The 72,089-nt window shown below is 38.0% G+C and overlaps 2 protein-coding genes, 1 long non-coding RNA gene and 1 pseudogene across 3 annotated transcripts in view; 2 read left to right on the top strand and 2 right to left on the bottom strand.

Annotated features, from left to right (window-relative positions):
- The window catches only part of LOC129891282 (ER membrane protein complex subunit 8/9 homolog), a 10,058-nt gene extending 4,763 nt beyond the window's left edge, over positions 1 to 5,295 (top strand). Inside the window, exons 4-5 of the mRNA XM_055966586.1 lie at positions 4,714 to 4,880; positions 4,974 to 5,295. Coding sequence (XP_055822561.1) covers positions 4,714 to 4,880; positions 4,974 to 5,004 — 198 coding nt within the window. The 3' untranslated portion in view covers positions 5,005 to 5,295. The remainder of the gene's footprint in view (positions 1 to 4,713; positions 4,881 to 4,973) is intronic.
- Positions 5,296 to 5,696: 401 nt separating this feature from the next.
- LOC129891281 (uncharacterized) lies at positions 5,697 to 17,104 on the top strand. Its single transcript, XR_008767136.1, has 8 exons — positions 5,697 to 5,843; positions 12,842 to 13,231; positions 13,346 to 13,402; positions 13,484 to 13,650; positions 13,794 to 13,855; positions 14,035 to 14,175; positions 16,058 to 16,171; positions 16,765 to 17,104. It is a non-coding gene; the product is annotated as an uncharacterized LOC129891281 (long non-coding RNA).
- A 13,249-nt stretch (positions 17,105 to 30,353) lies between these two features.
- On the bottom strand, positions 30,354 to 31,814 carry LOC129892915 (uncharacterized; annotated as a pseudogene).
- Positions 31,815 to 32,113: 299 nt separating this feature from the next.
- Positions 32,114 to 58,963, bottom strand: LOC129892914 (uncharacterized). The gene is made up of 9 exons (XM_055968429.1): positions 58,841 to 58,963; positions 58,600 to 58,720; positions 58,290 to 58,401; positions 58,189 to 58,238; positions 57,913 to 58,038; positions 56,845 to 57,570; positions 46,464 to 46,555; positions 45,373 to 45,642; positions 32,114 to 32,917 (listed from the first exon to the last, which is right to left on the bottom strand). Exons 1-9 carry the CDS (start codon positions 58,961 to 58,963, stop codon positions 32,114 to 32,116), a joined length of 2,424 nt encoding a protein of 807 aa, XP_055824404.1.
- Positions 58,964 to 72,089: the final 13,126 nt, after the last annotated feature.

The following is a 72,089-nucleotide window of genomic DNA, read 5'->3' as shown; positions in this document are numbered from 1 at the left end:
CAATGCAAAACCATCAAAAAAACCTAGGGTTTAGGAAGAAATTATAAAGAAGAATTGAAAGTACTTTGTGACTCCATGAATGAAATTCCTACATACCTCAATGGAATCCTAGCTTGAAATTGAAACAGGAGACTTGAATCCTTGAACCCTAGCTTGGTTGAAGAAGAAGGCCTTGAGAGAATTTTCTTGAGAGAACTTTGGGATTTTGAGTGAATGAGAGGGAATGGGGGAATTTGAAGGGTTTGGGTAATTATAGGTCTTAGGAAATAGTCCAAAGCGACATAGCTTAGATATTAAAAGAATTGGAAATGACTAAAATATCCCTGGAATTAAATTACCTAAGGTGACCTATGGAGCCTACCTACGGATCGTCGAGTGGGCTCGTGGAAATCAGGCCAAAATTCCAAATCTCACAATTTCCCTTCTACAATCCGTAAACCTGCTCGTCCTGTTCAACCCCCAATACCAACTCTCTGAATCTCATTGTACAGGACCACCTACAACCTGTACCCTTTTCTACTGTCCGTAGGACCCCTTGTGGAACCACCCTGAACACAGTGTCTCTGATTCACCTTCTATGACCTTCACCTATGATGGGGCCTTATAACCTTCTACGGACTGTCTTGTTGGTCCGTAGGAATCCTGAAACTCTGAAAAATTTCCAATCTGAAGATCCTACCTACGAACCCTCATCTACGAACCGTAGCACTGTATACGGTCTGTAGATCAAGCTTGTAGGTCACATCTGAAACTCAATATTTTCCCCAAGTGTTGGGGCTCACCTATGACTGCCTTCCTACGAGTCGTAGGACCTTGTACGGCGGCTCATAGGTCCTCTCATAGGGGCCTGCACCATAACTTCTGCAAGTTTTTCTTCCAATCGTGCCTTCCGACTTCTGAGGTGTTACATTTGGAGCATGAACAATATAAGATGGGGACCCAACATCGGATCAACAATGAAGTGGGATGAGTCTAACTTTGATACCATAATAGTAATAGAGAATTTTACTTTAACAGTCGAAAATGGGATCCTAATTGCAACTAATATAAACATTTTCACCTAATTACCTATCATAACAAAATTTACTATTTATAGCAACTATGTTGCTCACACTCTTGCGTGTCGGATTCTCCAAAATAGTGTATTTGGGGGGAATCCGACGTGAGTGCAGCATCGAAAGTGAAGAGTCCGCAACTTAGTATAACAAATTTTGGGAATAGGGGGTTACTTGATTTTAGGCTCGTATTGTGATTTCTCTCTACCACCTAACCGAAACCCTTATCTCTTTCTACCACCTTCACTCCAGTCGCTGGCTCGCTGCCCCATCCCCTATTCTCCACTCTGGCTACCGCCGTAACTTTGACCAGCACTGTCCTCTCTGTAGATCACCAGAGCTTGTATTGCAGGTGCTTTCTCCTCCTCTTTCTTTCTCTTTTCAATATATTTTGTTCTGCCGTTCGACAATTGAAAGATTTTTTTTTTCCTTTTTCATGGTAGCGATTTGCTTGGTTGCTCTCCACAAAGTAATGTTCACGTATAGATTAGTGATCTACGTACCTACTATCAAAATCAATCATTTCTCATAAATCACAATCATATAGAAAAAAATGTTATTATCTGGCGATGTTTCTGACATTACAAATTTGGACTGAGCTAGCTCCAGCGGAACTCTTCTTTCATTTGCTTGCATTGTTATTGTGGAAGGAATGGTGTTATGGTGGTTTTTGGTGATGGTATGGTGATTTTTTTGGTGGTGGTCCAGTGGTGGAATAATTGTTTGTCGGGTGTTTGTAGAGTGTGTTACTAGTTGTGGAATGAGTGTATGTAGAAAGTATGTGAGGTGTATGTTTGAATAATTGTATGTTGTGTGTATGCCACATGTATTAGTAGTTTATACCGGAGATATACATGTCCTACACATGGGAGAAAATAAGGTGTGAAAGCCATGGAAGAGCTCCAGCGAAGAAGAAAAACATCCTCAGGTGTCTAAGAGCATGCAAAAATAAAATAAGAATGTCCCAATCAAGTCATCGGGTGACATAAAATAGCATATCCAGGATCATCCTGTCACTATACTATGTTAACAAACAAATAGAACTAAGTGAATTTGATAAAAAGAATCAGTCCATGATCTAAAGCTTCCTGAAATCAGTGTCCTCATTTTCTCTATTTTAGGGCTCCATGCATCCATCAATAGATATTTCCTTGTTACTGGTTAAAAAGCCATCATATTCATCGAGTTTGATAAAAAAGGTAGATGATTTCGACCTTGCAAGTGAGAAAACATGCCAACAAAAAAGGAAGTTAAGCTATGTGTATTTGCTTGTTGGGTCTACATTATATGAACCTAGAAAAGAGGATGAGAAAATAAAACAACAGCGGAATGGAAGATTATCCCAAAAAATTTCATAAGTTGATACTTGAATCTCAAGTGTGTTTTGGTTTTCCAGCAAAGCTCTAGTAATTTTCTGGCGAAACAATGACTGTCGGTAGTGAAGTATGACAGGTGGGGATGGGGACAATGGTGTGTTTTTGTGAAAGAGAATGCAAATACCTAATGTTGTGGGTTTTGTTGGAGATTGTTTATGCTTTATAAAAAATATTGCTATGTTTTGACAATAAAAGAGTATTACTCCGTATGTTTTATTTTGTTTGTCTTACTCTCATTTTTAGTCTGTTTCAAAAAAATGTTTCTATATGTAGTAACTGTTTATTCCTAACCTCCTACATGACATGTTTAAGACCATATGATTCATAGAGTATTTTGGTACATTACACATATATTTGGTTTAAGACCACAAGATTCAAAAGTGTTCTTTATTTTCTTAAAAAATTTCATGCCAAGTCAAACTATGACAAACAATATGAAACAGTGGGAGTATTAGTTATGCTAATTATGGTCCTATTTTAGCATATGTAGAAAACCATAGAAAAAATTAACCTCGGGCCTAACTCAACACAAAAGCTAGCTCTATGAAGACAACCCGAGGGAGGTGCTCCGTCACAACACCCCACTCCCCCTTTTATACGTAAGCAGTCAACTCCTTAAGGAGGACACACATACCACATGGAACCTTCTCGTTGCGGTCCAAATCACTCTCACCCTCGCAATAAGTACCATGGATGTCCCAATCACCTTCCCCCCCCCCCCCCACACATGCCATATATATTTGTACGTTTTTTCCCCTTTGTGCCTATTTTTATTAAAGTCCTCACTTTATTTTCACTTAAAGCCCCAACGTACCTTAGAGCTTTTTTGCTTTTGATAACACTGTTTCTGATAGTTCGATGGCATGTTTGATCGTTTTCCCTTTTATTGAAAAAGACATGGTCAATCTCGTCATTCAGGTGGTTCTAGTGGTCATGCTAATATGCCTAGTGGTAACCAAGGTCGGTCTCATAATCCTATTTGGCCTCAGCTTTGATTAAGAAATCAAATGCTGGGATTGCAAACAAGTAGGTCACAAGAGAGCTGCTTCTCCTCTGTAAAAGAAACCAGGTAACCCTTGTTCTGGACCAAACCATCGCACTACCATCAATGGCTTAACATGATTGGCCCCTTGGTATCAGAGCCCTATTTATGGGTATATTCTACACAATCATTTTCCATATAGGGACACTAAATACATTATATTCTAACATAGTTGAATCTGTAACACTAAATGAACTGAAACTCTTCCTTAGGCTCTTGTTAAGGTCTGGAAGACAATTTCATTTGATAACAAAGAATTCAAAAATGGGATATTCTCTTCATATTTCCATCAGAGATGGGTTCACTTTTATAACACCGTTGTTGAGGAGAACAACCTGTTCTTGAAATCATTCATGGCTACAAAGATAAACATAATAATCATACTTCCAGTTTTGACATGACCCGGTTCTTGATTTCCATCAAGAATAAGAAGGAAATTGGAGAATCCATCTGGGGTGGCAAAATTAAGGGCAAGTACAATGAATAACGTGAGATAACTCATTTAGTTATGGCTCAATAATGGATTCGATGACCTTGACTGAGAGATTTTTTTATCTGGATTGTTGGACCATATTCCCACTGGCTTGTTATCCAATGTTACTTGGTCGAGTTAAAAGGAATTACGAGTATATAATGCGATGTGAAGGAAAATCTTATAATTGACCTTAGCAAGAAAACATTTCCTCCTTACTAATATTTCCAGCAGTTCCTTTTTTTTTTCCGGGTAATTGTGGTGTTCGGGTCAGCTTTTGCACGTGTTGACTAATTTCATGGGGTACCTACTATCTTTCACCAACACAAGTATTGGGTAATACTATTCGCCAAGGCTTGGACAAATGGGAAGAAAGCACCTAGTACTTTTATCTCCGCTAGCATTTGAACCACTTTATTGACCATTAGGCCACACCCTTGAGTACATATTTCCAGCGGTGCTAGATGTGATTATTTTGAAATCCGTTAGATAACATTTGTGATACTTTATGGAGTCAGTGTCTCTATTCTCTGTATTAATCTTGTTCTCCCTACTTTTATAATTGTGTTACATATTGCACTACAAGCTAATTCAGAGGTCCAGGTTCTGCTCGACTTTAAAGCTCGTTCTTGGCAATTCTTTGTGTTTTCGTAATTACTAGTAATGCTTGTATTTATCAAAATAAATAAATAAATACTTGTCTTGCTTGTATAAGACTATGATATTATAGTGGTCCTTTAACAAGTTATTCATGTCATCTTTATTCAGCTTTACACTAAGGAATTATCTAGGAGCTGGAAACTAGTGGGAGCAGATGCAAGTGGCTCTCTGAAAATTAAAGGGCCATCTGCAAATATTGTGCTTCTAGATTATATCTCATCAGGGAAATGGAAGGACATCGTAGATTTCGATGACCATCTGGATGACATTAGCAAGTAACAGCTACATACTATTATCTGCTTGAACTTTGCTTATTGTTCTCTATAATTTACTTATGATTTTCTCCTTATGCTAATTCATTTTGGTAGGGACTGGCTGAATCCAGAGCTCTTCAAGTGAGGTGTCTACGGAGGATGACACAATTATCATGTTGTTACCGGCTATGGCATTTGGTGAATATCCCTCCAGCGTAGTTGCTGCGTTTTATGAAGAAACAAATGTAATAGCTCTGAATTTGCAGACTGATGAAGATTACCAATTCCCTAGTGGCTTTGGAATATTATAGAAGACGGTTTCATGTCGTTGCAAAAGTATGCGTTTCTGATAGTTCAAACATGATTCTTGAGCAAGACAACTCAATTTTGTACTGAATGGAAACATAATTTTTTATTTAGAACTAAATTCATTTTGCATGCTTGTTCATGGGTGGTTGTTTTTAGTTCTCAAATTTGATAACATGTTCTTTCATTGCATGAAAAGGCACTTCATCTGATAGTAATCTTGCATCAATTATAATCATACTGGCCATCGTGGAATATAGGAATATAAATGCTTTGTTGTTGCAAGTCTTGTAGTGAAAGCACCGTACCCTCATTTGTAGCAAGCGTTTCATCTCACCAATTGTACATGATTTTATTTATTTATTTATTTGTTTGTTTTTTAAGTGAATGCCGCCATGTACACCATTTTTCACTTGGTCAAAAATTGAAGAATCAACGACCAAGGGCAAACTTGTAAATATACTTGGGTAATATGGAACTTATAAGCCCATCCAAATGGGCCCTAGATCTTTCTTTCTCGTTCAATGAGAAGACTCGAGCTAGATATCAAGCGAGGGAATAGGCAAAGTGCTGGTTATCTTCCTTAAACCTCTTCTCCTCCTCAGCTAAAGCACTCAATATTAGCTCTTAATTCTTAAAAATAGTCTTTTAATGAAAGATAAATCCAATTATTGCTTGGTAAGCTTTAAACTTCTTCCATTATATTTTATTATTTGTTCCGCTTTTCCATTTCCTTTTGGATGAATGAACTTTAATCTCTGAAAATAAGTGTATCCATCTTCTTCTGTTTCAATACACTGTTTTAGTTATTGTTTTTCTTCTGAGTATATGTATGTGTTCGTTAATAAAAATTACTACTTCCTTTCTGTTGTTCTTTTATAAAGACATAAGAAGCTATTTTCGTTTGTCCTGAATAACCGAATAATATAGTGCTTTTGGATGGTTCAAACTCCAGTGGAGTTATCTGTTGGAAAAGAACAACCAGAACAACCCTGCAATAGAGAAGAAGCAGAGAAGAAGAAAATGAAGAAAGAAGAAGAAAATGAAGAAAGAAGAAGCCAGCACAAAAGAATAAAGAAGAAGAAGGAAGCTGAAGAGTTTTAACTCTTCAGCCTTTCATTTTGACACAAACGTGGCAGCCTCCCATCCATATAAAATTCCCACAGTTGGGATTTGGATTTGTACAATTAAATATAGTTATGCCCATATAAATATGGGCAAGTAGAATAAAATTTTGTACAAATAGGACATATGAGATCCATGCCTTCTTGTCTCTATTACAACTATTGTATATCTCTATATAAGTAAATGTACATACTATGAATAAGATACGCAGAAAGTTCTTTTCTCAGCCTCTTCCTTCTTTAATTTTAACATGGTATCAGAACACTTCTAAGCTCAATCCAGATCTGTGTAAGAGACATCAATATCATCTTCAAAATCTCTAGACATCAATATCATCTTCAAAATCTCTAGTTAAACAAAATGCCTGAAACAACTCAAGTCAAGTCAGGAAGTGGTGAGAAAGGAACCACATATGAAAACAGCCATCCATATTACTTAAACAATTCAGACTCACCTGGTATGATTCTGGTTAACAATATTTTTGATGGAAGAGGATATCCAGGTTGGAGGAGATCCATCCTTTTATCTCTATCAGCCAAAAGGAAACTTGGCTTTATCAATGGAACCTGCAAGGCTCCAGAACTGGAATCTGCAGATTTTGAACAATGGAGTTGTGTCAATGATATGATCATATGTTTGATATCAAATGCTCTATCTAAGGATATTGCAGATAGTGTGATGAATTTCAAGACTGCAAAAGAACTTTGGGACAGCCTGGAACAGAGATTTGGCAAATCAAATGATGCCAAACTCTACCACCTGCAAAAGGAATTAACAGGTATGATACAAGGGAATAGTGACATTGCAGCTTACTTCACCAAGCTTAAGAGATTATGGGATGAGTTAGATGGGATAAATATGATTGTGTGTTGCTCATGTGAATGCATTTGTAATGGGAAAGCAAAATTAACAAAATCACTAGAAGATCAAAGGTTGATTCAATTCCTAATGGGATTAAATGATGTATATGCTCAGGCAAGGGGAAACATACTTATGATGAATCCCTTACCTGGAATAGATGTTGCATATTCCTTACTTTTGCAGGATGAGAATCAAAGGGAAGTGTATGCAAACACAAATTGTATCTCTGATTCTGGATCATTTATGGCAGTAGGTCAAGCAAAACAGCAAAACAACAAACTAATTGCTGAGTTTGCAGCATTCATGGCTAGTGGACAGGGAAGAAATGCACAGAGAATCAAACACCAAGCAGTAAGAGGAACAAACACATATCAGAAGTATACAAATCCAAGCCAGAATCAGAGATATGACAAGCCACAGAACAAGTTTAAGGGTAAGAAAAGATATGATCCAAATCTATCATGCACTTATTGTGGGAAAACAGGGCACGTGCAAGATGATTGCTACAGACTGCATGGATTCCTTGCAGATTTTGAGTTCACCAACTCCAGGAACTATCAGCCTCAGATCAAGGCAAACACAAGTTTGACTCAGCAAGCAGATGAAGACATTGGGAAGACAGATTTTGGAATCAATGATGGAAATTTTGAGGAACAATTCAGCAAGCAACAAGTTGCAGAAATGATGCAAATGTACTAGCAAAGAAAATCAACACAAGCAGGAAAGGCAGGAATCAATGCAAATGCAGTGGCTGGTACCATTCTTAAATACTCAAACTCTGTACCCACTAATCTTAAACAAGATACTTGGATAATTGATTCAGGAGCCTCAGAACACATGTGTTTTGATCCCAATTCCTTCTTATTTTTAAATCCTCTCCCTATGCCTTTGAACATTAACTTACCTAATTCCTTCAAGGTAAGAGTAACCCATATAGGCAGTATCTCCATTTTGCCAGGACAGGTCATAACTGATGTACTACTTGTGTCAGATTTTAAGTATAATTTACTTTCAATTCACAAGTTTTGTGTTCAGTTTCAGTATGATGTCCTATTCACTGTTACTGGATGTTTCTTGCAGGACCTTTCAATGAAGAGTCCTCAAGTTTTTGGTGAAGTTAGAGAGGGATTCTATTTATTGGATTCCAATAGTGACAAGTCTAGAAATGTTTTCAATTCAAATCATGTATCTTCAGATCCCATCTCACAACCATTTTCAGTTTTTAATTCAGTACATGCTAATGCTACTCCTAATGTAAAACTTTGGCATGTCAGGTTGGGACACCTTCCATTTTCAGCAATGAAACATTTAAGTTTTCTTTCATATGAATCCAATTTTGATTTTGTTTGTGACATCTATCCTAGAGCTAGACAAACTAGACAACCTTTTCCTGCTAGAAGCATAAAGTCCACACACATTTTTGATCTAATTCATATAGATACTTGGGGTCCCTATAAGTGTAATACTTACAATGGCTTCAGGTTCTTTCTCACCATAGTAGATGATTACAGTAGAGGGATATGGACATTCTTACTAAGTACTAAAAGTAATGCTTTTCCTGTACTAAAGAATTTTCTATCTATGGTAGAAAGACAATTCAATATAAGGGTTAAAATGATCAGATCTGACAATGCCTTGGAATTGGGGAAAGGGACACAAGAATCAGCATTTCTTGTTTCTCAAGGGATCTTACATCAATTGTCTTGTGTTGCTACACCCCAACAAAATGGAACTGTTGAGAGAACACATAGACACCTCTTAGAAATTGCCAGAGGATTGATGTTTCAATCCAAATTGCCTATGTCCTATTGGGGAGAATCTGTTTTAACTGCTACTCATATCATTAATAGACTGCCATCTAGTGTTCTAAAGGGACAGACACCTTATGAGGTATTGCTTAAACAAAAACCTACCTATGATCATTTAAGGAATTTTGGCTGTTTGTGCTATGCTTCCACCCTAGGACAAGGAAGAAACAAGTTTGATGAAAAGGCTACTGCTTGTGTTTTACTAGGATACCCTCTACAACAGAAAGGGTATAAACTGTTGTCTCTTGATACAAAAAAGGTGTTTGTATCCAGGGATGTCAGATTTCATGAATCACATTTTCCTTTCAACTCATCTGATAGCTCACACACACCTATCTTTTTCAACTCCCCTTCTTCCTCAGATTATGATCCTGATTTCTACAGTCACTCAGCACCACCTGTTAATGGTCCCTCTTACCCAGCTGCACCCTCAGTACCTCCACCTAATACTTTTGATTACAGTCCACAATCTAAATTCACACTTCCTCAACCTACATCATCAGATACTACAGCTCAACCTACATCATCAGATACTTCTACCCCTGTGCCTCTAACAGATTTACCAAGGAGGTCTAGCAGGATGTCTCATGAACCTGGATATCTAAAAGATTACATTTGCAATAGTGTGATATTCACTAATCTATGGAACACTTGTTTTGGTTACTCCCCTAAGCCTAAAAGCTATGTTTTCTCTTCCCTATCCCCCACAATCAACAACTACTTCACTCCCTTTCTAATATTACTGAGCCTAGTTGCTATAGCCAGGCTTCCCAACATCCAGCATGGAGAGAGACCATGAACTCAGAAATTCAGGCCTTGGAAACCAATCGAACCTAGGATGTTGTCTTATTGCCTAAAGGGAAGAGAGCTTTACCTTGCAAATGGGTATACAAAATAAAGCATCTCTCCAATGGTAGCATTAAACGATTAAAGGCCAGACTAGTCGTGAGGGGGGATATACAAAGAGAAGGTATAGACTATGGAGAGACCTTTTCACCTGTTGTGAAAATGACCACTATCCGGTGCCTCCTTACATTTGCAGCTAAGAAGAACTGGTCTATTTCACAATTGGATGTCAACAATGCATTCTTGCATGGTGACCTCCAAGAAGAGGTTTTTATGAACTTTCCCGCAGGACTGACACCTCCTAGCCCTAATCATGTTTGTCTCCTGAAGAAGTCCTTATATGGTTTAAAGCAAGCTTCCCGGCAATGGTATGCTCGACTTGCAGGAGCCTTAGCTTTCAAAGGATATTCCTCCCCTTTAAATGATTACTCTCTCTTTTTTAAACACAATGGCACACTTATTTCCATCTTAGCAGTCTATGTCGACGACATTCTCCTCACAGGAAATGATTTGTATGAAATCGAGAATATCAAATACTTCCTCAATACAGAGTTCAGAGTTAAGAACCTGGGAGAAATTCACCACTTTCTTGGCATGGAAATTTTGCAAGAAGATCATGGATTTATTGTGAATCAACTCAACTTTACCATGGACCTACTTCATGAATTCAATGTCTCTCATCTGCCTACAGTTAATTCTCCACTGGATCCCTCCTTCAAGCTTCGAGCTGATGACAGTCCTCGCTTGGATAATCCCACCCTTTATCATCACTTGATAGGCAAATTGAATTATTTGACCAACGCTCGCCCAAATCTATCTTTTGCTGTACTTGCTCTAAGTCAATACATGCAACGACCCTGTTTGTCACATTTCTCGGCTTCCTTACGGGTTTTACGCTACCTGAGCTCCGATCCAGGTCAAGGCATACTGCTGTCTTCCAATCCATCTTTTTCTTTGCTGGCCTTTTGCGATGCGGACTGGGCATCTTGTAAAGATTCTCGCAGATCGGTCAGTGGTTTTTTCATTACTCTCAGAGGAGCTCCGATCTCTTGGAAATCGAAGAAACAAATCTCGATCTCCTTGTCCTCTGCAGAAGCAGAATATAGATCCATGCGTCGTGTTACTGCTGAACTTACTTGGTTAGTTCGCCTTCTTGAAGATCTTTCTGCTCCAATTTCACTTCCAATTCCGCTCCACTCAGATAGTCAAGCTGCCATCCATATAGCTCACAATCCGATATTCCACGAGCGCACCAAACATGTTGAGTTAGATTGTCACTTCGTGCGCCAACAGTTTCAATCCGGTTTGATTACCCTCTCATTTGTTCCCTCCAAAGAACAACTTGCCGATCTCTTCACTAAGCCCCTTTCTGGGGTTCCTCACCGGGCGATTCTACACAAGTTGGGGGTCGTGACTCTTCCCTCCAACTTGAGGGGGGATGTTGGAAAAGAACAACCAGAACAACCCTGCAATAGAGAAGAAGCATAGAAGAAGAAAATGAAGAAAGAAGAAGAAAATGAAGAAAGAAGAAGCCAGCACAAAAGAATAAAGAAGAAGAAGGAAGCTGAAGAGTTTTAACTCTTCAGCCTTTCATTTTGACACAAACGTAGCAGCCTCCCATCCATATAAAATTCCCACAGTTGGGATTTGGATTTGTACAATTAAATATAGTTATGCCCATATAAATATGGGCAAGTAGAATAAAATTTTGTACAAATAGGACATATGAGATCCATGCCTTCTTGTCTCTATTACAACTATTGTATATCTCTATATAAGTAAATGTACATACTATGAATAAGATACACAGAAAGTTCTTTTCTCAGCCTCTTCCTTCTTTAATTTTAACATTATCTGCTTAAGGTTGGTGAGTATAGTTACAGATACTTGTGTTGGTGTAGTGCAATAATATTACGTGAGTTGGTGCTTCTGTTGACTAAGGGCGCAATCACTTTTCGAACATATTCCATTGCTAGACACTTAATCAGTATGATCATTCTTCTAATTTTTTATTTTTTATTTGTAGTGAGATTTAATGGAGTATGCATATGTGGTTGTTCTGTTGAAAGATAGGTGTTAGAAAAGTGTTAAATAAAATTTGGATTGTGCATACACCTTTAAAATTCCTTGAATATTTAGAATTGTACCATAAAATTGGTGTTATGATGTTATCTCATTGCCTCATTGGTGAATGGTACCACATCTCATGTTAACATGTATTTGATTCTTTGCTATTCCTCGTGTATTGTTATTTTATTTGCTCATGTTTTAGTTTTCCTTCTGTTTTTAAAGATTCATTTTCTACAACCTTTGCATAAATAACTAAATACATTATCTTAATAGTGAAAATAACTAAATTCATTATCTTAATGGAAAATTCTCTATGTTTTACGCCTCTAGCTTCCTTAAACTCCAGTCCTATTTGTTCTTCTTCTTCCCATTATGCCTTCTTGTTTAATGGGTACTTATGTTTTTTTCAATTACTTCATGCATAGGCCTTTTCATGTGTTCTTGGTTCATTCTTTTTGGTGGGTCTGCAACTATGTGTGAAGCATAATGTGTTTGGGTTTAAAGATTTAATATTTTATCAAAAAGTGAGCTCTTTATTCTCCAATGTAGACTTTCTAACGCGAATCTGACTTTAGTTGGCCCCAATGTTACCGGGCAAGGGTGGGAATCCACAGATAATGAATTTATTTTTATTTGGAAACCTTTCTAGAAACAACTAAATTCATTAGCTTAATGACAATTCGCTTTATTTCAAACCTTGATGAGAATTCTCATTCAGAACTATAGGGGATGCTTCATATGTTCTGTCTTTGAACTATGATGGTTTTTTTCGTTGTTACCAACTTTGAAGGAATGGGAGTTGGTTTGTTCATGATTATTTTTCCACTCTGTTTTCATCAAGCTGAATAAACCAGAGACCAATTACTGGTTAGCAGTATCAGAATGAGGGACCTGCTAACAGTTTCAATTTATATATTCTCGTATGTTTTCATTATGCTTTTATTAAAATGTTACTGATCTCTTCAGGTCTGAGTATTAGCCTGCCACAAGAGGTCTAAATTGGTGTTGTGACAAACAAAACTACTCTTTAACATTGACACAATAATGGCTGGAGGGAACGGTTTGAAGGGAAATACAAGACTCAATGAAGCCTCATCATCATCAAGAGGGAAAATTGTGGCTGAAAATAATACAAGACAACAGGATTTAGACAAGACCAAGCAAACGGAGAAAGTTAGCTTTTACAAGCTCTTCTCCTTTGCTGATTCCACTAATAGAGTTTTGATGATCATTGGAACTATTGCAGCCATCGGTAGCGGATGATCCCTGCCCATTATGACAATATATTTTGGAGAATTGACTGACTCCTTCGGACAAAATCGAAGAAACAAAGATCTGCTTCGGTTAGTCTCTAGGGTAATGCTTTCATAAACATTTTTGAAATATATAACTCCTTATTTTATCTATTGTAAACTGAGTAGTACCCTCCTGAAAATGAGATCTTCTAATTATCTGTGTAATTTCATGTAGGTCTCACTGAAATTTGTCTACTTGGCTTTGTGATGTGGAGCAGCTGCATTTTTTTTGGTAAGGTTTCATTCTGCCTTTACTAAGCATAGGCAATTTTGAATTATTATTGAAGTTTAAATTAATATGAGTGTTGTTCAGAGATTGCTTGTTGGATGATCTCCGGTGAAAGACAGGCTTCTCGAATAAGGAGTCTCTATCTAAAAACTATTTTGCAGCAAGATATTGCTTTCTATGATAAGGAAAGAAATACAAAAAGGTGGTTGGGAGGATGTCTGGTGACACTCTTCTTATAAAAGGCGCAATAGGTGAGAAGATACTCATGCTGAAAAGCAACTCTACTAAGTGCTTCTTTGTGAAACTATTACATAGTAATTCACTCTCTGCATAAAAGATACTTTGTGAGGATATAATGCTCTTTCTATACTTGATGTTATTTCCTTAACTGCAGAAGGTAGAAGTATCCCTCATCCTATCTAGAATGGTGTCCGTGGACAAGATGTTTATGCCAAGGTAGTAACGGTGGTTGAACTGATAATTGTCTCTAGTAGAATAGTATGTCATATAAGTTTAAATTATTGGAATGCCATGCTCTGATGAAATTTGTATGGGAGTAAAGCAATTTTTTTCACTTTCTTTCTCAGAAAATCACCTCTAGTAGAAGTATGATATGTATCTTTTTTCCTCCTTAGGCTGCATCATTTACAGATGAGAAGCAAGCTGCAGCCAGCTATAATGAGTCCTTGATTAAAGCTTGCCATTCAGGTTCAAATGAAGGGCTGACAAGTGTCACTTTCTGATATTATGTACTGCAGCTACGCTTTGGCTATCTGGTATGGTTCAAGGTTCATAATATTAAGTATTATTTGTAGAAAATGTATAGTTCTCAAATAAGATTAAATGGATTGTCTATAAGAAACTTCACACAATTTTGGCTTTAGGCTACTAATGTTTTTGGGCCCCTCATGAATTCTCACCATTCTACTGTTTTAGAGATCTGAGCATTCTGCAATGAGTCAATTGTTTTTGAGATTTTGCCTTTTATCCTTCGTCTAATTGTCCTCCATCACCGCTGGTTCCAATAGAAAAACACAATAATTGAATTTCTTAAGCCTTTGGCTCCTTGAAAAGATTTTTGCACATGCTTGTTTTCACCGGCTGTTTTGCATTAAATTGGTAGCAACCTATGATGCTAAAAGTAACTCAAATGAGAATAGAAGACGACCATGTGAACAAAATTCTTTAAGGTCAGTAATGCATTTGTATTCTGTCAGTTATTTTGATTTTGAATTTCAGAATATTTTCCAAAGTTTAGTAATTTGATTTCATTGGGTAAAATGAAGAAAGTGCTTTTGAACACTAATTTTAAATAACTTAAAATAAGCTAAAAGTGAAAAGTCGGGATTTCCAACTTAAAAAAGCTTATCCAAATGGGCTCTTATTCTTTCAGCCTTATAAATTCATTAAATAGTGAAATGTTAGAAATTTTATCCAACATAATTCTTTGCTTAGAAAGCATTATTTGAGCATGTAATTCCTTCTGTTTTTATGAAAGTCGAGAGGTTAAATTACTTCTTTACTATTGCGTCTTGTAACTTACTAACTCATGATCCGTAAACAAGCTGTCAGGTTGCATCCTGAATAACAATGGATATATTTCAGTATTTCCTTATACATCCTATAATTGATTTCTTTTATCGTCAAAACTTATGCAATAACTGTAGTTGAAATTCATTCATTTTTCTAGTTCAACGTTTGGAGTTGAGGAGTGTAATGTCTTTGTAAGCTGACTGGTTGTTAGTATAGTGGTATCAGAAGTGGTGTTAATTCTAGAACTCGATCAGTGTTGTAAGATCTTACAAGAAAATTGCATCAACATATGTCTCTACCAATAGTTACTGGTACATAACTGTTGGTACACCTGAAATAGTGTACAAAGTTGTGAATTGAAAAATGATTTTTAGCGGTCAAATAGGACTGTTTATTAGAAAAAAATGGATTTATCCTCTGTCAATTCAGGTAAGAGGTGGGGAAAGGGATAGGAACAATTTTTTAATAAGAGTGGGAAAAGGGATAGGAACACTTTTTTAATAAGAGTTGCAATATGATCCTTTTTCAAAATACCTATACATGAGATAGGAACAAGCTTTCAAAAATTATACTATAATGTTGATGCCACTATTTTAAATTTAGCCAAACTTGCGACTTCTTTCATCAAAGATAGGTGCAAGAGTCCGTTTGGATTGACTGAAAAAAGTTGCTTTTAAGTCAAAAAATAAAAAGTCAAACTTAAATGACTTAATTTATTTTAAGTCATTTTTAAATTTGTCACACTCTCATAAGTTAAAAATGACTTAAAAGTTGGTCAATCCAAACAGGCTCTAAGTTATTTTTTCACGTTAAGCCCGATTATGATATTCTCTACTGTTTTGGCTGCTTTCTTGTGTGTAAGACCCTTAATGTTCGTTTAACATACCTTTGGTACTCTGAATAGGGTATAAAGAAGCAGTTTGAAATCCTTTTAGTTTGGTACGGTATTAAAGAAAAATTGAAGATTAGGTTGTTTAAAAAAAGAACTGAGGATTCCATCCTTGTACAAGAACTTAGTGGCAGTATCTGAAAACACAAGCATGTATGTTATCAATTTTGATTTCATCCATCCTATGCCTCTGTCATGTTCTTTTTTTGATATGAAAAATACTTGCATATCTTCAGGGTCGTGAAATGTGACACACAACTCATATGTAGTTGAATTGTTTTGACACTGCAAGAAATTTAGTTGTGCCGATACTCAAATTGAAAAGATTACCACTGCTTGACCATTGTAAGGTGAATAATTTTGTTTTCTCAGGCTGAAGTTTTATCCACTCTTGTGAATATGATTGATATATTTTCTGTCTCATTACTTACTTAATAGTAGCTATAACGTTGTTCATTATGAAGTCAATGAGGCAACTAAAAGAATTAGAAGAAAGCTTTTAAAACTAACCTCTGTATTTCAGAGCTTTAAGATTCATAAAAAGAAATTTGGATCTTTTGAAAATTAGTGATTGGATTTGGAGTTGAGAGAAAGAAACGGAGGGGGAGGCAAAGCAGATTGACAGTTATAGACAAAATGCTCTCTGACAACATAAAAATATCAACTTTTGATTATGTCAAACAAAATTTGCGACTTAAATTATTGTGACTGATTTGGAAAATTTATTTTATGGTGCAAGATCTATCACAAAAATTTGAAGAGGTATTTTCCACTTGTGTAATTTTACATTTCGTGTGTATTCATTAAGTTGTTAACTTTTCCAGTGTTATCCAATTCATTGGATATATATGTTCTAACTGATTCATAGCTCAATTGAACTTCTAATTTGCATGAGCTCTGTCTTTTATACATAATTCTGCAATAATATTTTTGATGTTTTCAGGAACGGTGACAATTGCAGTGATGCTACACCGTCTAAGACTCAGAGGAGTGACTCGAAAACAAAGGAAGTTAGTACTTTTTTTTATTTTGATTCTGCAAATCTGCCAGAGAGCACGTGCTGGATTCAGGTGGATAGTTCTGAAGGAACCTTCTACCCATTACTTGCATCTATTCTCTTCTTTGTGATATTTAAAAGCTATATCTAATTAAGGTTTTAGCTTCTATCCTTCAAAAGAATTTAAGTTTTTAATGTTACATTGATGATGTGTTTGGCTTTGTATGAATACATAGTAATACGTACAATAACCATTAACAATATAATTCTACCAAGCTTGACAATCTTCCTACCAGCATTATTGAAAATTATGGTGTATGTCTATTGTTTGCATCGACGGAAGCTATGTTTTTTAATTATGGTTTTTCAGAAGTATTTATTACTATTTCAGATCTCAATTATATTCCTAAGGTAGATTTAGACAAATAAAATTATATCAGAAGCAAAAACCATCTAGTATTAAAATAGAAAGGGAAAAAATTCATGGACACCAATGCCTTAGAAGAGAAACAAGAAATAATAGGGAGTATTTGGACAAGTATTCCAAAGGACCTGGTCCATAGTAGATTTCATTCAAGCTCCAATTTTGCCTTGTTGAGATCTTGAAGAATCTCATTTTTCTAGGAGAATTTTGGAGATTTAGAGTCTATATCTTTATGTCTTCTTCCAGTGCCAGATGCCTATGATTTGCAAAAGTTTTGCCTTTTCGGAGAGAGTTATGATTCTTTTAACTTTATTTTGAAGAGGTCTGTTGGTATTTTCAAATTTTCCATTTTCTGATCTCCAGGCAGTTTACTCATCCATCATGAGTTGATCCTTTTCAGAACTCATGGAGTAGTATGCATTTATGAGGGGAGTGAAGATAAATATTCTCATTTCTTTTTAGAGTAAGATTTAAGTTATAGCCTTATAGTCAAGAATGTTTACCTTCGATTGATTTTCATCAGAGTCAAAACTTGCCATTAGTGTTAGAATGGTTTCCTAGGACTGAATTCCTTCATCCTCTTCATTAGAGTCAGAGATTGCCACAAGAGTCAAGGTGTCTTAATCATCAGATTCTACAATGACAACGAAAGCGTTTTTCACAGCTAGATCAGCCTCTTGGGTGGTCATTCTTCTGTTTGAAGGATGACATGATCCTTTCTGATTTCCTTTCCCTTCTCAAGGTTTCTCTTTTTGTGCAGGGTCCATAAGGACAAAATTTGATGAAGTGATCTAGACTTTTACACTTGTAACATAGTTGTTCCTTAATATCTTTGTTCACATTCCTTTAAAAATTTCTTTTCTGAAAGCCTTAGACCCTTTTTAACATCCTCTGGAATCTTCTAGTCATAAAAATCATATTCTCATCTCCATTTTCATAATTTGAATCCAAATGATTGAACCTAACTGAATGTGGTCATAAATGTGAGACTAAACCACTCTTGCAGCATGTGATTGGGATTGCGTGGATAGATTAAATTGTTGAAAGGTTGATTTGATAGAATTTATGAACTAATAAAAGTCCATATGAGAATTGATGATTGGTTGATTGGAATTGATTGTTTTATGAGTATTGAGTTTTGGGAGGAGTATTGAACACCGAATTGAATAAGAGTAAGTAATAACTCAAACTTAATAACTATGTAGTCAAACGTAGGAGAAGATTGAATTATTAAAGTCGGATGTTTTCCTATTTTATTGTGCTGAAAAGATAGGACTTGATTAATTGATTGGATCCATGATTGGATGATTCGTCCTTTACCCTGGCAAAGTATTGGACGATTGTGGCAACAAAAAACGAGCGTGTTGTGCGATTACTGGCTTATAAGTGATTGTTGTCGGATAAGAAAAACTCTCATATAGGTCTTGATAGTACTTTAATTTGATTGGATTGTATATGATTGGTCTTTGTCTAAACTTTACTCTTGCTTTAAACTTATGACATCCTGATTGAGTTTCTCATCTTTCTTATTTGAGATGTCTGAACTGATATTAGTCTACCTTGATGCATGTTTCATTCTGTCATATTACATACTCGTACATTTCATGTACTGATATTCATTTGGACCTGCGTCGTTTCATGATGTAGAGACAGGTTCTAGAGATCATCAACAAACGCACTGTTGAGGATCTATTTACATTTAGCTGATTGGTGAGTCCTCCCTTGCATTGGGAGGATACCATTTATGTCATTCTTGTTTTGAGCTTAGTCTTTTTATTTTGATTTGAGGTAGTCATGATCCTATTATTGACATCATTTAGAGAGTAGTGATAGATGCTTCATACACTAGATAGAGAGGGGTTGATTGAGTATTTCTATTCTTTGAATTATTCTAGTCAGACTATTCTCATGACATAGATTGGAGTTGGATTTGTTAGTCTATGGCATTTATTCCCTGAGTTAGATTGTTGGTTGAATTTGCCCACTTATTTATCCCTTTATTTTATGTCTTCTGCTGATTGAACGAACGAACGAATATGTGATTAGGCCAAATGGTTTGCTCGGGAGCTGGTGATGGTTTTTGAGTGTCGGCCACGTCTAGGGTATCCTCCTGGGGTGTGACATCAGTTTTCCTTGGGAACAAACAACACAAGAGAATTCTTTAGATTGAATTTTTTTTTGAATCTTCAAAGTGTGTCCATGTGAATTCTCAATAATTCTGCGCATCATATTATAATCGGAATGATCCAACCGGTCATGCCAAATAATAAAATCATTTATGGTTAATAAATTTTTTATTTATCATGGAATGTGATTCAACCATATTAATATTTGTGTGGTATAACCTAGAAGAAAGTACATATAATTTTTCATGCACAAATTGTTTTTCCGCTTTTATTGTAGTAATATAAAAGTACTTAACCTTTTCTTCGTTAGCAGTCTCAATATGATAACATTTTGGCGAATAACTTTGAAACTTAATAAGTTTTTTTGAGATTTACTATAATACAAAGCATTATTAATGGTCAATATTGTTCCCACAGGTAGTGATAAGGCTGCTCTTCCAGAGCCTTCAATTATTTTTGTACTATCATATATTATATTAAAATTGACCCCTTTCATAACCAAATGAGAGAAATATTTCTTTTCTCTTAATATAGTGTGAGTTGTAGCACTAAACAAAAGGCACATATCTCCATTACTTATCTTGGATCCAATTGAAGACTGAGAAATTTATTTATCTTCATAAAATAAAAGTACATTATAAGATATAAGATAAGTAGCAATATTGCTGGAAAGCTTAAGTCTTTTTTTTAAAACAGATAAAAGTAAAAAAATTGATAATCAAAAGTACATAAAAACAACAACATATTGTAAATCGTGCAATAAAATTAAACACCAATTACGATTTCCAAAGAAGTCTTCAACCTCCAATGAGTAATATCATTGAGGTCATTAAAATCGTCATTCTTCAAAGCCACATTCACTTCAATATTATCATTGTATATTTGCGAAGGTTATGCCTCAACATTATTTTCAAACATCAAGTGTGACTCTATCCGACATTAGCAGAAGAGGCACCACCTTTATTTCTTTTCTTTTGAAGGAATTTTGATAAAGCCTGACAAAATGATCAGGCGTCCGACATTCATTTTTTCAGTGGTCTTTCATGCCGCACCGATAATAGTTATTACTTGAAGTAATGTTTTGAGAATTCATATTGTTCTTCCTTTTATATTGACCACCATCACGATGATTATTATATCGTCTTCTGTCATTGTCATGTCCACACACATTATTATGACCTTGATTTTTATTTTGTTTTCTTTCAGACTGGTCATGTGCTTCTACCACATTTGCTTTCGATAATGGAGCGGTTTCAATGAAACGGACTTCATGATTTTTCAACAAAACGGTATTATGTCGCTCAGCCATAAGAAGACATGAGATTAAATTAGAATATTTTTTAAATTTCTTTTCACGGTATTGCTGCTGTAACACCAGATTTGAGGCATGAAAAGTAGTAAGAGTCTTTTCCAACATATACTCATTTGTTATATTTTTTCCATATAATTTTAATTGGAAGTTATTTTATATACAACAGAATTATATTCACATACAATTTTAAAGCCCTGTAATCGTAAATGTATTCAGTCACAATGAGACCTTGGCAATACCGTTGCCTTAAGGTGGTCATATCTTTTCTTCTAACCAGTCCACAATTCAAGCAGACCTTTCACTATCAAGTATTTGGCCTTTAATCGTTCACCCAAATGATGACGAAGAAAAATCATAGCCTTCACTTTGTCTTGACTCGATACTTCATTACCCTTAGTAATAGTGGTATCAAAACTTTTACCGTCTAGGTGACTTTCAACATCGAGTACCCATGATAGATAATTTTGCTGGAAATATCAAGTACCATGAACTCCAATTTTGACAAGTTTGACATGATGAAAACTATCATAAAAATATTTAAATTAGATTAAGCTAACGACTAAAAATTAAGAATAACTTATGTAGTATTTTAATAAGAAAGTGTATTCATTAATTAATAAAGTCTACTGTCACCTTATATTATTTAGAAAATTGAAAATATTCAAATGTATACTTGTGTTTAGGATCTAAAAATAGAAATAGTTATATCATCAAAACATACCTTATAAAAGCCTGCATGTTGATAACATGTTATAAATAAAATAATAAATCAAATTAAGAAGAGGGAAGAGAGATCAAGTGAGTAATCAATATATTTTCATCTCTTTTCTATATCTCATCCATGCTTACAATAAAGACCATTTATACATCATCCAGACAGTTGAAGAGAACGATTGTCAAAAATCTCAGGTATCAATGAAAGCTTTGATATGGAATATAAAATCAGTAAACACTCAAAAGGTGTTTACTAGACTGATTAACCTCCATAAAAGAAATTAATATTATTTGGTGGGATTAATGGAACCTTTTGAGGAAACACAAAGATTAGAAGTTTATAGAAGAAGACTTGGGATGAAGCATGCTCTTACTAATGTCAATGGGAAGATTTGGGCATTTATTGATGAAGAGATGGAACTTGAAATAAGTAGAGACGAGGAGCAAATGTTAACTATTAAGTTAACAAATCAAAACGGAAATATTGAAGTCATGGTGTCACCAGTTTATGCTAAATGCACGCAGAGTGAAAGACTTTTACTATGGGACTCTATATCTGACTTGGCAAATATTATAAGTATTCCATGGATGATAGGTGAGGACTTTAATGTGATTTGTAACGAGGAAGAGAAATTGGGGGGAAGGCCAGTTACAGAGGCAGAAGTTAGAGACTTCAATAATTGCATAAATGTGTGTAATCTGGAAGATTGGAACTTTAAGGGAAGTAAGTACACATGGTGGAATAGGAGAATTGAGGAGGAGTGTTTATTCAAAAGGCTAGACAAAGTTCTTACAAATGATAAACTACAGGAGGTATTTCCTGTAATTGAAGTGGAGCATCTGATCAGAAGTGGCTCAGATCACACTCCGGTGGAAATAAATCTCAAATTCAGTAGAGAGGAGGTGATTAAGACTTTTAGATTTCTCAACTTTTGGCTAAAAGAAGAATCATTCATGGAGACAATTAAGGAGCACTAGAAAGCAGAGTTTGAAGGGGATCCGTTTGCCTTATTTCACCACAAACTCAAGAAGACTAAGAAAGATTTATCTCAATGGAGCAAGGATACATTTGGAAATATTTTTTAGGAAATAGCTACTCTGGAGGAGATCATTAAAGTGCAAGTGGCTCAGTTTGAAGCTAACCTCAGTGGAAGCAATAGGGAAACTCTTCACCAAACTCAAGCAAAATTAAAAAAAAATCTCCAAAGGGAAAAAGAATTGTGGAAATAAAAAGCGGGAATGGAATGGTTTAAAGAAGGAGAAAGAAATATGAAGTTTTTTCATACAATTATGAGAGGGAGAAGAAGTAAACTCAGAATTAATAGAATTCAGGATGAGGATGGGGACTGGTTGGAGCAGCAAGAAGACATTGCTAATGTAGCAGTGAAATACTATGAGAAATAGTTTACCATGCAAGCAATAAGTGATGATTTTGAGCTGCTTAACGAACTTCCAGAGGTAATCACTGAAGACATGAATGAGGAACTAGAAGCAATACCAACTATTGAAGAAGTGAAAAAGGCAGTAGTGGGGTTAAATGGAAATAGTGCAGGGGATCCAGATGGAATGACAGGGGCTTTTTTCCAAAGCATATGGGAAATAGTTGGAGAGGATATATATAATATGGTCAAGACCTTTGTGGGTGAATAAGAGCTACCCAGATATGTCACTCATACGAATTTAGTCCTAATTCCTAAGAAGGTGACTGTTAATACCTTTTCAGATTTTCGACCAATATCTTTGAATAACTTTGTCAATAAGATTTTCTCAAGAGTCATACATGAAAGAATTAAGAAGGTCCTTCCATAAATCATCTCACCGGAGCAGGCTGGCTTTGTACAAGGGAGAAGTATAACTGAAAATATTCTTTTTGTGCAGGAAATAATCTCTGAAATAAGGAAAAAAGGAAAGCCTTCTAATATTGTAATAAAGATAGATATGATGAAAGCATATGATAGATTGGAATGGCTATTCCTAACCAAGGTACTAAGGAAACTGGGGTTTGGAGAAGTTATCATTGACATAGTGTATAGACTGATTAGCTACAATTGGTACTCAATCCTATTGAATGGACAACCTAAAGGCTTTTTTAAATCTACAAGAGGTGTAAAGAAGGGAGATCCACTATCTCCTACTTTATTCATTATAGTTGTTGAAGTTATGTCCAGATCATTAAATGATCTCATGAGAAGGAAGGAATTTAAAAGATTTGGCATGCTAAGGGGAAGCTTGAAACTAAATCACTTGGCTTTTGCAGATGACATAATTATATTATGTAAGGCTGAAGTTGGTACAATGCAAATGATTACAAAAACTCTTAGAAATTATGAACATATATCGGGACAAAAGGTAAACAAGGACAAAAGTGCTATCTATATGCATCATAGTGTGTTGGGGGGAGAAGCAATAGTTGCAGAAGTGGCTACAGGTATTCTTAGAAAGGAATTCCCCTTTACTTATTTGGGTTTTCCTATTTTCTATAAAAGAAAGCAGAAAGCTTATTATCATCTAGTAATTCAGAGGATTGCTGCAAAACTACAAGGATGGAAAGGAAAGTTACTTTCATATGGAGGTAGGGCAATTTTGATCAAACATGTGCTACAAAGCACCCCTATACATTGTTTATCTGTAATGAACTCTCCGAGGAATGTGTTAAATCTAGTACAAAGTATGATGGCCCAATTTTTCTGGAGTAGCTATATAGGGGGAAGAGGAAAACACCGGAGTAAATGGATTAACTTATGTCTGCCAGAGAAGGAAGGAGGATTAGACTTCAGATTAATGCATGATGTATCTATGACCCTATTTTGTAAACTATGGTGGAACTTTAGAACTAAAAAGACTTTATGGAGTGAATATATGCATAACAAATATTGTAGAAATAATACTCCTAATTTGATCATGTGTAAAATTGGAAGTGAGGGATCACAAGTATGGAAAAAGATGCTACAAGCTAGAGACTTAATTGAACGCCAGATTCCATGAATTCTAAAAAAAGGATCAGTTTCCCTATGGCATGATAATTGGACTGGGCTGAGAGATATCTACACCATAACAAGAGGTGAAGTTGAATGGGATTACAGATATGAGAATGTTGAAGACATTACTATACAAGCAGAATGGGATACTGCAGTAATGGGAAATATTTTCCCTCTAGAGTTGGTTGAACACATAGTAAATCATAGAAAACCACCAAGAGGGAATGTAGAGAAAGATCAATCACTATGGATGCTGGAAACAAAAGGAAATTTTATAGTTAAATCAGCATGGAACTACATAAGACACAAGGAGGATCAGAACATAATTTATAAATAGATGTGGACTAAGGGAATACCTTTCAAAATGGCATTCTTGAGTTGGAGGATGTGGAAATTTAAAATTCCTATGGATGATAGGTTGAGGAGATGGGGTTTAGAAGGGCCATCTAGATGTTGGTGTTGTGAACAACCAGATCAGGAAACAATGGCACATGTATTCTGAAAATCTGACTTTGCTAACAGGACATGGTCCTATGTTTGTTCTTTTGTAGGCTTTAATATTGAAGGACTACCTCTAAGGGAAGTTATAATGATATGGTGGGGAGCGAAAATCAGATCAAGCATAAAACCTTATTATAGAGCAACTCCAGGCTTTGTAATTTGGGAATTATGGAAATGGAGAAATAAAAGAAAACATGAAGGGAAAATACCTCTCTAGCAAAGGTTATTCACAATATTACCAGCAGTATGTACATGTTTATTGATATCAAAAGACCAACAATGCAGATATCAAGCAGTTGGGCAGGGATATTACAAGAACTACAGAAAGAGACCATACATTAAATGTGATTAAGGTGAAATGGGAACCTTCACCAGAGGGATGGATAAAATACAACACAGATGGTGCTTCTAAGGGAAATCCAGGGGGAAGCTCATATGCTTTTTATATAAGAGATAATAAGGGGGACATTATTTATGCAGAGGGTAATAATATTGAAGATACTACTAGCACTGTATCAGAAGCCAAAGCAATACTAGCAGCAAGTATTCATTGCAAACAATCACAATTTTAGCAAGTAATTATCCAAATAGACTCAATGCTAATGTACATGATACTACAAGGGGAATGGAAAAGTCCTTGGATAATAAATGACATTGTAGAAGAAATCAAAGCATGCTTACAAGGAAGACATTATCAGTTTCAGCATATCATGAGGGAGGGAAATCAGCTCGCAGACTACCTAGCTAACATTGCTTTAGAAAAGAGAAATTACAAATATGAAGATTTCAGCAGCCTAGAGATAAAAGGAAGGGTAATAATAAACAATGATAAGTTAAACATCCCATATTTAAGAGTTTCTCCATTAAGGAGATAAGGGGGCAACACTACTTTAGAGCCATTTACTGTAGATAGAATGGTTGAGTTATTTGAGTCTTTGAAAGAGAATCTACATGATCAAAATGAAAATGCTACTGTTGTTCACATGGTTACTGTGGAGGTTGATGATGATGAGGAATTGGAGGAGCAGCACCACCATAACAAGGATATGGCCAGTACTAGTGATTATTTGCAGCAAATTGTTCAAAGACAGATCCCACAAGAGACTTAATTTTATTCAAGTCCCAACTGATTGTGCGTACTTAGGGGAAACAGTAGTTGAATTGGGAAAAGAAGTAGCACAACTACTTCAGAATTCTGGATTTTCATTTTTGAATTGTGCTATTAATGGCACAGGAAAAATATGGCTACGCAGAGCATGGGGAGCATATGCTACTGTATTTTCTCAAAAAAAAATAAAAAAAATAAGAAGAAAGAAAAGGAAAGTTGTAACACCCCCCAAAATTCTTCACTAAGATTCGGACCCTTCTTCGTATACGTGTAGGCTCGAACCCGAATATTGTGAAGTGTATGCATGAGTCCGTATAAGAGGTCGACTTCTAATGACCATATCTTTTGAAATATGATGATCTGGGTGGACCATCACCTATTAAATTAAAGGTCTTCGAGTCTTCTTTCCATCGCCACTAAGATTGTAATTTTTGGAGTTTGGAGTCAAAAGTTATAACTATCCTAAGATGGACTAGTACTGTAGGAATTTCAGACCTGGGTGGTAACTGCTGGAAACCTGGGCTTGGTGCCGCAGTGGCCAGATGCGCCACTATCACACCAGGAACAAGCCTCAGTAGTTTGGTTCCTGGCGCGATGCGCCACTACGAGATGTGCAGGGTTTTCAAGCCTATTTTCCAGAACCCAGAAAATATAGGCTTGGCGCTGTAAGGGCGCGATGCGCCACTATAGCGCCATAAATCAGCCTCAGTAGTTTGGCCCTTGGCGCGATGCGCCACTATCAAATGTGCAGGTTTTAAGCCTATGTTCGACTTAGCGCCGCAGTGGCGCGACGCGCCACTATCGCGCCAGGAGTGTTTTAGCTCTTTTTCCAGATTTTTGAAAAAGGGCAAATTGGGCATTTCCCAAATTATATATACACACTAGCCTTGGACTTTTTGGACCATTTTTCAGTTCCACTCTCTCTCTAAAATCCCTAGAAATTCCCTTTCTTCTCCTTCAAATCCATCTCCAACAAGGATTGCCTTCAAGAACTTCAAGAATTCAAGCCTTACATCTTCTTTGAGATTGATTGTTCATAAGAATGGAGTTTATGGATAGATTTATGTCCAACTAGGTCTTTTTCATCTATTATCGTAACTTTTTATTATGTTGATGTTGTGGAGTCAAGAAAGTGATGTTGGTATGAGTTGATTGAGATGAGAGGTTGAATATATATATTTCATTTAATTTTCTTAACTACGTTGACTATGCTAAATATATTAATTTCCTTATATATGATTTCTCACTTTGAATTGTTGAATTAGAACCTTGGGGATGTGATGAGACCCAAAAGAGTTGTTGAATTTCAAGTGGTTCGCTTGAAGGCCAGAAATGACTTTCGAGTGCCGGCCACATCTAGGGTACCCTCCCGGGACGTGACAAACATATACAGAATTAGGAAACTCTACGCTTTGTGTATATGTTTATAGAGAGAGGAAATATGAGCTATATCGGAAATGGGCTTTAGGTGAAAGAAACTCCCTCTCTTTTTTGCTCTTTCTTTCTGCATTGTACTATAAATTTGGGTAATAGGCCCAAATGAGTTTGTATTTATTTTGATATTAATAAAAATACTATTTTCATAAAAAAAAAAGACCATTTATAGGCCTAAAAGAAGAATAATTTGTAGTGGAAACGTATAATAGTAGAAACCAAATATGATAGAAACAAAATATAATAAAAACAAGTTGTGGTGATAGATAACATAGACATATACTATTTTACAACACTATTTTATTAATTCAATTTTTTTTTATATGTTAGAATATATTTTTCTTTTATTAGGCGTAAGAAGGTGCATGAATTGTTTGTCTGATGAATTTTGGTGTTGATGTAGTCTAAATTAATATTCCTAATTAGACAGATTAACTCATTAGTTTTTTCTATTAAATTAGTGTTCATTAATTAGCATCATATTAATTCATAAATTTATTCTGTTAATAGGTAGTGTACATTAATTAGCATCAGATTAAGAGTAAATTCATCAAATCCTCTTGAAACTTATTTTAACACTTTAACTATATGGACGTTTAAATACCTCCTTTAACAACTTTGAAGTGATTTAATATCTCCCTAAAGGGTGACGTGACAGAGTGAGTGTACTCACTCTCCTAAAAGCGCGTGAAAAAAAAGAAGAGAAAAAACCTGTATTTATTAAATCGTACACATTACATTTTTTATTGGCAATATAACCACCATTTTAAATATTTTTTCTTGATATATTAATTCTTTAAAAAATATGTAAAGTTTCTTAATTAGAGGTAAATAAAATTTGTGGGTCCCCTTTTTAATTTTTTTTCTCTCTTTATTTTGTTATCTTCCTCAATACACCTTTTTCTCCATTGAAGCACATTTTCCTCCATCTTCATCCCACCTCTGTCAACTATTTTCATTCCACTAGCCCTTTAATAATCTGTAAAATTCAACACTAACATCATAATATTATTGACATTGATTTCACTCTATATTATGGATGTCGATTTCACAAATATATACTTTCTTGAATTTTGAGTGATCCATTTTGATTATCTATTATTTTGTGGTGCAAAAAACATGGATCTATCAACTTTTTAACCTTCATTTTTTATTTGAGTTTTCAAGAAAAATTGACTTTCAAAAAAATTCATTCTCCGAGAGAGCAGATTTGTGGGAAGGGTTCGAAGAAGATAATGAGAATATTGTAGTGATTTTTTTCTCTAAAGTTATTGTTAAAAAAATTGTTGAATAGTGGGTGAAGAAGAAGGAAAAACATTGAAGATTGAAATAGTGAACAAAGAAGAAGAAGGGGGGGGGGAGAAAAGATTTAAGATAGGGCCCATTAATAAAAAGTATTTAAAATTAATAAATTAAAGGGAAAAGGATCAAATATGCCCTTGAACTTATCGAAAATGTCTAGATATACCCTCCGTTTGAAGTTTAGCTCACTCATGCCCTCGCTGTCTACATTTGTGCGCATATATACCCCTTTTAGCGTTAGTTGCTTTGTTAAAATTTTTATTTTATTTGATATTACACGTGTAATTGCCAAATCATCATTTAATTGACACATGACATTTATATTAATTAATCCAACCCAAAAAATCCGACCCATCCGACCCAAAAAAATCGACCCACCCAACCCCCCCAAAGCTTTTTAAGCCTATTTTCTTCAAAATCCCTAAATAGGTCTTTTCCTCTCCATTTTGTTCTTCTACGCTGCTGCATTTCTGAGAAGAAGTAATGAGAAGTTCACGCCGCTAGGGTTTTGAGAAGATTACTCCTAAACATTATATTTCATGTTTTTAAAAAATGAGTCAGGGTTCTAGTGTTTCAAGTAGGTCGAGGATGAATTGTCATTGTGGTATTGCAACGAGGATTTTCACGGCGTTTACTCTAACGAATGCTGGAAGACGCTTTTATAAGTGTTCTAAGCCTAATATAAATTTATCATACAATTTCATTGATTTTAAAATTTTCGACCACCATTAATTTCAAGTTCATATTTTGTGCAGGGTTTTAAATGTGATTTCTGGAAATGGGTTGATGATCCACTCCATCCTAGAGTTGCAAATCTCATCCATAATTTAAAGATGGAAAATGATAATCTTCATCGTGAAAATAAAGTTTTGGAGACAAGGATTGCTAATCTTGAAAAGTATTTGGCATCTGATATTGAAGAAAATTATGAACGTCTAGATGAAATTAATGTTTCCAATAGTGAGGAAGTTGTCGATAATGAAGAGGTTGTTGTCGATATGTCTTTGGTGCATATTAGGGATGGAAAATAAAAATGTAAGAGAAAAGTCTGTAAAATGTGGATTGTGTTAGCTATGTCCTGGTATTTTTTTGCAGGATTCATCACATTTTGGATGATGAACTAGGAATTTCTAAGTTTTGTCATTTCTATTTTGTAAGGTTTAACTTGTAAAATATTAAACATATGTGATGTGGTTGATGACTTTGGAATTCTAGTTCATATTTTGATTTAGTTATGATTTGTCAATTTCATAACCTCTGGCTCCTTTACATTACCAAACATGATGTGTTAGATTAAGGAAGAAAACCTGAAAATTGATTATAAGATAAGGCTAGGAGTGAATGAATACCTTTTGATTAATGCTTTTACATGTCTTGTTAATTTTTCTGTTGTCTTTTATATTTTTTCTTGTGGTGACAAGTTAAAGACTTGAAGTAAGAATGTAGAACTGCAAATCATTTGCTTATGTATATCAAAATCATTGGAAAGAAGGTGTCAATGAAAGTTTCACCTAATTTAATCCTCATATGCTAAATGAACTAGCCACCAAAAATTACTACAAGCTATATTGTTTGTCAACCAACTGTGGTTAACTATCAGAGGATTAAGACAAAAACTAACATAGAAAATAAATTACTAGAAATCATCATCGAGTACTGGTTCTCCTCTTCCCTTAACCCCCATCATCTTGATCCTTTTCTTTTTTGCCACCATTTGCACATATCCGGAAGGGACAACTTCTTTTCCCTTCCATGTTGTTTTGACTGGAGAATAAGTTAGATTAATTAGCACTGAGGCACCAATGTGATCTCCAGTAAATTAAATTTTTCTTGTACCAGTTGAAACAATTCTTGTCTTTAACTTCTCAGTCCGTAAATCTGATTCACAAATCACCATTGGTTTTAGGGGTGGGTCTTCTTCATTTCCAACATCAGGGCCATATGGTTCAAACTCTTGTGTTGCAGCTTGTGGTTGAAAAGTAGACTCTTGTATACCAGTCTCAGTCTCATATTCACTTCCCATTGTTCTTGATTGTGAACTGGTGCCATACAATCCTTTCCTTGAATATGCATTATTTTCAGCATATTTTTCCTATCAAAAAATTGCAATCAATAGGTATGTTTTTAATGAACTTACAATAAGAAAAAGTAAGAAAAAAGGAATATTGTCAATAAGTATTTTGTAGCTTACCTTGTAACAACCCTTTTTATTGTGGTTTGGTTCAGCACAGTTACTACATGTCATTTGAGTGCCCTTTCTGAATTGGGACCAACCTTTTCTTTTGCTTACTTTATCTGGTTCTCTATTCCTCTTCACTTTAGGTTTGCCAACTTGTTTCACAACATCAGGAGGCAACATTACATTTGAAGGAGTAACCTTCTAGAACATTTGACCTCTTACAGGCTGCATCTTCTGTTTATAGGTTAACATGTAAGCCTCCTTTCTATACCACCAATGAATTTTAGTTTTGGAATCAACTTTTTTGTGTGTCAATGCTTTAATGGCATGAGGGCAGGGAATACCTGATAAATCCCAAATTCTATAGGTACACATTTTTTACTCAAGATTGACAGTGTGTCTATCTTCTCCATCCGACACTTCATAGCCCCAATCTCCATTGAATTCCACCTTACAATGATGTGTTATGGCCCTAAATTCAAGGTATAATTTCATGCAAGTTGGACTAAAATCAGCAACCCAAGTCCTCAACTTATTTTTATTTTTCCTTAGCAATCCCATCACTTTTACTCTTCTGTCTTGTAACATCTTGATTATTGGCTTTCCTCTAGCCTCAAGGATCCATGCATTGAATGACTCAGTGAATTTGTTATCAACCATCATGTTCTTACACTGAGTATCAAAATAAGCTCTACACCATGCCTTTGGTGGATATTTCACCAAATTCCTTGTAGCATCTGTTGATAACAATCCAAACTTATTCAACTGGTCCTTGAACTCTTCATCATATGAACTCCATGCACACCACCACATAAGCTTCCTTATTTGACCACTCCTCCACTTTTTACACCAGTTACTCTCAATATGTCTCACACAAATACCTATGCTGAGCTTCAGGCAACATTGTTTCAACAACATCTAATAATTTCTGTAACAGTGAAACAAAAAAATGAGAAAAATGAAATTAAAATATGAGAATCTGAAAGTAAAAGCTGGGAATCATACTTTTTGCATATCTGAAATGAATGTGATTCCTGTACCATTTTTAAGGTCCAAAGACCCCTTCAATAACTCAATGAACCAACATCATGTCCTGCTTGTTTCTTTTTCCACTATTATCCATGATTGTGGAAAGAAACTGTTCATAGAATCTTGTCCTAGTGCAACCAACAACATGCCCTTACATCTACCTTTCAAGAATGTACCATCAACTCCAATTAATGGCCCCAAATCAGATTTCCAGCCTTTTTTAGAGTATCAAAACACATGTACATCCTCAAAAACTTTCTTTTTCCTTCAGCTAGGGCATCCTTGGAGATATTTATCAAAACATCACTTCCTGGATTAGACTGTTTAATCTCTTGGGCATAGGCCTCAAGCTTGTTGTAGTCATCTATATAACTACCTTCCAACTTCTCAAGAATCATACACTTAGTCCTTTTAAGCATGGATTGAGACACATTCAACTTAAAATCATTTTCAAGTTCTGCTCTCATATCTTTTACCTTGTACTTGGAATTATTTTGAAGCTTATTCTTGAAGTATTGAGCTAATGTGGCTGAATCAGCTCTAAGATTAAAAAAGGCATCTTCACATGTGTGTTTATTCATGAGAGTCTTTATCTTAAATCCTTCAGTCTTATCATCTCTTGAAATCAAACACCTAAAGGGACACCCCTCTTCACAACCATACCTAATTCTCTTTGAGTCACACTTGATTATAGTCAAATCCCTTTTGTTAGCTAATGCATAAAAATTCACAACCTGTCTACCTTCTTTCATATCCTTAAATGATATTCCAACTTGCAATTCCTTGTATTTTTTCAACCTATCACCTACTATTTTTCTCTTTTCCTTGCTAATAGCCTCCATCCACTCATTATTATATTCCTCACCCTCAGAAAGATCCCATTCACAATCAGAATCAATACTGTGTTCACAATTTGTACCAACCTCAACAACAGTAGAAAATGTTTCAGTATGTTGTGTGATAGGTTGAGCAAAGACTGTGAGCTCACCCTCCTTCATAACAAAGAAGTTGAAAACTTTAAATTTCTCACACAATAGGCTCAGGATGATCCTAATGCCATCATCTCCATCTACTATATAATACTTACCAGAGGGACCAGTGGCTATCAATTATTTAATCTGAAAGTAAAATCATCACATATATCTTTATGACTCAATAATTCAGGGTCAAAGCTATGCCAAAAGTGCACCAATTTTTTAGTGTATGACAACTCAGGTGAAATGACCCAACTACCCCCATAGTTGAACACAATATCAACTTCATCAATCATCCTTCAAAAATACATGAAAGAAACAGTAAATTCAAAACAAAATCAGAGGGACCACATTAAACCAAACACATTAAAAGCTACAAAAATATAATGAAGTAAAGGGAACATCATCTTGAGACCACCAAAAGCAAATAAAATAAAGCCTACAAAGGCATAAAAAAGCACATCCTTTAACATTAAATAATAGATTTCATGTGACCTTGACAGACACAATCAAATACCCACACATGCTACATAATATCAACTTCATCATCCTTTAAAAATACATGAAATAAAATGTAAATTCAAAACAAAATCAGAGGGACCACATCAAACCAAACACATCAAAAGATACAAAAATGTAATAAAGTATTTGAAAACATCATCTCGAGACCACCAAAAGACAAATAAAACAAAGCCTAGAAAGGCATCCTCGACCTACTTGAAACACTTGAACCCTGACTCTAGGATTAAAAACTTGAAATGCAATATTTGGGAGTAATCTTCTCAAAACCCTAGCGGCATGAACTTCTCATTACTTCTTCTCAGAAATACAGCGGCGCAGAAGAAAAAAGTGGAGAGGAAAAGACCCATTTAGGGATTTTGAAGAAAATAGGCTTAAAAGGTTTTTTTGGGGTCGGGTGGATCGGTTTTTTTGGGTCGGGTGGATCAGTTTTTTTGGTTTGGATTAATTAATATAAATGTCATATGTCAATTAAATGATGGTTTGGCAATTACACGTGTAATATAAAATAAAAAAAATTTCAACAAAGAAACTAACGCTGAAAGGGGTATATATGATCCCAAATATAGACGGCGAGGGCATGAATGAGCTAAACTTCAAACGGAGGGTATATCTAGACATTTTTGATAAGTTTAAGGGCATATTTGATCCTTTTCCCTAAATTAAATTAATGAAAATGACCCACATTTTAAATTTTGATTCTTGAAAATGTATTTTAAATCAATTTAATTAGTGTAATTAATTTTTAAAAGTATTTAAGAAAAAATAGTGAATAAATAAAAAAGAAATAAAAATTAAGGACATGGTGTTTACATGACTATGATGTGGAGCTTACATGCCTATGATATGGAAGGTGAGAGTGGTGTTATAATATCAGGGTGATACTTAATTCACTTCAAAGTTGTTAAGAGGGTATTTAAACGACCATATACAGGGGCAGAGCCACCCTCGGGCAAGGGGTGTCAAGCGACACACCTTCGTTAGAAAATTATATTATATATATAGGTCAAAATTTAGTTTAATGAATATGTATGAAAGTGTTGACACCCCTTAACATAAGTTGAAGCTTTAGTGTAGTAGTTAAGGGGTTACAAAAATTGCTTGAGGTTTTGTGTGTTCTATCCTTGACAACAACATATATTTTTGTATTTTATATTTTTACACCCCTTAAATAGCCCTTTTCACTCATTATTAAATTTATCGAGAACACAACAAACTCTTGTAGATAGTGTTTCCCTCTTTAATAAGACATTAATTACTGATTTGACTTAGTCGTCGAGCTGATAAATGATATTAAGTTTGTCATGTCCCAAACTTAAGGGGCGCAACTAACACCTAATGTCGAAACTCAGGATTGAGCGGGCCCTGCTGAACCATCTGCTACTAAAGCACATCAGCCACACGTAATCAAGAAAAAAAAAGTATATCTTGGCTTAAAAATAAGCCATCAGCCAACAAGGCCCCTGTCCCCCAAGCTTTACTACTTTTAGAGATTGTATACTAGTTTGTGGGTTGTATAGCTACATTAATGGCCATGTTGGCCTAGTTTATTGGTTTACTGAGGCTAGATAGTTGTTTGATGTATTGTCTTGATATATACTCATTTTTAACTTTTATAGAAAGATCATGATGGCTCTGACGACCCGTATAACATTTGTGTTTCCTAGATATCATGGTAGCCTCGATGGCGCAAGCGGTACTTGTGTGCTAGTTGATTTCTTTATGTGAACTGTTGTGAGTAATTGTTTCCTTATTACAAATACAGAGTGATATACAAAGGGTAACATATAGAAATTCCATTAGTTTAGAAGTTAATTATTTAAATACACTCTAATTTATATTATCACGAATTTTACTAGATTTTGGACTTTGGATACATGTATCTGGTACATCCAGATACATGTATCTCAGTACATTGAGGTCATAATTAGGTGTAATTTATTCTAGATACACTTATATCCAATGGATTCACATGTATCTGGGATATATAGATAAATCTCGCTCACCTTCCTCATATCTCGCTCGCTACTCTCCTGTCTCGTTCGCGTATCTCATATCCTTGATACATGTATCTAGTGTCAGATACATGTATCTAGTATAATTCACATGTATCTGGAGATACATAAAAAAAAACCTCGCCTCCCTCCTGTTCTCGCTCACCTCTCTCCCGATTTCATTATATCTGATAACAAAAAACATCTATCGATGTGTATCTGACTTGAAATCTGATATGAAAATTTAATTAGTGAGACAATATGTAATTATTTCAAACTTTAGGGAGAATTAATAATATATGATAGAAATATTTGTGTAATTATATAGTTTTTCCATATACACCCCCCTCTCCCCCACTATTAGAAAACATGAAATTATCTATGAAATTTATCGATATTCTTAGCTAATTCGTCTCTAAATAGCTCCTAACTAATTAGACTTTCTTATAATTCAATTCGTCATTAATCCATCGCAAAATTAGCTTAAATATTTTGTTATTTAGTTATAAAAGTTTATCCATTGCTAATTCTTTATTTTCTTGTAGTGTCCATCCACACAAAAGTCATAACCCTCGAAAAGTGTCTTCTAGCTATATCTGAACAGTTCCATTATGATGAGAATTGGGAGCACTTCAACCAATACTTTATTTACAAGTGGTCCAATATTATCCGCCCACTCTGTATCCTTGGTCCAAATTGTTGTCCAATGCACGAAGCATGGGCATTTTCCACTTTTGGTAAAGTCAACAAGTCATGTTTATTTTGGGATATAGAGGAATAAATTCTCTCTCATCCTTTTTTCCTCCTTTGCCTATAAATATTCACAACAATTTCTCCCATTGAGTCATAGAATTCTATGAGCAACAAGAAATTTGTGATCCATAATAAATCATTTCCTCTTATTTATCCTGTGGAGATTTTTTTCCTCATAGTTTGTCTAGAGAGTCATTGCATGAAGAGGTAGAGAGTGGATTGCAGCCAAGGATGACTTGCCGAGATGTTATAGCCCAATGCAATCACTTATCGGCAGGTCATCTTTGGCTACATTTTATTCTCTCCTATTCATGTAAGGCTCTAAAAGATGCATGCATGTATATATGTATAATCGAGGTAAAGTCAGTGGGTGCACGTGCACTCACAACCAATCAAAAAAGGTAATGTATCGTCGATTTATTTCGAGTTGATATATTATGTATCTATAATCTTGTAGATTTATTTCTCTCCTACTAATCTAAGATTATGTAAGAACACATACGTATAGTTTGAGGTGAAGTATTGGGTGCACTCACCTCTTTTTTAAGGTACCTCCTCCGTTTCAATTTGGCACAATGTTTTATAAGGTAAATGAAACTTTTGAATTTTGAAGTCCTAAACTAAAGATATATAAAATATATGAATCTTGTTTAGATATAGCTATTATAATGTTAAAAACTTCGAATTAAATTATTGTCAAAAAAGGAATGAGGCATTCTTTTTAAATGCATTAAAAAGAATAACATGACAAAAAATGTGACCATTTGATCCTTCTTTTTAAAACTACTCCCGTTGATAATTTTGTACAGAAAAGTATAAAAGAAAAGTTGTAAAGAAAAAAAAGTCCTTCTGGTAGATGATAATTTCCTCTGTATTGAATCAAATTAGTGGAGAGGATTGTTTCACATTCCAACAATTTATTCATACTATTCTAAAAGAGGATCGTCCTACGAGCGTCCTATATGGCAATTTTGTGTACTATGTGGCGTTCTAGGTGTATTATACCACGTAGAACACGTGTGTATACTTGTTTAATTTTATACAAATTTAAGTGCCTACTTGTGCACATCCAAAATTGGAGGACATAGATACCAGTTAAAACTAAGTTAAAAGTTGTATTTATTTATAAAATTTAACTAAATATCAAAACAAACATAGTATAATACACAATACAATAGGTAACAACCATCCAAACAAGTGTAAAATGTAAGTCTATTAGCATTAAATTCATCATACAATTGAAATTAGGGGTTTAAAAGTTAACAATCATTGAGATTTTAGTAATTTTTCATGCATGTATGTTTGATCAATTAGTGTTGAAAATATTGAATTCAGCTAAACCCGTAAAACTTATGCTTCATCCATAAATATTGCATATGTGGGTGGAGTCAGTTTGATGATTGCGAGGAAACGGAAGTTTGTTTCAACAACTTGACAGATTAATAGTACTATATCTATATTTAGGTTTCGAGTTTGACATGACATTGTACTAAACTTTGATCATATGTAAAGTTTGGTTGTTGCAAAATTTGATTTACGTAGGAGTATCTTTTTCTTATGTCATGGATTATGTGGAGGATAAAAACACGACTTTCCATGTTATTAATATCTATCACAATTTCTTTATTTTCTCAAAATAGCCGGGTAAGACTGTATACACATCATTAGTATGAAGACAAACATTTTCTAAAAAATATTTTTCAATTTTTCTATGTTAGGTTAGTCAAAAACATTTCTAGAAAAATAGGTTCATAAAAATAAAGAAAACGACTTTCCTTGGAAACATAAGTGTCATTCCAAATATATTGTCTCCTCCCTACCTACTCAATCCCCCCAACCTCACCCCTTGACCATCCCACTTCCGAACCCCCACTCTCCATCTCATTCAACCTCCATAGTGTTTTGCTAGATAACATATAAATACTTGTGAAATTATTTTTTTTTCCACTTATCAAATAGTAAAAAATAAATAAGAACCCTAGTTATTTTTTAAAAAAATATATTTTTTAAAAAATAATTTTTCATACAAAATATTTTCCTTCGTAACAAATAGGTAACTCATTTTTTCGATATGATAAATTTACACTCAAGAACTCCCTAAACCACCCTCCCAAATCAGCTTTTCTTTTGCTTGGATAATATATTATAATAGGCACTGAGTAGCAATAATATCACTGCATTTTCCACCGTAATCTTCGGTCCCTGCAGAGAAATTAATTCTGCCAAAGTGATAGTGGTGTTTGGAAGTTACTCCATCCGTTTTTAAAAAGAAGATCTAATTGGATTTGGTAGGAGTTTGAGAAAATAAAAAAGATTTTTTAATTTTGTAGTTCTAAATTAAAGTTATGTAAAATGTAGGTCTTAAAATATCACGTGAAAAACTGAAATTAAAATATTGCCAAAAAAAAAGAAGGTGTCGATCTTTTTAAAACAAATTAAAAAGGAAAATATATCATTCTTAAGAAAGAATTATTTTAAGCTGTCACCTGATGGTAGGTGAGCTATGAGGTTAGTCTTCTAGGATCAACTTGCTTCAAATCCCTCTATCCCCCAAAAGTCTATTTAACTCCCCAACTATTTATCCGACCCCCTTTTCTTAGCGGTTCCAAATTCCTTATCTGTCTCATTCACTCTATTCTTTTGGAATGGATTTTTTTTTCTAAGCGTAAATGGCTTTCTCTTATCACAAGCCTTTATGATATCTATGATACACATAGAAATAAACATTTTTGAGCAAGAAATTCCTAGTTGAACGATTCCCGATCAATACAATATCATTACTCATACTGAAACTTATAGAGTCATCTAGTCCGGTAATAACAGTATGAAACTGAACCCACATGGTAGAAAGTAGAAGCGGCGGGTACGTCTGTTCGGTTTCATTCATGTCCAATAAACATCTTTAACCATTCATGCCAACTAAACGGAGGGATTGAAGGGAATTTTGTGAAGAGAAAATGGATTATGGGAGTGTGTGACTTGAGTTATTGATTGGTCTGTGTAGATATATGCCTGCCCATGAGAATTCACAACCAAATGTTGAAACAGATTAAAAAGAAAAATATGTCATTCTTAAAAAAAAATTATTTTAAGCTATCACCTGATGCACTGAAGATTTAGGTTTCTCAATCGTGCAATAAGCAGTAAAGTGTAAAATACAATCATTATAAAAAGCTTATAGTGGAAAATTCTTTGTTCAAAGAGTAAAAATTAAGACCTATCTTATAGGATTTTTCTCAAATCTCCATTAAAAACTCAAATAATTTTAGGTTACAACTCTATAAACAAAGGGATTAATTCCTGATTACCTTACTCCTTCCTAGTTTCAATTGCCCATTCCAATATTCTACCCTAATATTGAAAGTCTTTAGAATTCGGGGAGAAATCACCTATATTATAAAACATGTAGGAGAGCAAAAAGTTATAGTATCTAAAACGAAGAATCAAAACTACAAGAGAACTATGACAACATTTTCCTAATTCCTTAGAAACAAGTTCTCTTCGTGGACAGTTGACTTTTTACAAAGAACTCCTCACAATGATAATTATTTGCTAAGAATAAGTCTTGATATGTGCAAATAGTATCCCTCAATAACATCAATGTGGTACTTGGAAAGGTGATGGTTGAAATCCTCTTGTCTTCTTCCTCCAAAATCCATTGATATTTGATTAAGAAATCCAATCAATTTCCTTATTTGTTTCGACCTCCACATGTTTCCTCTTAATTACAAATCTCTTTCCTTTTGTGCAAATATGATATTATTTTCATCTTGAATTGTTGTTCCTTGAACCATTGACGTCATAAATCAAATTTCTCAAGAAATCCTTTTTACACTTGAAATCTGCTAGCTTCATGTCAGCTGATCATCATCAATCGTCTCCAATCTTTTGCGAAGGACCTAAATGAATCAAATTTTTGTAATACAGTTTTTTTAGTATATATGATAAAGACCTAGTTCTTTAGTAATTGTTGGTCAATTGTAAACACTACCGTTCCTTATTTTAGACATGTTAAGAATCAAGTTCTTGTATAGTATTTGTTATATTTGTCAATCATCAAAATATTGAATTCAATATATCTCAATACAAGTTATTTCATGTATCGCGTATCACCCTTTTGACATGGATGATTATGATGTTATTAGTTCTAGAGTTGGCAATATTTGCTCTGAGATGGAATTATTTAGCTTTAGAAATAGTATTCGAAATGCATGTATTATTGTTGTTAGTGTAAAAAAAGTTACCATTTCTAGTTATCCATAAGGTCCACAAACCAAAATGGATGATGCCCTTCAAAGAAGGTTGTTAATGTTAAAAAGTTATCATTTCTAGTTATCCACAAGTGCCACAAACCAAAGGGAATGACGTCCTTCAATAAGGTTATTATTGTAGTTTGTATTAACTACCTTGTCTTTATTCCAATCAGTTATGTGAGATTTCAAATCACCAAAATGTGTTATTCATTTATCAGACCAGAACTTAACAGTCCTACGATCATAAATAGTCCATTTCATGGATTTGCTACTAGTGCACCAACCATTTAGGATACATTTCTAGGTGTGAGAGTTGGTAGTGTCGAGGTTCTATTGAGTAAACAGTATTTTAAAATTAAGGATCTGACCTAGAGGATGTTAGGGTTCTTATAAAGTCTCCAAGCAAGTCCAGGATGCACAACTTGGTTTTTGGTATCTGCCTTGTGTTTGCAACAAATTTTAGATAAATGGAAAATAAATCAAACTATTAATAAAATTTGAAGAAACAAGAATATTATAGATAAAATAATATGGTCCTCCCTTGATCCTTCTCTCTCTTAAGATTTCTCTGTGATTTGAGGGTCATAGTGGCGTATTTCTCGAACTAGGATGATAAGAACCTCATTGAGATTTATTTGATCTCCATTGATCTTCGTGAATATTTCATGAATTTGCAGAATATTTGAGATGCTTTTTCAAGGGAATATTATATCCTTTATATAACAAGCATGAATTAGAGTTTAGAGTAGAGTAGCCTCCAATAAATCCTAATTGAAATAGGGTTCATCTTGTAGATTCCTACAAAATTTTGATGTCTACACCTTATCTATATAAAGTCCACAAATATTTTTATCCTTAGTGATAGTATCCCAGCTAACTACATGTATTTTCCTTTTAACAGAAGTCGTGCCCCAAATAAAGTTTGTCTGTATTATTTCAATATGTTTAGTAGTTTTTCTCGGAGAATAATGTATTGCATGACATGATTAGATACTCTACCTAAGGTGTTGCGTGTGAGAACAAAAAGTCCAACATTGATAGTTAAAAGGATTGGGAATCTACATATAAGGTTTATGATTTTTTTAAGTAGTGTGAGGTCATTTGGGGAAGACAACTGTGTTGGTTTGATCCATAGCGAATAATATTACATTGTGTAAGATTATCACATTATGTAAGAGTATGTTTCGGCTGGCTTAGCCCATCAACTGGTATTAGATCTATCTCAGGTTGAGTGGAATGAGTATGGGGATGTGTCAGAGTGATGGGGTGAGTGGGGCTCGATTTGCTTACCCTTATGAGTTTTGAGATGCACACTCAAGAAGAAGCTAATTGCAGGGTTTGGCTGCCATAAAAATACTTAGATGATGTGGGTGACACACAACAAATCTCAAATATTGACTCATGGATCATGGTGATGGACTACATGGAACTTGTTTAAGGGAGATTGTTGAGTGTGTGAACAAAAAGTCTCATATTGATAACTAAAAGGATTAGGAAGCTACATATTAGGAGTAGGATCTCTTAATGGTGTGAGATTTTTGAGAAAAATTATGTGGTCTTGGCCTAAAAAGGAAAATTTCACACCATATAAGATTATCTTTAGGCCAGAGCCCAACAATGATTGTTGTGGAAAGATCGTGGGTTAACTAGTACACAATTACATACAAAGCAAATAAGGAAGAAAAAATAACACAAGAGTTTAACGAATTTTGACTAGGCCTAATCCTCCTAGCAAAAGCGGAGAGGGTTTTCCACAATAAAAAAGAGAAAGTGTACAATAATCAATGAATCCCCAATTACAATCCCTATATGTAGATCTCAAAAAGTCCCAACTCTGCTATAAGAAACGTTCTCCCAATCCTACAAGAACAATAGTTTCCTTTCCCAATTAAAAAATCTTTCCATTGGCTTGAATTCTCTTTATCAAAAGGAAAAACATGTGTCTGCCTTTCTCTTATCCCTCTAAAGGGATTTACTAATGTCACGCCCTGGGAGGGTACCCTAGACGTAACCTGCACCCGAACGCCATTTCTGACCTCCGAACGAACCACCTGGTCCAGTCACACATTCATTCAATCACATTCTCTTAGCAAAAACTCAATTAATGAAATACTATTCATATATGGGGCCGAAGGCCAAACATTTACAACCCAACAAGACAATAAAATAAGACTCCTCAAAATAACAGTTCGACCTCCCCACACTCCAGTCTATGAAGCCTCTATCAAAGTCTAAGAGGTGCCAATGACAAGTCCATGGCTACCAACAATCAAAATAAGGAAATGTCAACAAAACTGTACATGAAGACTCAACATCCTCCGGAAACTAGAAGGACTCACCAACTAGCTGAGAGTGTATGTGGATCTTCAATGGAGCGCCGGTTGATGATCTCTAGTACTTGTCTCTGCATCATGAAATGATGCAGGCCAAATGGCATCAGTACATGGAATGTACGAGTATGTAAAATGGCCGAATACAACGAACATCAAGGAAGAATTAATCAACTCGGAATCTCAACTCAAGAGGAATAACAACTCAATCAAATGTCCTAAGTCTAAACAAGAATATGATTTAGACGGGACCAATCACATACAATTCAACTCAATCTGACTCAGAGTACTATCAAGACCTATTTGGGAGTTTCTCTTAACCGACAACCATCACTTATGAGCCAGTGAAAGTACAACAAACCGACGTTGTTGCCGCGTCCGTTCATACCTTGCCAGGGTATGAATGAATCAACCAATCATGGATCCAATCCAACCAAGTTCTATAATGTCAGGACAAATATTTTGGAGAAATATCCGACTTTAACGGTTCAATCCCCTTCCTACGTTTGGCGACGTAGTTATTGGGTTCGAGTATGGACTTTACTCTTGCCCAATTCGGTGCTCGATACTCCTCCCAAGACTCAATGCTCATAAAACTCCATCCAATCAACTCAATCAAGTCATATCGACAAGTCTCATTACAACCTTGTCAACTCATCAACTCTATCATGATCAAATCTTTTCCAATCATACTATCCGGTCAATCTCAGTCATATCTTTCAAAAGAAATTTGAATGCACATTTATAGCAACATATAAGCACAACCAATCATTTCCTCTATCCATTTACTCAATCTTCGAAACTCATCACAACTCCAAGGCTTTAAGTCAACAATTTAAGATAAGCAACATTTTTAAGAAAAGAACATCCTTCATCATAATCCACATAATTAAGAAGATCAATAAAACATATTTAACAACTCATCTTCATCGACTCATACTCACATAAAGGCTCAATTTAGGAACTTCTTGGCTCAACAATATCAACACACATAGAATCAAATACATAGGGGACAAAGTTCATACAAGCATAAACCATACCAAGAAACTCTATTTTCATGAACATCTAACCTCAAGGCAAGAGTAGGACAAATGGGTGGACTCAACCCATGTTTTGGATAGCCTTACATACCTTAGTGAATAATTGGAGAAAACCTTGATGTTGGGTCTTCAATGGAGGACTCAAATCTTGAAGCTCTTGGGACAAATCTTTGTTGAGAATGGAGAAGAAGAAGGAGATGAAGAAGAGAGAGGGAGAGAGGAATTTCTAGGGCTTTTAGAGAGAGAGAGGGCTGGAAATTTTGATCCCAAAATGAATAATGGCAATACATATATAACTTGGGTAAGTTCCCAAATTACCCCTCCTCAAAAGTTCTGAAAATAGGCTAAAAATGCACCTGGCGCGATAGTGGCGCGTCGCGCCATTGTAGCGCCAGGCTGAATACGCCTAAAACCTGCACACTTCGTAGTGGCGCACCGGGCCAGAAACCAAACTACTGAGGCATGTTTCTGGTGCGATAGTGGCGCGTCGCTCCTTTACAGCGCCAAGGCAATATTTTCTAGGTTCTGGAAATTTGGCCTGAAAAACCCTGCACAACTTTTAGTGGCGCATCGCGCCAAGGACCAAAAATGAAATTCCTGCCGTGCTAGTTCATCTTAGGATGGTCATATCTTTTGACTCTTAACTCCAAAATTTACGTTCTTAGTGGCGTTGGAAAGAAGACTCGACGACCTTTAATTTGATAGGTCGTGGGCCACCTAGATTGACGTCCTTCAAAAGATATGGTCGTTAAAAGTCGACCCATATACGAACTCATCCTAAACTTAGCCACGACGGATCTTTTGGACTTAGCTCAGTCCTAGGGGTCCTCTATGACCCCACATCACCTCTAACGCTCTTTAGTTTCTCAGGGACTCATCTTAACTCGAGCACATACTTCGAACTAAATACGACAGGCCCCACACGTGTACAAGGAAAGCCCGAATCTTAGGGGAAAATTTTTGAGGGGTGTTACATTATCTCCCCCTTGGGATCATTCATCCTCGAATAACGAGCAACCAAGAATAGACTCGGGGTACAAATCACAATCGAAATTTCAGTCATTCAACCAATCACATTCTCAAACAAATATCAATCAAAACTCAAAAAGGCACAAATGAATTCAAGTCAAGGAAATGGTCATTACATTCAACATTCTCCTCGGTAGGCATGAATAGATGTGGATATTTAGATTTTATGGCTTTCTCCGCTTCCCATGTGGCTTTCTCAACAAGTTGATTCCTCCACAGGACTTTGACCGAGGCAATCTATTTGTTCCTCAGTTTGCAAATTTGGCGATCAAGAATTTGGACCGGGACCTCTTCATAAGATAAGCTATCCTTAATTCCAACGCTGTCAATGGGGACTACCAACGAGGGATCGCCCAAGCACTTTTTCAACATTGAAACATGGAACACTGGATGAATAGAAGCTAGCTCTGAAGGCAACTCCAACTCATAAGCAACACTTCCAATCCGCCTCAAGATCTGGTAAGGACCAATATATCGAGGACTAAGCTTCCCCTTCTTTCCAAACCTCATGACACCCTTCATGGGTGACACTTTCAAATATACCCAATCGTCCACCTCAAACTCTAAGTCTTTCCTCTTCACATCAGTGTAAGAATTTTGGCGGCTTTGGGCTATCTTTAGCCTATCTTGAATAAATCTCACCTTCTCCATGGCTTGGTGAACAAGGTCAGGCCCAATCAGCTCGGCTTCACTAACTTCAAACCACCCAATGGGCGATCTACACCTCCTCCCATACAAAGCTTCATAAGGAGACATTTGAATGCTTGCATAATAGCTATTATTGTATGCAAACTCTATGAGAGGTAAGTGATCATCCCAATTTCCCTTGAAGTCGAGCACACATGCCCTCAACATATCTTCCAATGTTTGGATGGTGCGCTCTGCTTGGCCATCTGTCTGGGGATGGAAGGCTGTACTCAAGTTCACCCTCGAACCTAATCCCTTCTGAAAGGATTTCCAAAATTGGGAAGTGAATTGAGCTTCTCTGTCTGAGATGATAGACAAAGGGACCCCATGCAATCTGACGATCTTCTGTATATATAACTTTGTATAATCTTCTGCGGTATTAGTAGTCTTAACTGCCAAGACGTGAGCTAATTTCGTCATTCTATCCACAATCATCCAAATGGAATTATGTTGCTTTCGGGACTTCGGCAAGCCTGTAATAAAGTCCATGTTGATCATCTCCCACTTCCATTCTGGAATTTCTATGGTTTGGGCTAAACCACATGGCCTTTGATGCTCAACCTTCACCTGTTGGCAATTCAGGCACTTGGAAACAAATTTTGCAATATCCCTCTTCATCCCACTCCACCAATAGATTTCCCTCAAGTCATGATACATTTTCATGGAGCCTGGATGAATAGAGTATCTGGAACTATGTGCTTCGACCATAATCCTCCCTCGAACATCATCGACATCAGGTACACACATCTGCCTTGGTACCTCAACACACCATCTCCCCCTTTGGTGAAAACCATCACCCCTTGTTTGTGAACCACTTCCTTCAACAGAAGGAGGACGGGGTCCTGATCTTGTTTCTCCTTTACCTCTGCTACAAGTGAGGACGTAGCCCCATCTCGAACGTTTACTCCACCTTCATTATTCTCTTCGAGTCGAACTCCCAATCGGGATAATCTATGTACTTTCTTCGCTAATTCCCTCCTTCCCTCCTCTACATGGGCAGTGCTACCCATAGACAACCTGTTAAGAGCATCAGCAACAACATTAGCTTTACCTGGATGGTAGAGAATGCTCATGTCGTAGTCCTTGAGTAGCTCAAGCCATCTTCTTTGCCTCAGGTTGAGTTCCCTCGGGCTGAAGACATATTGCAAGCTCTTGTGATCGGTGAATACATCGACATGCACTCCATGCAAGTAGTGGCACCAGATTTTAAGCACGAATACCATAGCTGCCAGCTCAAGGTCATGAGTTGGGTAATTCTTCTTATGAACCTTAAGCTGTCTCGAAGCATAGGCTATCACTTTTCCCCTCTGCATCAGTACATAGCCCAACCCGATTCTAGATGTATCACAATAGACCACAAAGCTGTAACACCCCTCAAAATTTTTCCTAAGATCCGGGCCTTCTTTGTACACGTGTGGGACCCATCGTATTTATTTCGAAGTACGTGTTTGAGTTAAGATGAGTCCCTGAGGAGTTTAAGAGCGTTGGAGGTGAGGTGGGGTCATTGAGGACCCCTAGGACCGAGCTAAGTCCAAAAGATCCGTCGTGGCTAAGTTTAGGACGAGTTCACGTAAGGGTCGACTTTCAATGACCCTATCGTTTGAAAGACGTCAATCCGGGTGGACTATGACCTATCAAATTAAAAGGGTCGTCGAGTCTTCTTTCCAACGCCACCAAGAACGTAGATTTTGGAGTTCGGGGCCAAAAGATATGACGATCCGAAGACGAACTAGCACGACAGGGATTTCATTTTTGGCCTGGGTTACCACTGCTGGGGAAATGGCCCTGGCGCCGCAAGGGCGCGACGCGCCACTATCGCGCCAGGAACATGTCTCAGTAGTTTGGTCCCTGGCGCGACGCGCCACTAAAAGTGTGCAGGGTTTTTGGGGCCAAATTCCCAGAATTTGGAACAATAGGCCTGGCGCTGTAAGGGCGCGATGCGCCACTATCGCGCCTGGAACATGCCTCAGTAGTTTGGTCCCTGGCGTGACGCGCCACTAAAAGTTGTGCAGGTTTCAGGCGAAATCGGCCTTGGCGCTGTAAGGGCGCGACGCGCCACTATCGCGCCAAGGGCGTTTTAGCCTATTTTCAGAACATTTTAAGGAGGGGTAATTTGGGAACTTACCTAATTATATATATGTAGCCCTTGGCCTTTTGGGAACTCATTTGGCAGCCCTCACTCTCTCTCTAAAAATCCCTAAGAGCTCCTCTCCCTTCTCTCTACTCTTCTTCTCCATTTCCAACAAAGGAGTCTAAGAAGCTTCAAGATTAGAGTCCTCCATTAAAGACCCAACCTCAAGGTTTTCTTCAAGTCTTCACTAAGGTATGTAAGGCTAACCAAAACATGGGATGAGTCCACCCATGTGCCCTATTCTTGTTTTGAGGTTAGATATCCATGAAAATGGAGTTTCTTGGTATGGTACATGTTTGAATGAGTATTGTTCCCATCTCATCAAATTATTGATGTGTTAATGTTGTTGAGCTAACAGGTTCCTAAAATGAGTCCTTATGCGAGTATGAGATGATGAGGAATTGAGTTGCTAAATATGTTTTATTGGTCTTGTTAATTATATAGATTCTATAAAGTATACTATTTTCTTAAAAAAATGTTGCCTATTATAAGAATGTCGATTTGAAGTCTTGGAGATGTGATGAGTCACAAAGATTTTTCTCAAATAGATGGAGGTAATGGTTGATTTTATATCTAGATGATGTTATATGTGCATTTAAAGCTTCCTTGAAGATATGATTGAGATTGAGCATTGAGATTGAGATTTGATTGTGATAGAGTTGATGAGTCGACAAGGTTGTAATGAGACTTGTTGATATGAGTTGACTGAGTTGAGTTGATGGAGTTTTATGAGCATTGAGTCTTGGGAGGAGTATCGAGCACCGAATTGGGCAAGAGTATAGTCCATACTCGCACCCAATACCTGTGTTGCCAAACGTAGGGGGGAATGAACCGTTAAAGTTGGATGCTTCCCCGAGAGCTTTTGTCCTGACATTATAGGACCTGGTTGGATTGGATCCATGAGTGTTCGTCGTTCATGCCCTGGCAAGGTATGAACGGGCGTGGCAACGACGTCGTTTCGTTGTACCTTCACTGGCTCATAAGTGTTGGTTGTCGGTTAGGAGAAACTCCCAAGTAAGTCTTGATAGCACTCTGAGTCAGATTGAGTTGAATTGTATATGATTGGTCCAGTCTAAATCATACTCTTGTTTAGACTTAGGATATTTGATTGAATTGTCATTCCTTTTGAGTTGAGCTCCCGAGTTGGTTGAATTATTCTTCCTTGATGTTCGTTGTATTCGGCCATTTTACATACTCGTACATTCCATGTACTGACGCCATTTGGCCTGCATCGTTTCATGATGCAGAGACAGGTACTAGAGATCATCAACCGGTGCTCCGTTGAAGATCCACTTACACTTTCAGCCAGTCGGTGAGTCCTCCTAAATCCCGGAGGATATTGGGCCTTCCTGTACAGTTTTTGATTGTCTTTTCTTTATTTAGATTGTCGGTAGCCATGGGCTTGTCATTGGCACCTTTTAGACTTGAATAGAGGCTTCATAGACTGAGATGTGAGGAGGTCGAGCGGTCATCCTGAGGATTCCTATTTTTATTATCGTCCTGATTGTAAATGTCCGGCCTTCGGCCCTTATGATATGAGAAGTCTTTCTTAAATTGAGTTTTCTGCTGATTGAATGTGCTTGAATGAATTAGTGATTGTAACAAGTGGTTCGCTCGGAGGTCAGAGATGGCCTTCGGGTGCCGGTTACGTCTAGGGTACCCTCCTGGGGTGTGACAAACATGGTATCAAAGCACAGAGTTCAAGTGTCCTAGGGAGTCTATGAAGCCGTGTCTAGTAGAGTCTTGCTTATGGGTGTGTTGTGCACCACACTTATGAGCAGGAGGCTATAGGACATTAGGAATTGTTTCACTTCTTTTATACTCTAAATTCGTGCGATGGAGTTGAACTCCATGAAACTTTCTTTCTAATTCGTGCGTTCATACGTTACAGATAATGCCTCCTAAACGTACCGCTAGCCAGAGGAATGTTGATAATGCAGGGATGCCACAGTCAGAGGCACGCCCAGCAAGGGCTAGAGGCCGACCCGCGAGATATGCGGAGGCACCTCAAGTGCCACCTACTCCACCCGCACCCACATCAGAAGCTGAATTTCGATGGGCAATTGCCATGCTCACTCAACTAATGGCCGCCCGAAGCGGCAATCAAAGCTCGACGACTCTCAGCTTTAGTTTCCTGGAGCCATCTTCTGCCGCTAGAATTAGAGACTTTCTGAGGATGAACCCACCAGCATTTACGGGTTCTAAGGTTGATGAAGATCCGCAGAATTTCATTGATGAAATGTGGAAGATTCTAAAAGCTATGCATGCTACCAAAATCGAGGGGGTCGAGTTGGTGTCTTATCAACTCAAAGATGTGGCAAACATTTGGTATAACCAATGGGAGTAGAGTAGGGGTGAAGATGCTGAACCTGCTAGATGGGATGAATTCGAGGGAGTTTTTCTTGACCACTTCTTTCCCCGAGAATTGAGGGAAGCGAAGGTGGAAGAATTTGTTAATCTGAAGCAGGAAGGCATGTTGGTTAAGGAGTATGGCCTAAGGTTCATCCAGCTGTCCAGGTATGCTCCAGAAATGATTCCTGATGTGAGGTCGAAGATGAGAAAGTTCGTCTCCGGATTAGGGAGGCATGTGAAGAAGGAATGCAAGGCAGCATTGTTGATCTCGGATATGAACCTTTCCAGATTAATGGTGTATGCTCAACAGGTAGAGGAGGAAAAGATAAAAGACAGAGAAGAGCACCTGAGCAAAAAGGCAAGGTCATCTGGGCATGAGAATGAGCAGAGGCAAGGCAAGGGCAACAGGTCCTTCTTCCAGAAGAGACCTTCCACCTATGCCTCATCTACCGCCAGCGCACCGATACCGCAGGACAGGTATGATCGGCAGGGACAAAGTCGCCAAAATTTCAGACCTCAGGTTTCTCAATCCCCGGCCAGTGTAAGTCAAGGTTCGAAGGGAAAGCCACCATGCAGCAAGTGTGGTAGGCTCCACTTGGGAGAATGCAGAGCAGGAAGGGTTGGTTGCTAGAAGGGTTGGTTGCTATAAATGCGGCCAAATGGGCCATCTTCTGAGGGAATGCCCAACATGGGGGAACAGGGCCCAGTCCTCTGCCACCGCACCACCAGCTAGAGGTAATCAGAGGGGCGCTACTCCAGGTACGAGTGGAGGTACAAACCGCCTATATGCCATGGGTAGTCGCCAAGATCAGGAGAACTCTCCAAACGTCGTGACGGGTATGATTCGAGTCTCTTCTTTTGATTGTTATGTATTGATGGACCCAGGTGCCACCCTATCTTTTGTGACTCCTTATGTGGCTAGTAAATTCAATAAAATTCCTGAGCGTCTTCTTGAGCCTTTTAGTGTGGCCACTCCTGTCGGTGATTCTGTCTTAGCTAAGAGAGTCTATAGAGATTGCACTGTTTCCATTTATCACAGGGACACCTTGGCTGACTTGGTTGAGTTAGACATGGTTGATTTCGACGTGATCCTTGGCATGGACTGGCTTTATGTCTGTTATGCCTCTATTGATTGTAGAACCCAGATTGTCACGTTCAAATTCCCGAATGAGGTTGTCATAGAGTGGAAGGGTAGTCCTGTTGTGCCTAAGGGTAAGTTTATTTCATACCTTAGGGCCAGGAAGCTAATCTCAAAAGGGTGTATTTATCACCTTGTCCGAGTGAAAGATGACAGCATTGAGTCTCCATCCCTTGAGTCGGTCCCGATTGTCAACGAGTTTCTGGATGTCTTTCTTGAAGATCTGCCTGGAGTCCCTCCTGATAGAGAGATCGACTTCGGGATTGATGTTCTTCCTGATACCCAGCCTATCTCAATTCCTCCATATAGAATGGCTCCGGCTGAGTTGAAGGAGTTGAAGGAGCAGCTGAAGGACTTGTTAGATAAGGGATTCATTAGGCCGAGTGTCTCGCCATGGGGTACTCCGGTCCTATTTGTGCGAAAGAAGGATGGGTCCCTTAGAATGTGTATCGACTACAGGCAGTTGAATAAAGTCACTGTGAAGAACAAATACCCTCTCCCCAGAATAGATGACTTATTCGACCAACTTCAAGGTGCCACTTATTTCTCAAAGATAGACTTGAGATCCGGCTACCACCAGTTGAAGGTGAGAGAATGCGATGTTCCGAAGACTGCTTTCCGGACTCGTTATGGCCACTTTGAATTCTTGGTCATGTCTTTTGGGTTGACTAATGCTCCCGCCGCTTTTATGGATCTCATGAACCGAGTATTCAAACCGTATCTTGATATGTTTGTGATTGTATTCATAGATGATATACTGGTTTACTCCAAGAACGAAGAGGAGCACGCCTATCATCTTAGAGTCGTTTTACAAACTTTGAGGGACCAGGTATTGTATGCAAAGTTCTCTAAATGTGAATTTTGGCTTGCATCGGTGGCCTTCTTAGGCCACATTGTATCTGGAGATGGTATTTAGGTGGATGCTCAGAAAATAAAAGCTGTGAAAAATTGGCCTAGACCCACATCCCCAACAGAGATAAGGAGCTTTCTGGGCTTGGCCGGGTACTACCGAAGGTTTGTAGAGGGATTCTCATCCATATTATCACCATTGACTAAACTGACCCAAAAGAAGGCTAAGTTCCAATGGTCTGATGCTTGTGAGGAGAGTTTCCAGAAATTGAAGACCAAGCTAACCACTGCTCCTGTTCTAACCTTGCCCGATGGAACAGAAGGTTTTGTGATTTATTGTGATGCCTCCAGAATTGGTTTGGGTTGTGTGTTGATGTAAAGGGGGAAGGTGATAGCCTATACTTCAAGACAGCTTAAGCTCCATGAGACGAATTACCCAACTCATGACCTCGAGCTGGCAGCTGTGGTGTTTGCACTTAAAATCTGGCGCCACTACCTGTATGGAGTGCACATCGATGTATTCACCGATCACAAGAGCTTGCAATACGTCTTTAGCCAGAAGGAACTCAACCTGAGGCAAAGGAGATGGCTTGAGCTACTCAAGGACTATGATATGAGCATCCTCTACCATCCAGGTAAAGCTAATGTTGTTGCTGATGCTCTTAGCAGGTTGTCTATGGGTAGCACTGCCCACATGGAGGAAGGAAGGAGAGGATTGGCGAAGGAGGTACACAGGTTAGCCCGACTGGGAGTTCATCTGGAAGAGAACAATGAAGGCGGAGTTACAGTTCAGGACGGGTCTACATCCTCACTTGTGGCAGAGGTGAAGGAGAAGCAAGACCAAGATCCCGTCCTTCTCCAATTGAAGGGAGTTGTACACAAACAAGAGGTAATGGTTTTTACCCAAGGGGGAGATGGTGTGTTACGGTACCAAAATAGATTGTGCATGCCGGATGTCGATGATGTTCGAGAGAGGATTATGGCCGAAGCGCATAGTTCTAGATACTCTATTCATCCGGGTTCCACGAAAATGTACCATGACTTAAGGGAGATCTACTGGTGGAGCGGGATGAAGAAGGATATTGCGGAATTCATTTCCAAATGCCCGAATTGTCAACAAGTGAAGGTTGAGCATCAGAGACCATGTGGTCTAGCCCAAAACGTAGAAACTCCAGAATGGAAGTGGGAGATGATCAACATGGACTTTATTACAGGTTTACCGAAGTCCCAAAAGCAACACGATTCCATTTGGGTAATTATGGATAGAATGACGAAATCAGCTCACTTCTTGGCGGTTAAGACTACTGACACCGCAGAAGATTATGCAAAGCTGTATATACAGGAGATCATCAGATTGCATGGGGTCCCTTTGTCTATTATCTCAGATAGAGGAGCCCAATTCACTTCCCAATTTTGGAAATCCTTTCAGAAGGGATTAGGTTCGAGGGTGAATTTGAGTACAGCATTCCATCCCCAGACAGATGGCCAAGCAGAGCGCACAATTCAGACATTGGAAGATATGCTGAGAGCGTGTGTGCTTGACTTCAAGGGAAATTGGGACGATCACTTGCCTCTTATAGAGTTCGCATATAAAAATAGCTACCATGCAAGCATCCAAATGGCTCCTTATGAAGCCTTGTATGGGAGGAGGTGTAGATCGCCCATTGGGTGGTTTGAAGTTGGTGAAGCCGAATTGATTGGGCCTGACCTCATTCATCAAGCCATGGAGAAGGTACGAGTTATCCGAGAGAGGCTAAAGACAGCCCAAAGTCGCCAAAAGTCTTACACCGATGTGAGGAGGAGAGACTTAGAGTTTGAAGTGGATGATTGGGTGTATTTGAAAGTGTCACCCATGAAGGGGGTCATGAGGTTTGGAAAGAAGGGTAAACTTAGTCCTCGATACATTGGCCCGTACCAAATTTTGAGGCGGATCGGGAGTGTCGCTTATGAGCTGGACCTACCCTCAGAGCTAGCTTCTATTCATCCGGTGTTCCATGTTTCAATGCTGAAAAAGTGCTTGGGCGATCCCTCATTGGTAGTCCCTATGGGGAACGTTGGAATTAAGGATAGCTTATCCTATGAGGAGGTCCCAATCCAAATTCTTGATCGCCAAATCTGCAAATTGAGGAACAAAGAAGTCACCTCAGTCAAGGTTCTGTGGAGGAATCAATTTGTTGAGGAAGCCACGTGGGAAGCGGAGGAAGCCATGAAATCTAAATATCCACGTTTATTCGTGCCTACCGAGGAGAATATTGAAGGAAATGACCATTCTCTTGACTCGAATTCATTTGTACCTTTTGAGTTTTGATTGATATTTGATTGAGAATTTGATTGATTGAATGACTGAATTTTTATTGTGATTTGTACCCCGAGTCTATTCTTGGTTGCTCGTCATTCGAGGACGAATGATCCCAAGGGGGAGATAATGTAACACCCCTCAAAATTTTTCCTAAGATCCGGGCCTTCTTTGTACACGTGTGGGGCCCATCATATTTATTTCGAAGTACGTGTTTGAGTTAAGATGAGTCCCTGAGGAGTTTAAGAGCGTTGTAGGTGAGGTGGGGTCATTGAGGACCCCTAGGACCGAGCTAAGTCCAAAAGATCCGTCGTGGCTAAGTTTAGGACGAGTTCACGTAAGGGTCGACTTTCAATGACCCTATCGTTTGAAAGACGTCAATCCGGGTGGACTATGACCTATCAAATTAAAAGGGTCGTCGAGTCTTCTTTCCAACGCCACCAAGAACGTAGATTTTGGAGTTCGGGGCCAAAAGATATGACGATCCGAAGACGAACTAGCACGACAGGGATTTCATTTTTGGCCTGGGTTACCACTGCTGGGGAAATGGCCCTGGCGCCGCAAGGGCGCGACGCGCCACTATCGCGCCAGGAACATGTCTCAGTAGTTTGGTCCCTGGCGCGACGCGCCACTAAAAGTGTGCAGGGTTTTTGGGGCCAAATTCCCAGAATTTGGAACAATAGGCCTGGCGCTGTAAGGGCGCGACGTGCCACTATCGCGCCAGGAACATGCCTCAGTAGTTTGGTCCCTGGCGCGACGCGCCACTAAAAGTTGTGCAGGTTTCAGGCGAAATCGGCCTTGGCGCTGTAAGGGCGCGACGCGCCACTATCGCGCCAAGGGCGTTTTAGCCTATTTTCAGAACATTTTAAGGAGGGGTAATTTGAGAACTTACCCAATTATATATATGTAGCCCTTGGCCTTTTGGGAACTCATTTGGCAGCCCTCACTCTCTCTCTAAAAAGCCCTAAGAGCTCCTCTCCCTTCTCTCTACTCTTCTTCTCCATTTCCAACAAAGGAGTCTAAGAAGCTTCAAGATTAGAGTCCTCCATTAAAGACCCAACCTCAAGGTTTTCTTCAAGTCTTCACTAAGGTATGTAAGGCTAACCAAAACATGGGATGAGTCCACCCATGTGCCCTATTCTTGTTTTGAGGTTAGATATCCATGAAAATGGAGTTTCTTGGTATGGTACATGTTTGAATGAGTATTGTTCCCATCTCATCAAATTATTGATGTGTTAATGTTGTTGAGCTAAGAGGTTCCTAAAATGAGTCCTTATGCGAGTATGAGATGATGAGGAATTGAGTTGCTAAATATGTTTTGTTGGTCTTGTTAATTATATAGATTCTATAAAGTATACTATTTTCTTAAAAAAATGTTGCCTATTATAAGAATGTCGATTTGAAGTCTTGGAGATGTGATGAGTCACAAAGATTTTTCTCAAATAGATGGAGGTAATGGTTGATTTTATATCTAGATGATGTTATATGTGCATTTAAAGCTTCCTTGAAGATATGATTGAGATTGAGCATTGAGATTGAGATTTGATTGTGATAGAGTTGATGAGTCGACAAGGTTGTAATGAGACTTATTGATATGAGTTGACTGAGTTGAGTTGATGGAGTTTTATGAGCATTGAGTCTTGGGAGGAGTATCGAGCACCGAATTGGGCAAGAGTATAGTCCATACTCGCACCCAATACCTGTGTTGCCAAACGTAGGGGGGAATGAACCGTTAAAGTTGGATGCTTCCCCGAGAGCTTTTGTCCTGACATTATAGGACCTGGTTGGATTGGATCCATGAGTGTTCATCGTTCATGCCCTGGCAAGGTATGAACGGGCGTGGCAACGATGTCGTTTCGTTGTACCTTCACTGGCTCATAAGTGTTGGTTGTCGGTTAAGAGAAACTCCCAAGTAAGTCTTGATAGCACTCTGAGTCAGATTGAGTTGAATTGTATATGATTGGTCCAGTCTAAATCATACTCTTGTTTAGACTTAGGACATTTGATTGAATTGTCATTCCTTTTGAGTTGAGCTCCCGAGTTGGTTGAATTATTCTTCCTTGATGTTCGTTGTATTCGGCCATTTTACATACTCGTACATTCCATGTACTGACGCCATTTGGCCTGCATCGTTTCATGATGCAGAGACAGGTACTAGAGATCATCAACCGACGCTCCGTTGAAGATCCACTTACACTTTCAGCCAGTCGGTGAGTCCTCCTAAATCCCGGAGGATATTGGGCCTTCCTGTACAGTTTTTGATTGTCTTTTCTTTATTTAGATTGTCGGTAGCCATGGGCTTGTCATTGGCACCTTTTAGACTTGAATAGAGGCTTCATAGACTGAGATGTGAGGAGGTCGAGCGGTCATCCTGAGGATTCCTATTTTTATTATCGTCCTGATTGTAAATGTCTGGCCTTCGGCCCTTATGATATGAGAAGTCTTTCTTAAATTGAGTTTTCTGCTGATTGAATGTGCTTGAATGAATGAGTGATTGTAACAAGTGGTTCGCTTGGAAGTCAGAGATGGCCTTCAGGTGCCGGTTACGTCTAGGGTACCCTTCCGGGGCGTGACAAAAGCCCTCTGTCCCATCGGGCAGAGTCAACACAGGAGCAGTGGTTAGCTTGTCCTTCAGTTTCTGGAAACTCTCCTCACAAGCATCGGACCATTGGAACTTAGCCTTCTTTTGGGTCATCTTAGTCAATAGTGATGATATGGATGAGAATCCCTCTACAAACCTTCGATAATACCTGGCCAAACCCAGGAAGCTCCTTATCTCTGTCGGGGATGTGGGTCTAGGCCAATTCTTCACAGCTTTAATTTTCTGAGCATCAACCTGAATACCATCTCCAGATACAATGTGGCCTAGGAAGGCCACTGATGCAAGCCAAAATTCACATTTGGAGAACTTTGCATACAGTACCTGGTCTCTCAAAGTTTGTAAAACAACTCTAAGATGATACGCGTGCTCCTCTTCATTCTTGGAGTAGACTAGAATATCATATATGAATACAATCACAAACATATCAAGATATGGTTTGAATACTCGGTTCATGAGATCCATAAAAGCGGTGGGGGCATTAGTCAACCCAAAGGACATGACCAAAAATTCGAAATGGCCATAACGAGTACGGAAAACAGTCTTCGGAATATCACATTCTCTCACCTTCAACTGGTGGTAGTCGGATCTCAAGTCTATCTTTGAGAAACAAATGGCACCCTGAAGTTGATCGAATAAGTCATCTATTCTGGGGAGAGGGTCTTTGTTCTTTACGGTGACCTTATTCAGCTGCCTGTAGTCGATACACATTCTAAGGGACCCATCCTTCTTCCGCACAAATAGGACCGGAGCACCCCATGGTGAGACACTCGGCCTAATGAATCCTTTATCCAACAAGTCTTTCAGTTGCTCCTTTAACTCCTTCAACTCAGTCGGAGCCATTCTATAAGGAGGGATCAAGATAGGTTGGGTATCAGGAAGAATATCAATCCCGAAATCGATCTCCCTATCAGGAGGGACTCCAAGCAGATCTTCAGGAAAGACATCCGAAAACTCATTGACAATCGGAATTGACCCCAGGGATGGAGACTCAATATCGCCATCTGTCACTCGGACAAGGTGATAAATACACCCTTTTGAGATTCGCTTCCTGGCCCTAAGGTAAGAAATAAACTTACTCTTAGGCATAACCGGACTGTCCCTCCACTCTATAACAACTTCGTTTGGGAATTTGAATGTGACAATCTGAGTTCTACAATCAATAGAGGCATAACAGACATAAAGCCAGTCCATGCCAAGGATCACGTCGAAATCAACCATGTCTAACTCAACCAAGTCAGCCAAGGTATCCCTGTGATGAATTGACACAGTGCAATCTCTATAGACTCTCTCAGCTAAGACAGAATCACCGATAGGAGTAGCTACACTAAAAGGCTCAAGAAGACATTCGGGAATTTTATTGAATTTACTAGCCACATAAGGAGTCACAAAAGATAGGGTGGCACCCAGATCCATCAACACATAACAATCAAGAGAAGAGACTTGAATATTACCTGTCACAACGTTTGGAGAGTTCTCTTGATCTTGGCGACTACCCATAGCATATAAACGGTTGGTACCTCCACCGGTGCCTGAAGTAGTGCCCCTCTGATTAGCTCTAGTCGGGGGTGCGGTGGTAGAATGTTGGGCCATGTTCCCCCATGCTGGACACTCTCTCTGAAAGTGGTCTCTTTGGCCACACTTATAGCAACCAGCCCTTCCCGTTCTGCACTCTTCCAAGTGGAACTTACCATACATGACGCATGGTGGTTTCCCTTGCGAGCCTTGACCCACGCTAGATTGGGATTGCAAACCCTGGGACCTGAAATCCTGGCGACTCTGTCCTTGCCGATCATACCTATTTTGCGGTATAGGTGCACTGGCGGTGGGTGAGGCATAGTTGGGAGGCCTCTTCTGGAAGGATTTGTTGCCCTTGCTTTGCCTCTGTTCACTCTCATGGCCCGCGGATTTTGCCTTCTTACTCAGATGCTCCTCTCTGTCTTTTATTTTCTCATCCTCCACTTGTTGAGCATACACCATTAATCTCGAAATATCCATGTCTGAGATCAACAATGCTGCTTTGCATTCCTTCTTCATATGCCTCTCTAATCCAGAGATGAACTTTCTCATATTTGACCTCATATCTGAGATCATTTCTGGAGCATACCTGGACAGCTGGATGAATTTTAGGCCATACTACTTAACTGTCATACCCTCCTGTTTTAGATTCACAAATTCCTCCATTTTCGCTTCCCTCAATTCTCGGGGAAAGAAGTGGTCAAGAAAGGCTCCCTCAAATTCATCCCACCTAGCAGGTTAAACATCTTCACCTCTACCTTGTTCCCATTGGTTATACTAAATGTTCTCCACATCCTTGAGTTGATAAGACACCAACTCAACCCCCTTAATTTCCGTAGCATGCATAGCTTTCAGAATCTTCCACATCTCGTCAATAAAGTTTTGAGGGTCTTCGTCAACCTTAGAACCCATGAATGCCGGTGGATTCATCCTCAGGAAGTCTCTAATTCTAGTGGCAGCAGATGGCTCTTGGGAGATAGATCTAAGAGTCGGCGAACTCTGATTACCACCTCGGGCAGCCATTAGTTGCGTGAGCATTGCAATTGCCCTTCGAAATTCTGCTTCTGATGTGGGTACAGGTGGAGTAGCTGGCACTTGGGGTGCCTCTGAGTATCTTGCAGGTCGGCCTCTAGCCCTTGCCGGGCATGCCTCGGACTGGGGCATCTCGGCGTTATCAATGTTTCTCTGGCTAGCCATACGTTTAGGAGGCATTATCTGTAACGTACAAATGCACGAATTAGAAAGGAGTTTTATAGAGCTTAACTCTATCGCACGAGTTCAGAGTATGAAAGAAGTGAAACAATTCCTAATGTCTTATAGCCTCCTGATTATAAGTGTGGTGCACAACACACCCATAAGCAAGACTCTACTAGACACGGCTCCATAGACTCCCTAGGACACTTGAACTCTGGGCTCTGATACCATGTTTGTCACGCCTCGGGAGGGTACCCTAGACGTAACCTGCACCCGAACGCCATTTCTGACCTCCGAGCGAACCACCTGGTCCAGTCACACATTCATTCAATCACATTCTCTTAGCAAAAACTCAATTAATGAAATACTATTCATATATGGGGCCGAAGGCCAAACATTTACAACCCAACAAGACAATAAAATAAGACTCCTCAAAATAACAGTTCGACCTCCCCACACTCCAGTCTATGAAGCCTCTATCAAAGTCTAAGAGGTGCCAATGACAAGTCCATGGCTACCAACAATCAAAATAAGGAAATGTCAACAATACTGTACATGAAGGCTCAACATCCTCCGGAAACTAGGAGGACTCACCAACTAGCTGAGAGTGTATGTGGATCTTCAATGGAGTGCCGGTTGATGATCTCTAGTACTTGTCTCTGCATCATGAAACGATGCAGGTCAAATAGCATCAGTACATGGAATGTACGAGTATGTAAAATAGCCGAATACAACGAACATAAAGGAAGAATTAATCAACTCGGAATCTCAACTCAAGAGGAATAACAACTCAATCAAATGTCCTAAGTCTAAACAAGAATATGATTTAGACGGGACCAATCACATACAATTCAACTCAATCTGACTCAGAGTACTATCAAGACCTATTTGGGAGTTTCTCTTAACCGACAACCATCACTTATGAGCCAGTGAAAGTACAACAAACCGACGTTGTTGCCGTGTCCGTTCATACCTTGCCAGGGTATGAACGAATCAACCAATCATGGATCCAATCCAACCAAGTCCTATAATGTCAGGACAAATATTTTGGGGAAACATCCAACTTTAACGGTTCAATCCCCTTCCTACGTTTGGCGACGTAGTTATTGGATTCGAGTATGGACTTTACTCTTGCCCAATTCGGTGCTCGATACTCATCCCAAGACTCAATGCTCATAAAACTCCATCCAATCAACTCAATCAAGTCATATCGACAAGTCTCATTACAACCTTGTCAACTCATCAACTCTATCATGATCAAATCTTTTCCAATCATACTATCCAGTCAATCTCAGTCATATCTTTCAAAAGAAATTTGAATGCACATTTATAGCAACATATAAGCACAACCAATCATTTCCTCTATCCATTTACTCAATCTTCAAAACTCATCACAACTCTAAGGCTTTAAGTCAACAATTTAAGATAAGCAACATTTTTAAGAAAATAGCATCCTTCATCATAATCCACATAATTAAGAAGATCAATAAAACATATTTAACAACTCATGTTCATCGACTCATACTCACATAAAGGCTCAATTTAAGAACTTCTTGGCTCAACAACATCAACACACATAGAATCAAATACATAGGGGACAAAGTTCATACAAGCATAAACCATACCAAGAAACTCTATTTTCATGAACATCTAACCTCAAGTCAAGAGTAGGGCACAAGGGTGGACTCAACCCATATTTTGGATAGCCTTACATACCTTAGTGAAGAATTGGAAAAAACCTTGATGTTGGGTCTTCAATGAAGGACTCAAATCTTGAAGCTCTTGGGACAAAGCTTTGTTGAGAATGGAGAAGAAGAACAGAGAGGGAGAGAGGAATTTCTAGGGCTTTTAGAGAGAGAGAGGGCTGGAAATTTTGATCCCAAAATGACCAATGGCAATACATATATAACTTGGGTAAGTTCCCAAATTACCCCTCCTCAAAAGTTCTGAAAATAGGCTAAAAACGCATCTGGCGTGATAGTGGCGCGTCGCGCCATTGTAGCGCCAGGCTGAATATGCCTAAAACCTGCACACTTCGTAGTGGCGCACCGGGCCAGAGACCAAACTACTGAGGCATGTTTCTGGGGCGATAGTGGCGCGTCGCTCCCTTACAGCGCCAAGGCAATATTTTCTAGGTTCTGGAAATTTAGCCTAAAAAACCCTGCACAACTTTAAGTGGCGCGTCGCGCCAAGTACCAAACTACTGAGGCATGTTTCTGGCACGAAAGTGGTGCGTCGCGCCCTTACAGCTCCAAGGCCATTTCCCCAGCAGTTGCAACCGAGGCCAAAAATGAAATTCCTACCGTGCTAGTTCATCTTAGGATGGTCATATCTTTTGACTTCGAACTCTAAAATTTACGTTCTTGGTGGCGTTGGAAAGAAGACTTGACGACCTTTAATTTGATAGGTTGTGGGCCACCCAGATTGATGTCCTTCAAAAGATAGGGTCGTTAAAAGTCGACCCTTATACGAACTCATCCTAAACTTAGCCACGACGGATCTTTTGGACTTAGGTCAGTCCTAGGGGTCCTCTATGACCCCACATCACCTCCAATGCTCTTTAGTTTCTCAGGGACTCATCTTAACTCGAGCACATACTTCGAACTAAATACGACGGGCCCCATACCTGTACAAGGAAGGCCCAAATCTTAGGCGAAAATTTTTGAGGGGTGTTACCACTAAGTACTACACACACCAATTAAATTTAGACAATGCCTAAACATTGATTTTATGCTTGTCCTTTTTGTAAATCTAATGACACTAAAAAAAGACTTAGTTGGACTGCAGAACTTAGTCGAAATACAAAACATGATCAGAGTACAAAATCTGATATGTCAACACACCAGATAAAAAATGTCATATCAACTCCAACCTGTTCTCCTAGGAATTTGACATGTAAGTTCAGGAAAGCTCCACCTCAAGGACATCCAAGTAAAGAAAAAGGAAGGGGAAAACCTACTATTGAAGACTTGATGGCCCAACAACGAGATTGGGATATAAAGATCAATGAGGCGTTGTTGGCCTTAACTAGAAATCCAAATGCAGAAGCAACTATGCAACCGAGAGTGGATCAAACCAGGAACATTTTAAACTTTTTACCAAAAAGCTCTAGTGTTGGAGGACCTCCCGCCATCAACTTGAGACCTTTTATTATATTTCATCCTCAATAACCACAACCTTCTAGTTCATATATATGGCGACAACGAGTAACCTGAGGACTAGCTTGAGACTACTCATAATTTACCTATATTTATCCTCTTTCTTACTAGTGTTCCTATTCCTCTTGGAAGAACCAGAATAAAGGGGCCACACTGGATGTGAGCCCTCCCCTTCCAGGACGACAATAGATGCCCCAAATATTTATAGCTCTAAGGAGGCTAACTCCCAAATTATTTGTTGAGCTACTTTTAGAGTGGAAAGAGTTTGAGTTTGGAGTTGAAATTGTGGCTTCTTTTATGATAAACCTGTATGAATGCAAGAAATAGGGTCATAAATTTAAAGCGATGATGCAAATAGATCAAATAGATAAATCAAAGAGTTACCATGGTTTTTAGCCATTCATCCTTCTTCAACATAAATGCCCTTCCAAGACCTTGAAGCTTTAGTGGAGATGCCTAAGATATTGTTGATTCATTCCTCAATGTCGTCAACCTCTATGAAAGTCACTACAAAGGGTACTGCTCAAAAGAAAAAATGTGAGCTAAGTCTAGCAGTAAACAAAAACAAATTCAGTTACAGTTGGTGTTCCATATTCCAAAAAATAAAGATGTTCACGCATGGTGGAACTCCTAGGTTGGCATGTAAATAAACCTCTCATATCAACCAATTATTATCACCATTAGTGATAGAGATGATTGATGATGTACAATTTGCATTGGAGGGTTATTGTAAATAATCTTCTCTTGTAGGTCTTGGAGGAGTAGCGATTCAAAAGATGTCCTAGCATGAATAACTCCCCAGCTTGGGCAAGAAGATAGTATAGACACGCGACAAGCCTCTACACTTGGTTCCTACTTAATCTAAGAAGATGTTGCATCTTCTTCAAATCTTATCTATAACTATGATACTTGGGAGCTTGAACCAGATGGTGAAGGGATATTTGTATACAAAGAAGGAATTCTTGCAGCTAATAATGACTTAGTATGTTAGACCCCTAAACTTGGACATGGGTGTATGGTGGGAAAAGGCAGTACCAAGGGCTTGTACATTTCCCCTTGGCACGGGCCTATGTAGATGTGGCAAGCAATGTGCAAACTTACAGGCTGATGGCATGGCGTGCAGCAAAGGCAAGGTGCTTGGGTGATGGCAAACAGCTTGGCGATGGGCATATGCGAGATAGGCACATAGCACTAAGACATGTGTGAGATAGGCACATGGCACCAAGGCATGTGCGAGATAGGCACATGGCATCAAGACATGCGTGAGACAGGCGCATGGCATAAGCGCAGGCATGCATAAGACAGGCGCAGGGCACAGGCGCAGGCATGCACGAGACAGGCGCATGGCATGTGGCACAGGCAAGAGCGAGGCCCAGGCGCAGGGCACCAGGCGGGCATGCGTGCAGGCAAAGGGCTGGCATCAGCAGACATACGTGTTGGCATGGGCATGCTGGGGCTAAGGCTGAGGGACAATGGCAAGGTGTTGGCACGACGATGGCAAGGGATTGGCATGAGGCTGTTATGGCAGCGTGGGCAAGGCGTTGGCATGGCATGGGCATGGGCAGGGCATAGGCGCAGGCATGCGCGAGACAGGTGCATGGCATGTGGCACAGGTAGGCGCGAGGCGCAGGCGCAAGGCACCAGGCGGACATGCGTGCAGGCAAAGGGCTAGCATCAGCAGATATGCGTGTTGGCATGGGCATGCTGGGGCCAAGGCTGAGGGACAATGGCAAGGTGTTGGTACGACGATGGCAAGGTGTTGGCATGAGGCTGGCATGGCAGCGTGGGCAAGGCATTGGCATGGCATGGCATGACATAGGCAAGGCATAGGCATGGCATGTCATGACACTGCGGGCAAGGCACTGGCAAGGCACGCAGGCGAGGCATGCGCGACGGGCGACCAGCGTGCCGGCACGCGAGGTGGTTGGCAGTTACCAGCGACCACATCCCATGACCTCCGAAATTTAAAGGCATGTTAAGGCTGTTCCCCCATGATTTCCCCCATGTAATGCAGCCACGTGACTGCACGTAGGCCTCTTAGCTGCTGCTACAATTGTCTATAAATACTAGGTTGATTAGCCTAAGTGAAGGCTAGCACGAGAGCAAGAGAGAAAAGTTCAGTGTTAGCAAAGTTTTATAGACTTAGCTTATATTCCGAGTGCATTCCTTTGTAATAATCTGTGTGAAGAGATTAATAAAGGTTGGGCCAAGTTAGCCTGTATCTTTGTGTGTTGTTTCTGTGTGTGTGTTTTTGATCTTATATATTCTAAGTGTCAAACGTTGGTGAGGGAAAGTAGGTTGAGGTCCGCTGAGAGTTGACTACCTAGCGGAGGTATTTTTAGGTAAAAGTTAAGGCGAAAAATCACCCCCGTTACACAGTACTTATCAGGACCGCGTGAACATGTACTTTGACTTCCTCCCATCCATATTCCCTTGGGAAAATAGAAAGATATTGAGATCATTCAAAGAAAAAAACTCATCCACCAACATATTTCAATCACCAATGTACTTTATGGTGTTCTCCCAGGATTGACAATCCATGGAGAAGTTTAACACCTTGGGAATGATGTCAGTCAGTATCCCTCCAAATTAGGATCACGATCAACCCACTTTCTCTTGTAAAAGGATTCGCTGGCAGAGGATTTTCCTTTCCTCTTCACCAACGACATCATTTACTTTTTCTTACTAACTTTTCAGAGAAATCAATAAAAATTGTCTTTCATCTAGTAGTGATAAAATCAGTGGTTGTAGAATGTTGGTTGGTTTGAGGGTGTTGGTCTTATGGTACAATGACTGAATATATATGGAAATTACAATAAAATCAAAGAAGATTCAGAAATTAAAAGGTGAAGAGAAGTAAGAAAATCATGGGAAAAGTAAAATCGCTATAGTAGAAGGACAAATTAAAGAAAATTAAGAAGCTTCAATGAGAAAATTTAATAATTAATATTATAGGCAAAGAGTAATCATTGTTGGGTTTTAGAGGTGTGAATAAAAAATTAAAAGTTGTGACCTTTATGAAATGTTGTACCATTCCGAAAGGTTGTGACTTTTTCAAAAGTTGGTTTTTTTTTGGAAGAGTTGTGAAAGGTTTTGACTTTTGCGATGGGTTGTAACCTTTCTAATTAGCCACAATAAGCACCTGCTCACATTACCCTTTTTTATCTATAAATAGAAGATTTTCCTCTCATTTTTCATCATCGAATTTCTTCCTCGTCTGTATATATTTTCTTACAAACAAAGTTGGGTCTTTGTATGATTTTATTACTGGCTTTTGAGTTCGCTAAAATTATTGAAGTTTGAGGTACCGCTACTTCTTTAATAGTTTATCCATTTTATTTTGGGAGAAAATAATCCATAACCTCAGGTATAGTGAGGGAATTAAATTTCTTAAGGACACACGGTGAATTCTGTGGACTAAGATACTGTTTTTATTTTCATCTTTATTGTTTCTAATTTGCTAACTTTGATACAGGGGTAACAAGCTTAAGGAATTTATTGTTATTTTCTGTGTCCATCTATTTTATGAATTTGGAGATTAAAAACCTTCTGTTTTTTCTACTTCGATTTAATATTCGGTTCAAAGAATATAAAAACATCATCGAATAGTAAATCTATTTTAGAAAAGAAGAAAAAAAGAAAAGTTTAATATTCGATCCGAAGAATATAAAAACTTCATCGAATATTAAATTTATTCCAGAAAGAAAATGTTATTTGGTCTGACTATGTGGAAGCTTTATAGAATTTAACATTCACAGATTTGAAGTGAGGCCAATAAACTTGGTAACGATGAAAAGCTTTTTGAAAAGAAAATCATATCCTTGTGATTTTCTAATTTTGTTTTGGAGACTAAAACTTGTGTAGTTTTCTACTTCGTGTGAAATTCGATTTTGTTTGATGTTTGGAGACTAAAATCTTTTGATTTTATACTCCTTTTGTTTGAAGAATATAAAAATTTCACCGAATAAATCAGACTGTGCATTTGGTTTGAAGAATATAAAAACTTCACCAATTTAGTAAACACTATATTTGAATGAATATTCCGACTTGAAGAGTATAAAAACTTCGTCAAGAATATAAAGGGTAAATGATCTGAAGAATATTAAAACTTGATCGTTAACTAGAAACAATGTTGTATTTTTGGTTTCTGGAGGTTAAAACCTTTTGGTTTTTCAGGTCTTTCTGATTGAAATTGATTTTTTTTAAGGGAACAGACCCTACACGAGGCTCCCACCTCTCGTGCGCGGCCAGGGGTTGAGCCGCTCACCCCTAAGCTGTATTAGACATAAAAACAGAAAAATACACGAAGGGGGACATAAACCTAACCTCCAATCCTATGGTGGTTCATAAGCCGACCATCCTACTAAGGGCAGCCAACTCATCCCCGATACAAGCACATGAGAAGAAAACCTAGAAACTATGCACCTAAAGGAAATGACTCCTCTCGATACAAAGAAACTAGAAAAACATAAATAAGGGAGACTCTCCCTTACATAAAATAAAGGAAAACTCTAAATAAAACTGGGGATGAATCCTCATAAATGCTATATATACAACAAAATTAGCGTAGAGGAGGAACATCAAATAACATGGCTAAGATATAACATGGAAAATCACAGACACTACAATTGGGTGCTCAATCCAAGGATGCAACACAAAATAGTAGATCATGGAGGCTTTTTAATCCGTTTGGTCTTCCTCCATCTGAAGCTGGGCAGGCCGACTCTATCTAGTATGTAGTAACCTCGAGTACCACGAGGTAGCTTCTGGAGGGTGGTGTAGTGGCCTGGAATGGTAAGAGTGTGACTGTGCTTGGAGAGAGCATCCGCAGTGAAGTTTGCCTCCCTGTATACATGCCTGCAAGAAAAGCAAACAAATAATTTGGAAATACCAACAAGGTCCTGAGTTACCTGGTGAAGGGTCCACGGAGGTTTAGTTTGATGATTGATCCATTTAGTGAGCAACTCCGAGTCAACTTCTAGGATAACGTGTCGAAAACCCTGTTGAATGCACCATTTAAGCCCATAAACTGCCGCCTCTAGTTCAGCTTGATTGTTGGTTCCCTCCCCTAACGGTATGGCATAGGCGAATATGAATTTACCCATGTGATCTCTTAAGATGCTACCCCCCCAATTGCCCCCGGATTACCCAATGCGCTGCCGTTAGTGTTCAGCTTGACGAAACCGAGTTGTGGCTTAATCCATGAGACTTGGGTGATCTTCATCTCATGAGTACACTTATCTATGCAGGAGATGGTGTGGATCCAGTTCGAGGACCAATGGATATAGGGGTACGCAACTCTAAGAATATTTGAGATATCCTTGAGAACTGCAAATTTCACTCTCGCCAAGCTAGAACTCTTCCCCCGTATTTGCTCGCGCATCTATTCTTCCACAAATTCCAACATATAAATATTGAGGTGGAATAGAGGATAAGTTTGTGAGCTTCTGTGCGGTACTTGCAAAGCCACCAGCTCATAACAAGAGGTTTGAGGGGTGTGGCTTCATGTCTTATGCCTAGGGAATCTGAGAAGTAGTGCCAAATATTCCTAGCGAAATGGCCAGTGCTGAAAATATGCTCTATGGTATCCAGACCTAGACTGTGGCAGCAATAGCATGGTGTGGAAACATATCCAAATGCAGTGATCTTTTCCTCCGTTGGCAGCTTGCCTCTAAAAGCCCTCCACAACAAAAAAGAGCATTTAAAGGGGATGTTTTTGTGCCAAGTGTAGTGGTCAGAAAGTGTCTTGGTCCGGTGTTCCCTCACAAGCTGCCATGCCGAGGAATATGTGAAGTTCCCATTGGTATTCAGCTTCCAAATGGCCTGATCTGGTGTGTTTCCTTGCAGCTGAAGTGTGGAAGAAGTAATGAGAGGAACGAGCTGCGCTGGTGCCAACTGATTTAGCATATCGATGTTCCATTGGCCCTCTATATGAAAATCAGCCACCCTCGCATTGTTTGCTCTTCCCAACTCCTGTCTATAGTTGGCTAAGGGTCCGATACCTAGCCAATCGTCCCACCAAAAATAGCACGAACCCGAGTGAAGCCTTCATTAAATGTGAGGTTCGGCAATGTGTTTATTGTGCATCATGTGTTTCCACACAAGCGACTGGCCAGTATGGAATTTTTTGATAATGGGATTCACTCTCTGACAGTATTTGGCTCTAAGGAAATCACCCCACAATGTTGGTTTAGCTCTAAAGATCCATCATTGCTTTAACTGGAGAGATTTGCACACATCTGTAGTTCTCCTCAACCCAATACCTCATTCGTCATAAGGGTAACAAAGTTTCTTCCATGAAGCCCAATGGTATTTTTTCTTGTTATCCTTCCACCCCCAAAAAAAATCAATGGTGACTCTCTCAATCTGTTTGAGAGTAGTACGGGAGGGAGTAATGGCCGAAAGAAGGTGAATGGGGAGCGACTGAAGTATGTATTTCATGAGTGTAGCTCTACCGCCGTAGCTGAGGATTTTGGAGTGCCACCCTCTAATTCTGTTGACAACCTTAGAGACCATGTCCGTGTAGTACATGACTCTCTGCCTGCCAATGTATAGAGGGCATCCTAAGTAGGTGATGGGACTATGCTTCTGAGTGAAATTCGTAACCTGTTTCACCGTTTCCACATTGTCTTCATCAGCATTCAAAGTTCATTTAGTTAACGATTTGAAGAATATAAAAACTTCATTGTTAAGTAGAAACAAGTTATACAAAGATGAAGTCTTTGGTGTTAGTATTTTAAATACTCATTGGTCTATCTAATTATGATAAAAGGAAAGAAAATACTAGTGACATAAAATTAATGATTTTGTGCCTGCAATTATTGCCTCTATGAATTAAACTTTGACAATATGTAAAGATTGTCAAAGAAAATGAAAGCACTACAGTACTTTTGTAGAATATTATCGTTAAAAGAGGTTTTATATTGCCAACATTTGAAAGCATGTGAAAACAAATATGTGGAAAATTATTTTTAAATACTTGAAAAATATTTTTGAGATCATATTTAAAATATGAGGGTTCTTTGCTTGTGATAAAGACAAAATTAGACTTTTTGTCTAATTTAAATATGGAAGAACAATTTTTAAAAAAATATTGAAGCACAAGATATGAAAATTGAATTACATTCTTGTATTATGTTAGACCCACAAAATTCTTGGAGTGTATTTTGGTTGTTGAGTTTCTCTTTTACTAGTATATGATGTGATATGACTAGTATGAAACTATCAATTTAAATATATATACTTGTTAAAAAGAGTTGTGTTCTCTTATGAAAAAGTGTCACTTAAAATATTGTGGTATTTCATGAAAATATATGTTTACTAAAATACAATTATTTGTATAGACATGAATATTGGTGAAAAATAATCTGTCATGTTTTGTGTTACAAAGAAGCTTTTGATTCATATGCTCTTATTAGACCCAATGAGACTATGTTCATGGATAATTCTGCAACAACCAAAATTGAAGGTTATGGAAAGGTTCTCTTGGAAAGGACATCTAACAAGGTGTTGACTTTAAACAATGTTTGTATTTGATAAAGTTGTAATAAGTAAGAATAAAATATTTGTAGGAAAAGGTTAACCTCACGTATGGTCTTTTCACACTCAATATTTCTGGTCCTTGTCACGACCTAACCTCGTGGGTCGTGACTAGTGTCCGAATTGGACACTCGTATACACACCTATTATCTATAGTCAATCGGTAATTAAATATGATATAGGATTTATACGGGCAGTACATCGTCTTAAACTATCACTTATATATATACCAAAATCACCTATCTCTTTGGGAGTCCTAATTGTCAAAAATAAGATAACATAATACGTAAGCCGACAAGGCTTCCACTCTGAATGTAAATGTCCCAAAACATAAGACATACTAGTACACCGGACAACATCTATATACAACCCACTCATGTGTGTACAGACTCTAAGAGGATTAACAATAGCATATGATGATACAGGGCCCTGCCGTACCCCTAAATACATAAATATATACATTATAAGGATTAGTACCAAAAGTTTAGGCTCCGAGACAATGGAGCACTTCAAACCCGCTGAGTAGAATCCTAAGTTGGCGGCTCTCCAAAATGAGTATCTGTATCTGCAGGCATGAAATGCAGCCCTCCGAAAAAAAGGGGTCAGTACGACATATGTACTGAGTATATAAGAATAAAATACAGTAAGAAAAATTATAGCTAAAGTAGAGGTTTCACGAGACAAGTATGATACTCAAGAAGTCACTATACTTGTGCCTTATGAAATAAAGTCATACATGCTTATATCATATATCATATTCGGTCCTTTAGAGACTGGATGAATCTGTCGTATACATACATATCATATTCAGACCATCATGGGCTCGGCGCCATCATCATGTCATCATGTCCTCATGTCATATCATCATATACATATATATCGTACCTGGAGTGAGGGACTTGGTGAATTATGCAGTGAAACTGTGCACGAATATATACCCGGCCCGGGACTCAGTGAACGATAAATTAAGGTATGCACGATTAGAGTAATGAGTAACCATATGCATTTAAATCTTTATTTGAGACTCAATAGAATAATTAAAATGGACCATCATTTGAAAATTAAGACAATAGTCATTTCAAGTAACCTTTGATTTCCGTTATAAATCATGCCAAATATGAATTATACCGAAGCATGAATTGTACTAAAATATGAATTTTACCAACTAGGATGGTTGGAACCATACATATAAGTCAAGGTATAACGATCCACATTCTGAAAATTCAGACCATTAGCCATCCTAGTATACCTAAGAATAAGAGTTTCTTTGGAATTTATACTTTCGTCGTTCGTTTGTTTCATATGGATCATGCCAAAAGAGAGGAAGGTTAGCTTTACATACCTTTAGCATTTATACGAATATGTTGCCCAATATTGTCTCAATCTATATTAAAATATTAAGCACTATGGTTAAGCTATGGACAAGAATAAAACGTACTCTACCGTTAGTAGGTTATTTCTAAAAAAACAATTGGACAACACCTTCCATATACCGCTCACTTTCCCCACTTTCAAACCAGCCATATAATCATCAAGTAATATCAACAATCCAAAATATTTATATAAAATAAGATTTATTATTGACAACAAGCCTAGAATGTTGCCACCCGAATTATGTTACCAAAATAGTAAATTCGGAAAATCGAGTATCTCAAGTTGTATTCAAATTTTGAAATTAAAAATGGAAAAACTGGACTTGATGACCTTCATGAAACTTTTTGTCACGCCCCGAGAGGGTACCCTAGGCGTGGCCGGCACTCAGAAACCATTTCTGGCTTCCGAGAGAACCACTTGGTCTCATTTCTTATTTA

This window comes from Solanum dulcamara, chromosome 6 (genome assembly GCF_947179165.1).
Source record: "Solanum dulcamara chromosome 6, daSolDulc1.2, whole genome shotgun sequence".
Classification (NCBI taxonomy): Eukaryota; Viridiplantae; Streptophyta; class Magnoliopsida; order Solanales; family Solanaceae; genus Solanum; species Solanum dulcamara.
This window is presented reverse-complemented; position numbering and strand designations above follow the sequence as displayed.

Excerpts from the sequence above, each read along its gene's own strand:
- LOC129892914 (XM_055968429.1), bottom strand. The coding sequence starts at position 58,963 with ATGATCTCAGATATGAGGTCAAATATGAGAAAGTTCATCTCTGGATTA. Across the intron at positions 58,239-58,289 it reads TCTTCTCTTGATTGTTATGT|TAAATTCAATAAAATTCCCG; the intron begins GTTGATGGATCT and ends TTATGTGGCTAG. Across the intron at positions 32,918-45,372 it reads GGAAAGACTTAGAGTTTGAG|GAGGGTGAGCTCACAGTCTT; the intron begins GTGGACGATTGG and ends TTTGTTATGAAG.